The sequence below is a fragment of the Nannobrachium achirus genome, assembly GCF_963921795.1.
Source record: "Nannobrachium achirus genome assembly, chromosome: 9".
NCBI lineage: Eukaryota > Metazoa > Chordata > Actinopteri > Myctophiformes > Myctophidae > Nannobrachium > Nannobrachium achirus.
The window spans coordinates 42,569,930-42,642,018 of NC_137818.1; positions in this window are offsets into that span (position 1 = coordinate 42,569,930).

Consider the following 72,089-nt stretch of genomic DNA (forward strand, 5'->3'; position numbering starts at 1 on the left):
TTTGAATCCATTTGCTAGTGCCAGCTGCACTTCACTTTTATTTTTTTATGACTTGGCAGCAGTGAGGTAGCTTAGTGAGAACACAAGGAAAGGCTCACACTCCCCACAGTACGCTGAAAAAGGTGAGGTGTCACTGTCATTCAACTGCAGTTGTTTTGACCCAAATTGTGTCACTTTAAGGAGGTTTTATACCTATAGTTGCACACATGGTGTCGTACACCGACAATAGTCTATCTACAAGCTCACACAGCAGTGCAGCATGACACGTTGTGAGCTTGTAGATCTGCTATTTTGCGTGCGCGGTGACCAAGTACTGTATATCAAGCCGACAAGCCCTTTACTTTGAGTCATTCTGACTTCTGACGTCTGACTTGTGTGCCCTGCACGCGTCAAACCTGGATTCAGTGAGCGCGGGGAAGCTTCAATAAGACATTAACCAAACCAAAATACCAAAACATGATTTTGTTTCCTTTATCAATGTCGTGGTCTTCCCAGATATGTGGCTGCAAAGCTTGCATTGCATATCTTTACAATGAGAGGGGGTGTGGAAGGCATGTCCTTTTAGTCCTTCTTATCCACAGTGACTGAGTGAGCGCCTGCAGGCCCGTGAGCACAAGGTTGATTAGGGGACGCTACGCCTCTCCCTGTCTCTCTTTCCTTCTCAATTTAAAAGAAAAAAGCGGTAGCATTGTTGACAAAAAAAAATACATTAAAAAAATCATGTTGCGATGCAGGCACGTGCACACATAGACATCAAAGGGGGCTTGAGCCCCTGCTCTTTTATCCGTCTGTAAAAAGTGCCCTCTCCAGACCATGAATGCAGTTTTTACTATGGTGAAGGAAATGCAAATGCCCTCTTTCCATGCCATACCCGAAGGCAGCATTCTAGTGAGGCAGTGAATCACCTTGTCCAAACTCTGCTGAACTTGAACGCAGCATCTTATGTTGAAAGAACTACCCTCTCTGTGTAGAAATCAAGCATCGAAAAAAGACGACCTCCAAGCTCACAACAACGCCTTGCATTGCGACGCGTTGTGCATGGAGATCTGCTATTTTCGATATTTTCACCAAAAGGCCCTTTTAGAAATGTCAGCCCCTGCCCCTCTAACATTCTCTGCACGTCCCTGTTGCGATGCCAAACGGGATTACACATTTCATTATAATACACAGGGATCATATCTAACCTATAGGAACCATACATTATGTATTAAGGAGAATTCTTCCCTGTCACTGTCCATCCCTCAGGCTGACATGAGAATGTATTTATTTATTTATCTTGTCGATGTTCACAATGCATTGTGTAGTCTTTCACAATTTAATAGAAGGCATCTTGCTCTCCGTCTCAGCTGTCATTCAGTGTCCATATGTCATCTCATTTCTTGGCAAACATAGTTTTTCTGTTTGCATTCTCATTCCAGTGGCGTCAGTTCAGAAAAAGCTAAGGTACTGTATGGCAACATGACTGGTGTGAAGGCGCGCGTGCAAGACACCAGTCATGTTGCCATACCTTAGCGACAGGCACGATACATTTATTTTAAGAAGTACATTTAATTTTTTCCTCCGTTTCTACGGTTTCTTGGGCAGCCTGGAACAGTTGTTCAAGTGCAGCTAAACATGGCATGTTTGTAAACGTGCCACAATTAGCAATAATGCATTGCACCTGTGCAGCTGACCTGCGGAACTTGGGAATATACCATTGTGTCAAGATGGGGAGAAGAAGTGTGGAGAATACAATTATAATACCTTGTTAAAGTGACCATTTTGTTAAATTTTGCATTTGTAGTTATTTTACTGTAATTTAACAACATAATAACCAGCACAGATAGACAAAGACTCTTTGTCTAAAATAAAAGTTACTTTTAAATATAAATCCATGAATGTCTCTTTGTCAAAGAGACATTCATGGGTTTATATTTAAAAGTAACTTTTATTTTCCCCCTGGACCCAGGGTATGGCAGCTGCATACCCCTGCCATACCCAATTGACGCCCCTGTCTCATTCCCTCTCTTTCTCCCTTCCTCTCTCCCTCTCTCTCTCTCTCTCTCTCTCTCTCTCTCTCTGTGCTCTTTCGCACACTGTAAAATCTGCGGTGTCAAACAGGTCCAGTTTTACACTCCCAGAATTAAATTGACGCTAAGGATTTTCCGCCGTGCAGGCTGTGGTTTGAACCCAAGTAGTGCTGCGCCCAGAGGGTTAAGCCCAAATGTCAAGAGAGGGGAACAATTTAATGCTAAAGTACACATGAACGCGCCCCTGAAGAAGTAATTGATTTTTATTTGGTGACTCGCGGGGTGCTATGCACAGTGCATATTTCATGCATGAGTAATGATTGAACTTGGTACAGCTTGTCACTGTGTTTCTAGCATCACTTAGGGCCAGAGGCTCAGGGCATGGAGGGTGGAGTCTGGAAGAAAATGTTCTGAATTCCACATGTTACTGTAAAAACATAAATCACAAGCGCCAAGGAGCAGTGGTGGAAAAAGTACTCTCTTGTTTTACTTAAGTAAAAGTATCAATACTGCACTGTAGATGTACTCCATACAAGTAAAAGTCCAGAATTCAAAATGTACTTGAGTAAAAGTATGAAAGTATTGGCATCAAAATGTACTTGAAGTACCAAAAGTAAAAGTACAAAATGTTTCAAAATAGCTGATCTACAAGCTCACTATTTTCAAACAGCCTAGGTATGAAATAGGGCTTAAGTGGTTTATGTACTGTATGTTTTATAATATTATAATTTTTGTCTGCAAAGTAACAAGTAACTTAAAGTGTTCAAATAATTGTAGTGGAGTAAAAGTACGATATTTTGATCTGAGACATGGTGGAGTATAAGTAAAAGTATTGGATATTGGAAATACTCAAGTTAAGTAGAAATACTTCAAATGTCTACTTAAGTACATGTACCTAGTTACTTTACACCATTGCCAATAAGGAGCTATTTATTCTATGCCTACAATGTGTGGAGGAAATGCATCAGTTTTAAAAGTCTGTTAAGTGGGATTATTAGAATTGTAAATGTTTAAATTTGTTATAATTAGCCTAAAATGAAGACATTAAACTGTAACTGTAACTGTAACCTGTTGCAAATCGGATAGAACCATTAAGACTCCCTAATCGGGAGATTAGCGACCGTCAGGTCGCAGCGTGATTTTTGGCCAAAATGTGTAGGAGCAGTGTCCAAAAATGTGTTTGAAAAAAACCGGCCTGAGGGTGGGGCTATATGGGACAGATCCATGTTGATGAGATGAGTGTAGACATACTGTGTACAGATTTGCGTGATTTTAGGTCAAAATCTGTAGGAGCAGTGTCCAAAAATGTGTTTGAGAAAAATCGGCCTAACGGTGGCGCTATATGGGACAGATCCATGTTGATGAGATGAGTGTAGACATACTGTGTACAGATTTGCGTGCTTTTAGGTCAAAATCTGTAGGAGCAGTGTCCAAAAATGTGTTTGAGAAAAATCGGCCTAACGGTGGCGCTATATGGGACAGATCCATGTTGATGAGATGAGTGTAGACATACTGTGTACTGTTTTGCGTGATTTTAGGGCAAAAATTGTAGGAGCAGTGTCCACAAATGTGTTTTGCAAGAATCGGCCTCATGGTGGCGCTAGAAGAGGGCCATGTGAGAATTGATGGGTGGTTTGGCAGGCAAGGAGTATGTGTGCAAAATTTGGCATGGATCGGGGCAACTTTTGCAGAGATATGAGCAGGGCAAAAGTGTGACTGATGGACGGACAGCCGGTTGAGGTTTTGATAGTAAATGCATGACGGTCGCAATAAACCAATACATTGAAGTATTGTGCTTTTTTCTGGCATCTGGATTTATTTATCCACTTTCAACCTGGCATCCCTATTTCGGGCATGTCATAAGATGAAAAAGAATTCTCTGCTATTTTCGCTATTCTTCACATGACAAGATGCATTGGGTTTATGTGGTTAAATGTGTATATATATTTGTTGACATATATCTGACATTCTTATCGAGAGTAGGGATGGGACGATACGTGATATCATCTTAAATCGTGATAAAAACACTCACGATAATTGTATCGTGGAGATTTGATTTATCGTGATATTGTCCTCCGTCATGCACTGGGATCAATTCACCTTTTATTTGCCGAGCTTCATATCCGGTACCACTTAAACCCTCTAAAATTGTTAAAAGGTACGTACGGAGGGGCACGGTGGTGCAGTGGTGGTTAGCACTTCGCCTCACAGTTAGAAGGTCCTGGGTTCGATTCCTGCCGGGGGAAGCTGTGGGCGCTGGGGGCGTGTTCCTCCACCCGCGTCATCAGCGCCCACACCCTTGGTGGGGTTGGCGATAGGGCCTCTCTGTGGTGAGTTTGCATGTTCTCCCCGTGTCTCCTTGGGCATAGGCCCTCACACAAAAACATGCAGTAGTCCTGGTTTCTATACTATCTCCCCCTAGCCAGCCGGGTGCTCCCCAATGTCCCCTGGCGCGGCAGGGGGAGAGCGGAAACCAGGACTACAGGTTAGGTAGTCACCGGGTGAGAAAAATGGGTTACAAAAAACGTGGGATAAAAAATATATATTAAAAAAAGGTACTTATAATACACATACTTGATACAGTCTTTTTTTCATTCTCTATCAATGTCTTTGCCCAAAAATAGCCGATCTACAAGCTCACAACTAGGGATGGGTATCGTTCACTTTTGAATCGATACAATACTTTTTTCGATACCTGGGAATCGATACAATACCTTTTTCGATACCATTTTCGATACTTTTTATTATTTATTATTATTATAATTATTATTTGCCTTTTTCAATGGGCTATTTTACACACCACAATAGGTTATTAAGCCACTTATGTATTTAACTTCAACACTGAAAGAGTGGGGACTTAATTCACTCTCGCTGCTGCGGGAGAGACGGAGAGCAGAGGTGTTGCTGTATAGACATTGGATAATCATAATAATAATAAACATTATAGGCTATTGTAGGCTATTTTCACAGTAGGCTAACGAGTGTAGCCTACTAAAGCAGTTATTAAACTTTCAGTAGCCCAACTGTTACAGATGCGACCGGCCAGGGGTGTGTTCAAGAGTATCGAAACAAGATATTGTTCGTTTTTACCTGAACCGATACTCGATAGTATCGACGTCATGAATCGATACCATTAAAAGTATCGCTGACGATACCCAACCCTACTCACAACGCGACGTGTTGTGAGCTTGCAGATCTGCTATTTTTTGGCAAATGTTCCACCCCAGGATAATGGATTTTGATTATCGCGATAATATCGTAAATCGCGATTTCTTTTGTCACAATAATCGTGATATGAAAATGTCATATCGTCCCATCCCTAATCGAGAGTGACTTCAAACAAGTGCAGGCCTAAAATAAGTTGCACTTAAAAGATTAGAACAAAAAGCACCAACCAGTAAGGAGCGTCAGCAGCACCAGAGTGCCTCTCTGTGATTGATTGGGATTCTAGAAGATCAAAATGGGAGACGTGTCAGAGCGAGAACAAGGACGGTAGCTCAGAGAACATATAGGAGACAAATCAAGAGTGAGAAGAGGAGGAAAAACAGCAAAACAACCAGCCATCAAACCCTTTACGGTGGAACATCCTTCATCCCTTTCAGAAATTGAGGTCGTTGATGGAAGAGCAGAAGTCCTGAACGCTGAACTCTGGGGAAATTCCAAAGGAAAAACCTATTGAAAATATTGAAGAAAAAAAAAACGCATGCACTTGCATGCTGAAATGTTCTATAGTCGCATACTGTAGCAACAAAGACATTCCAACATGCAGCATGCAGAGAGTGTATAATGTTTTAGTTAAAATGTGTAGTTCACCCAGAAAAAGTGACTTATTTTCTATTTAAAAAAAAGGCGGGACTCCCGAACGGCCGGTCCATTCCAGGCCGGTCCAGGCCGGCCAAGATGGCCGGCCCACAAAGTAAATATAACTCATGTAATTGGCCCATTGGCTTGTCTCTCATGATCTGAAATGGTCAATCTTTGATTAGCAGCAGCCCACAGAGCCATCATATTGGCTCCACTGGCTTGTCTATCATCTGAATACTGGCCCACTACTCCCTGGCTTCCTTGACTACTCCTATGGTCTATATACAACATCATTAGACTCTCTTTAAATCAGAAAAAAACAGATGAGACCTAAAATCACAGTAACCGTTCATCGGTTAGTATTTGGGGCCTTGCGGCATGTCCGGAAGGCGAAGAAATCTGGCGGGCGGCCAATGGCCACACGCAATGAGGGCCTCTCCAACTCCATTTCCCGGGCTGAATCAGGAGCCCAGCACGTCCCTTATTTTATGCTTTAACTATTGAAAAATAGCACATACAGTATACTGTACAACTACAAGCTCACAGTGCGGCATCGAGTGCCGCGCTGTGAGCTTGTAGATCTGCTATTTTTGAAAATCTTTGAAAATTTGTGACCTATATAAATATCTTCTAAATGTCTTCCAAATCCTTCTTCTACAAATCAGTGGTTCTCAAACCTTTTCATGTCAAGGACCCCCAAAATTACCTGTATTTGGCTATGGACCCCCACCTCAAAATACATTGTTACAGAGACACCCAGAAGCAAAGATTTACAGTTACAGAAGTTTGCTTTGAAAAATATATATTCAAAGATTTGCAAACATTTTCAAGATTTTTTCAAAAATAGCAAATCTACACGCTAGCAGCGTGTCACTCGGTGCACTCAGTGTTAAAATTAAAATGATGATTTTCCTCTGTATAAAATGGAATGAATATGTTCAAAAGAACTGTTCTGTAACCAGAAGGTCACAGATTTGTCCCCTGCAGCAGCCCTACTGTCGAAGTGTCCTTCAGCAAAAATATTAAACTCCTACCTCCTCTGAGTCACATGGATAAAAGTGGTTCAAGGTGTATGTATTGTCATTGTGCACATATGATACAGCTGCTAGCAACGTTGCAGGCAATGACATTCTTGTATTCCAAGCTTTCCTTTGCAGGGTGCAAAAGAAAGAGCTAAAGAAGGCTAAAGATTGTTAGTAGTAGCTGTTAGCTGTAAGGCTTAAGTACTTTTCGGCTTAAATACCCTATAGGTAGACCAGTCAATTCTGGTAATAGGTGATAGATCTCACCGCTCGACTTCACAGTGACAAATCTCAAATGACTAGACGGTAGACTTCGATATCCGAAGCGGGACAATAAATCACAGAACTGAACTTATTCAGCATTAAGTGTTTTTATTTATTTCTTATTTTTAATAGATTATTCTGAGGTTGTGACACTGGTTGCATTTTAACATCTCTCCTCCACTCCCTGCTTGCATGCGCGCGCACGCGCGCACGCACGCACGCACGCACACACGCACGCACACACACACACACACACACACACACACACACACACACACACACACACACACACACACAGTGGACCGTATAGGTTTGTGCGGGGACAGTGCCTCAACTCCCTGTCACATCCTGATCCCTAAGAATCAATGCCTCAAGCCCAGAGCCAAGGAAAAGAGGCCACCTTCACTAGAGTCAGCATTCTCTCTCTCTCTCTCTCTCTCTCTCTCTCTCTCTCTCTCTCTCTCTCTCTCTCTCTCTCTCTCTCCCACACACATATACACATACACAGCCACACATCCATGCACGCTCACAATATATCACAGCCAATTGATCATAAAAGAAGTCCCTCTTTTCAACATGCCTTAGCTAACAGTCAGAGGACAAACTGGTCGGATGCTCTATGTTCCCATTCAACTGTAGGTGATGTACTGCATAGTGATACCTTCCCTCTAGTGGCTGTGTCACAGCACTACAGGCTATACTGAGGAGTTGTACCCAAGTTATTAGATGCAGTGCAATGGAGGGGAATGGCTTTTCTTATTATTATTTCCCTTTTTTTTCATACCTGCGCACTTTAGCGATGTTGTTCAAGTGACAAATTCAATTCATTCGTATAGAATTGAAGTGAGAGAGCGTGACCAAGAGAGGTGATATTTAAATGAACAGCAGTCAAATGAGCTAAACTGCACCGAGGGTTGTGTCTAAATCTAGTGAAATGAAGCGAATTGATAAATAAATAGAATAGAATAGGAAGCGCATCACGGGATGTTCTGAATGTAATTTGCCTGAAGAAAACCAGCAATGCATAATGCCCACCATTGCCATCCTGCAGCTCAGGGGCGTCACAAGGGGGAGGGGGGGGGGGAGTGGGACTGAGTTACTAGGGCCCAAGGTGGAGGGGCCCTAGTAACTTTAGCTATTGAAAAATAGCAATATCTACAAGCTCACAGCGCGGCACCGAGTGCCGCGCTGCGAGCTTGTAGATCTGCTATTTTTGAAAAGTCGTGAAAATGTGTGCAAATCTTTGAGTATATGTATTTTTTAAGCGAACATTTGTAACTCAAATTTTGCTTCTGGGGGGTCCCTGGAACGAAATATACTGCTCAAAGAAATGAAGGGAACAAAATGTTCCCTTAATTTATTTGAATTTATTTGAGTATAGTATATACTGTAGTACTGCTCAAAGAAAGCTCAAAGAATTAAGGGAACATTTTGTTCCCTTCATTTCTTTGAGCAGTTATTTTGAGATTGGGGTCCATGGCCAAATACACATCATCTTGGGGGTCTTTGACATGAAAAAGTTTGTGCACCACTGACATGGAAACATAGTTTTTTTGCACATATTTTCACACATTTTTCAAAAATAGCAGATCTACAAGCTTGCAGCGCGGCACCGAGTGCCAGCTTCTATATCTGCTATTTTTCAATAGCTAACATTCATGGGGGGCCCGCAGTGAATCCTTGTACCCAGGGCCCAGAATTTGGGTGTGACGCCCCTGCCTCCTGCAGCTCAGGGACCCGGGGAACCCCCCCAAAGTATTTGTACAGTATTTTTCACCCGTTCCAAACATAGCTCGCCGAGTGGTATCATGTCACGTTTTCACATTTTATGACGGATTGGCTGGGTTCTCCCTGAGGCTCCATGTGTGTCACTGGGACTCGGTGGATTTGCGCCGTCCGCAGAGCAGAATGTCTTTTTTTGTCTACAGATCCATTTTTCCCAACTGTCCGATCCATCCATCCCTGCCCCTGGAATACTCACCACTGGAATCCTCCATCCATCCACATTACCTGCTTTGCAGTGTGCAGCGCATATAGTATACACGCAGGGGTGTCGCAACAGATTCTGGGCCCTGGGTACAAGGAATCGCTCACATTTTGTGTTTTAACTATTGAAAAATAGCAGATATACAAGCTCACAGCGCGGCACCGAGTGCCGCGCTGCGAGCTTGTAGATCTGCTATTTTTGAAAAATCTTGAAACTTTGTGCGAGTCTTTGAATATTGAGTATTTCAAATCCTTCTGAGGTTTTTTGAAAAACCTACGTTTCTATGTCAGTGGTCCTCAAACCTTTTCATGTGAAAATGATATGTATTTGACCATGGACCCCCATCTCAAAATATTTAGTTCCAGGGACCCCCCCCCCCCAGAAGCAAAATTTTAGTTACAAATGTTCGCTTAGAAAGTACATATATTCAAAGATTTCCACACATTTTCACGACTTTTCAAAAATAGCAGATCTACAAGCTCGCAGCTGTAGCTGTGAGCTTGTATATCTGCTATTTTTCAATAGCTAAAGTATAAAATAATTAAGGCCCCTCCACCTTCCTTGGGCCCTAGTAACCCAGTCCCACTCCGTCCCCCCCCCCCCCCCTTGTGACGCCCCTGTATATACACGCTACAGCACCTGCCCACTGCTGTCCTTGGAGACAGGAGGAATGAAAACAGAATGGGAAAGACAGTACGCGAGCCACGCAGCACTGCACGAGGCCAGAGGTGGAACGCTGATTGTTGTGCGTTCCGGTGACATTTGGGAAGGTGTGTCTGTGAATTGCGGTCTCACAAAAGAAGGTCAAAGTAAACCAATGTCATTTTGGAGAAATGCAAAAATAGAACATCTACAATACAGGCTTTTCGAGTGTCGAGGCGCGACACATTGTGAGCTTGTAGATCGTCTGTTTTTGAGCGGTGCTCCTGGAAGGAGCTAAGCTCAAACATCTGGCTTTGTGGTGTGGCCTACATCTGGCCTACATCTTGGCACAAAGAGCTCAAAGTTTGTTGTACGCCCAGAGTCACATTGGCCAAGCTTCGCAACAGTGTGGGCTCGCTCGTAAAGAAATAATAAAAATAAAAAACTAAAATAAAAACTCTTAATCAAAAAACAGTACTCAGGAGGTAGGAAATGTTAAATAAATAAATAATATTTAACACCATGTATAGGCACAAAGATCTACCCTTTGGCTCATTGGCACCTCAATTGCAAGTGTGGTTGCCAACATGACTATATTCTGCAGCGTGCTAACTGTCATGTGAAGCTCAACCAATACTCCAGCTAACACCACTCCCAGATGTTTCCAATTGCACCTCATTGGCTAAGGGCCCTGCCTTTGTACTGTCGGGCGGAACTTGATAGATAAATTTAAATATAATGAAGATAACATAGTGTTCTCGCCTTTCAGGCGAGCCCACAAGTATCTCATAAATAGCACTGCTCACTTTGATTGTGTATAGGGCTTAAGTTAAGTTCAATTCTATTGTATTATTATGTGTGGCTTTCTTAAATTAGCATAATGAAAAAAAGAACGTGCCTGTGACACAGTTATGACAATTAGGATTATGTATCTGCGTTAACTAGCTTTATTAGTCTATTCTACACAGTGCATTGTAATCGGTCCTGTCTGTTTCTGTTAGCATGATAACTTAAGAATGAATGGGCAGATTTTCAGGGAACTTGGAGGGCATGATCAGTAGGCAGCCATGAGGAGATGAGTAGCCTACGTTTTGTGCTGAAAAGGTCAATGTCACCATCAAAGTCAAGAATAGATCGGTTGATTTTCATTAAACTTGGCAGGAATGATCAGTGGCCTTCCCCAAACAGATGATTACGTTTTTGCTTGAAAAAGTCAAGGTCACAATCGAGGTGTGGAGCAAGAAATGTTGGTGCATTTGTTTCATTTAACAAACCTTTAAATTCTCTTGTGCCCAGCACTCGCCATGTAGCTGACATTTAAATCTCTAATCTCTAATCTCTAAGCGTAAGCCTTTCCCTGTTTCAAAACTTCTGAATGATCATATCTGCTGAACTCTTAACTCTTTTGATGCCTTTCCCGGACAACTTTGGGAATGGCCTCCGCAATCCGATGTGCCTTTCCTGGACTAGTCCAGGACCGGCACTGTTTTTACATTAACATTGTTAGGCCTTAACGTAACGTCGGGGCCTTCCATTCATGCCGTCAGTTGACCGCGGTTTGTTTATATTAGACGCTGAGAGCATCGCGCCGCAGATTTTATTCATTTAATCCAATGCATCCAGCTGACTTTCAACCTCCTTTTCTCTGATCTATGTTTTTATGGAAGAGAAAAAGCATTTTTCGCTCACTTCATCACTGGATTTGATTTAAGCTGAGGCCTCGCCACTCCTACAATTACGGTATATCAAACTCTGCCTTCATTAGAGCAATGGTTCTCAAAGTGGATTTCAGGGACTCTTTAGGTTCCTTTACGAAGGTCTAAATTGACCCTTACAAGTCTGTAACTCTGACAGTGTACAAATGGAACCATTCCATTTGTACACTGTCAGAGTTCAGGGCAGACCTTCAAATGTCAAAGTTTGACAACCACAGCTTTTTGCTCACCTCCCCTCCATATTCAAAGCCCAGCCATCAGAATGTGGTAGGCTAGTGAGAGAGAGGCAGGTCTGTGAGCTGGGAGGAGAGAGGAGTGACATGTGAGTGGCAGCGTCCAGAGAGGAGGAAAACGCTAGTAGAAGGAGGGCGGGGTGTGAAAACACTTAGATAGATTAAATATGGAGAGATGAGCGTGGACTGAGTGTGTGTGCGTGCATGTATGTGCACGTGCCTGCCTGCATACAGTATGTATGCCCATGTATTAATAGGTGTGTGTATTTGACTGTGTGACACGGGTCAGTGTATAATATTATCGTCACTGTCGTCGGGCAGAGACCTCGTATCTCCAAGTTTCAAATGTGTAAAAATATGTTTTGTAAAGTAAAGCCCTGCTTCATCATACAAGACTGTCACAAGAAAACCAGTGAAAATAGCAGATCTACAAGCACACAACGCCTCTGCTATTTTCACTATTTTAAATCATTTTTTAAATCACAAAATGAACGGTTTTGGACATACAAGGTTTACACTCGACAACAACGACGTGGACAAAAGTGTGCACATCTGTGCAATATGTGCATGTACTGTAGAGAGTGTTGTGAGTGTGTGAGTGTATGGTGTGTCTGTGCTGTAATGTTAAAGAGGCAGGGTCTGAAATTTCGAAAAGGGCCTGAAAATACTGTATCAAAAATAGCCGACCTCCAAACTCACAACGTGTCGCAACACGACGCGTTGTGAGCTTGGAGGTTGGCTATTTTCGGTGCGTGATACCACACTGAACTAAACATAATCAAATTCTTTCACCATAGTAAAAACTGAATTCATGGTCTGGAGAGAGCACTTTTTACAGACGGATAAAAGGGCAGGGGCTCAAGCACCCTTTGATGTCTATGTGTGCACGTGCCTGCACGGACGGTTTTACAACGCGCAGAAGCAGTCAGGGTTTTGGATCAGTTTCAGGCCGTGTTTCATGGAACCCCGGCCAGGTGTTTTTTTTTTTCTTTCCTCCCTTTTTTTATTACGTATGGAATCTATCATTAATGGACATCTAGAGGACTTCATAGGTATTCAATGAGAAAGACATCACTCCGCTGTCAGCGCTAAACACCGCTCGCCTGGGTGGCGCTCAGTGTTGTGGAACCAGGAAATGGTGTTAGGCTGCTATTATTGGGACAAAGAGTGATACTGTATGCAGCACATTCCATTCATCACGCCGTGACACCGCACACTCCTGCTGGAGCGGCTGGAAATTAACAGATGTACGTGCAGACACGCGTGCGATTGGGCCAATTTGAGCCCCATTAGAGATGGATACGGAACGGTCCAATGAGAGGACGGCAGAGGGATGGCGAAAGAGAGGAAGTACTTTTATGGCCAAATAAAAAGAGGCTAGTAATGTCGTCAATCTCCCCGTAATTAGTAACGTGCACCTCTGCCAACATGTACTATAATAATCACATGCATGCTTGTATGCTTTTTCACATTGCACATACTGTAGTCAGGTTCACAATGTAAAAAAAAGAAAAAAAAATAGCTTCCTTCAAGGTTTTTGGAGATTTGCAAAACTATACATATTTGGACTCTTCAGAGCATGGGGAATCCAAAAAACAATGTTTGCCACTGGCTGAAAATGGTTTGCAAAATCGTGGGATAAAAAAAAAAAAAAAAAACAATGTTGCCATTTGCACAGACACCTGCTTGTCCACCATTTTGGACATTCTGATCTTGGCTTCTAGAGAACTGCGAGCTTGTAGATCTGCTATTTTTTTTTAAGTTGTGAAAATGTGTGCAAATCTTTGAATATAGGCCTATGTATTTTTTAAGCGAACATTTGTAACTGAAATTTTGCTTCTGGGGGTCCCTGGAACTAAATATTTTGAGTCGAGATGGAGGTCCGTGGCCAAATACATATCATTTTGGGGGTCCTTCACATGAAAAGGTTTGAGCACCACTAAGGGGCGCGACGTTGGTGTAGTGGTTAGTGCATATGCCCTTTCATGAGGAAGGTGAGTGTTTCAAATCCTGCCTAAGCCAACGTCAGCAAGGAGGAAAAGACATGGCCACCCTAACAAGAAATCTTGTGAAATAAAATGTCGTCAACCAATCATCAAGGACGAAAGAAGAAGCACCACTGACATAGAGGACGAAGGTTTTTCAAAAAACCTTCAAAGACTTGCACACATTTTAACAATTTTTCAAAAAATAGCTGATCTACAAGCTCGCAGCGTTAAAGCACAAAATAACACAGTGAATCCTTGTACCCAGGCACCCCTGGCAACCCATGGCTCTGTACTGTTTCCAGGTGCTAACATGGTCATTCTCACAGTTCCACAAAGCTTGCCATTGGCGGGACTTCTAATGAAATGAACTCATAAAAAGCACTGCTCACTTCAGGCAGCACTGGTTGCACAAAACAGGCGGCCGTGCACAATCTGCTTTTATAAGCCTACAGCCATAGTTTGGTGTGACCACATTGTTCACGTTTTATTATTCTATCATTTTTATCCCTCGATTTTGTAACCCATTTTTTCACCCAGTACCAATTGCCTAAACTGTAATCCTGGTTTATGCTCTCCCTCTGCCACGCCTGGGGAGCCCCGGCTGGCCAGGGGGAGGCAGTATAGAAACCAGGATTACTGCATGTTTTTGTGAGGGTATCTACCCTAGGAGACACAGGGAGAACATGCAGGGAGCATGTCGACATTGCGACATAACATCTGTTCGACGGTTCATTGGTGAGATGCTAACCTGCCGACGCGGGTGAGTAGCTAACCTGCTGACATGGGTGAATGATGCCTAAACCTAACCCAAACCCTGACCCTAACCTCAGTAACCTTGACGCGGGTAGCTAACCTGCAGACGCTCATATTTGAAAGAATGCCTTGTCGAGAGAGCTAGATTTCCCCGAACATGCAAACTCCACACAGAAAGGCCCTTTCGCCAACCCCACCAAGGGTGTGGGCGCTGATGACGCACATTGTTTACGGTTAAAGTTTTTTTTCCTCCATTGTGCAGATGGTGGTTTTCACTGTTTACAGTGTAAAGGTTTTTCTGCAGTGTGTATAGGTACTCTGGTGAGTCTTCAGGTTACCTAACCGACTGAAACTCTTGTCACACTGTTTACAATAGAAAGGTTTTTCTCCAGTGAGGATACGCTGGTGACTCTTCAGGTGACCTAAATGACTGAAACTCTTGTCACACTGTTTACAATAGAAAGGTTTTTCTCCTGTGTGGATACGCTGGTGTATCTTCAGGTGACTACACTGACTGAAACTCTTGCCACATTCTTTACAGACAAAAGGTTTTTCTCCAGTGTGGATACGCTGGTGTATCTTCAGGTGAATAAACTGACTGAAACTCTTGTCACACTGTTTACAATAGAAAGGTTTTTCTCCAGTGTGGATACGCTGGTGTAAGTTCAGGGCACTTGACTGATTGAAACTCTTGTCACATTCTTTACAGTGAAAAGGTTTTTCTCCTGTGTGGATACGCTGGTGTGTCTTCAGGTGACTTAAACCACTGAAACTCTTGTCACACTGTTTACAGATGTGAGTTGTCTTCCCTTTATAAGTTCCCTTGGTAAACTTTTGATGACTGGAGGATTTTGGTTCGTCTGTGTCTCCTTGTTCCTCGCTGGTTACAATTCTGGTGGTTTGCTGGAAGGATTCTGGGGGGATGTATCCATTTATGGGCATTTGGCAGCAGAGGTCGTCATGGCTCGATTGAGGTCTGATACAACCAGAAGAGCAGACCTTAGTCTGGGAAGATAGAGACCACACTCCTTCTTGGAGTGGTGGTTCATCATCACATCTGCATCTATACATGGCCTGTGATAGGGACAGAGATTTAGTTTCTGTGGGGTAATGGACAATTTATCTCTTTCTGACTCTCCTTCTCTCCTATCTCCTTCTCGTACAACAATGAGTAGATAATCCCGTTCTCGCTGAGGAATGAAGTTGAATTCAAAGATATGTTCAGATCTTATATACAATGCTGAGCAGAGCTCTGGTCTGACCTCACTCACAACACAACCGGTTGCCGTGCATGCCTGACAACACCGATGTGCGCAGGCTGCCGCCCCTCCCTATTTGGGCAAGAGTGACATCATCAATATGATGACGTGAGTCACGAGGATTCCACTGGGAAATGAATTCCATCTTACCGTTTATATTAGACTGTATGTTGTGATGTCAAGTGAAGCAAGAGCAAAAGCGCCCAACCTGGATAACATTACTCAGAAAGTGTACAAAAGACAGGTTCACTTTGCTGGGAAAATGTAATTTCGGACCGAATACAATAGTGTGTTGCCTACAGCAACCACACTAAATAATAGCACTGATCACTTCACACATGGGGAATACAAAAAACAATGTTGCCATTTGCACAGACACCTACATGTCCACCATTTTGGACGTTCTGATCTTGGCTTCTAGAGAACTGCGAGCTTGTAGATCTGCTATTTTTGAAAAGTCGTGAAAATGTGTGCAAATCTTTGAATACTAGAACCGAGCGTCTAGTCGGCAACCTGGCCAACTCGGAACGATGTAAATAGGGAGTGAATGCCCCCCCCCCTTAATGCAAACCCCATTATACCTGTTGTCCTAGGACCCATTTTTTAAGCCATTTGTTTGCCTGTGTCCATTTATGCCTATATATGGAGATATCTGTATCTGTCTGTCTGCGTCCATTTTATGTCCATATATGGAGATCTCTGCAGATACAGTTCTGGGTCCATTTTATGCCCATATATGCCCATATATGGAGATATCTGTCTATCTGCGTCCATTTTATGCCCATATGGAGATCTCTGTATCTGCCTGTCTGTGTCCCTTTTATGCCCGTATATGGAGATCTTTGTGATTCTGCATCCATTTTATGCCCATATATGCCCATATATGGAGAATAAGATATCTGTTTATCTGCGTCCATTTTATGCCCATATATGAGATCTCTGTCGCTTTTTGTTTGTTTCTTCTTTAAGCAGAATACGCATCCTGCTTAAATCTGCATCATTCAAGTCATCCTCCCAGTCCCCCGCTTTGTTGCTTGTCTTATGTTTGTCTTTGTCTCTTTTATTAGTGGTTATTGCATATGCCCTTTCATGCGGAAGGTGAGTGGTTTAAATCCTGCCTAAGCCAACGTCAGCGAGGGGGAGAAGACGACAGCCAGCCCCATGGCCTTCCAAGAAATCTTGTGAAATAAAATGTCGTCAACCAATCATCAAGGACGATGATACACAAAAGAAGAAGCACCACTGACATAGAAAACATAGGTTTTTCAAAAAACCTTCAAAGACATTTTCAAAAATGTTCAGAAATAGCAGATCTACAAGCTCGCAGTGTTAAAGCACAAAATAACACAGTGAATCCTTGTATGCAGGCCCACAATTTGGTTCGACACCCCTGGCAACCCATGGCTCTGTACTGTTTCCAGGTGCTAACATCGTCATTCTCACAGTTCCACAAAGCTTGCCATTGGCCAAGCATTGCGGGACGCCTAATGAAATGAACTCATAAAAAGCACTGCTCACTTCAGGAAGCACTGGTTGCACAAAACAGGCGGCCGTGCACAATCTGCATTAATCAGCCTACAGCCATAGTTTGGTGTGACCATATTGTTCACGTTTTATTATTCTATAATTTTTATCCCACGATTTTGTAACCCATTTTTTTCACCCAGTATTGCCTAAACTGTAATCCTGGTTTCTGCTCTCCCTCTGCCATGCCTGGGGGGCCCCGGCTGGCCAGGGGGAGGCAGTATAGAAACCAGGATTAATGCATGTTTTTGTTAGGGTATCTACCCTAGGAGACACGGGGAGAACATGTAGGGAGCATTGAAACTCTTGTCACATTCTTTACAGACAAAAGGTTTTTCTCTGTTCGACGGTTCTTTCGCGACACAGGTGAATGTTAGTTAACCTGGTGAGATGCTAACCTGCCAACGCGGGTTAGTAGCTAACCTGCCGACGCTCATATTCGAAAGAATGACTTGTCGAAAGAGCTAGATTTCCCCGAACATGCAAACTCCACACAGAAAGCCCCTTTCGCCAACCCCACCAAGGGTGTGGGCGCTGATGACGCACATTGTTTACGGTTAAAGTTTTTTTTCCTCCATTGTGCAGATGGTGGTTTTCACTGTTTACAGTGAAAAGGTTTTTCTCCAGTGCATATACGCTGGTGTGTCTTCAGGTTACCTAACCGACTGAAACTCTTGTCACACTGTTTACAATGGAAAGGTTTTTCTCCTGTGTGGATACGCTGGTGTGACTTCAGGGCACCTGACTGATTGAACCTCTTGTCACATTCTTTACAGACAAAAGGTTTTTCTCTTGTGTGGATACGCTGGTGTGTCTTCAGGTGAATAGACTGACTGAAACTCTTGTCACACTCTTTGCAGATGAAAGGTTTTTCTCCTGTGTGGATATGCTGGTGTATCTTCAGAGCACTTGACTGATTGAAACTCTTGTCACATTCTTTACAGACAAAAGGTTTTTCTCCTGTGTGGATATGCTGGTGTATCTTCAGAGCACTTGACTGATTGAAACTCTTGTCACATTCTTTACAGACAAAAGGTTTTTCTCCTGTGTGGATACGCTGGTGTTTCGTCAGGTGACTCAAACCACTGAAACTCTTGTCACACTGTTTACAGATGTGAGTTTTCTTAGGAGTCAGCTGATGTGTCTTCACTTCTCCTGGTTGAGTTAATGTCTTGGTAAACCTTTGATGACTGGAGGATTTTGGTTCGTCTGTGTCTCCTTGTTCCTCGCTGGTTACAATTCTGGTGGTTTGCTGGAAGGATTCTGGGGGGATGTATCCATTTATGGGCATTTGGCAGCAGAGGTCGTCATGGCTCGATTGAGGTCTGATACAACCAGAACAGCAGACCTTAGTCTGGGAAGATAGAGACCACACTCCTTCTTGGAGTGGTGGTTCATCATCACATCTGCATCTATACATGGCCTGTGATAGGGACAGAGATTTAGTTTCTGTGGGGTAATGGACAATTTATCTCTTTCTGACTCTCCTTCTCTCCTATCTCCTTCTCGTACAACTATGAGTAGATAATCCCGTTCTCCCTGAGGAATGAAGTTGAATTCAAAGATATGTTCAGATCTTATATACAATGCTGAGCAGAGCTCTGGTCTGACCTCACTCACAACACAACCGGTTGCCGTGCGTGCCTGACAACACCGATGTGCGCAGGCTGCCGCCCCTCCCTATTTGGGCAAGAGTGACGTCATCAATATGATGACGTGAGTCACGAGGATTCCACTGGGAAATGAACTCCATCTTACCGTTTATATTAGACTATATGTTGTGATGTCAAGTGAAGCAAGAGCAAAAGCGCCCAACCTGGATAACATTACTCAGAAAGTGTACAAAACACAGGTTCACTTTGCTGGGAAAATTACATCTCGGACCGAATACAATAGTGTGTTGCCTACAGCAACCACACTAAATAACAGCACTGATCACTTCACACTGGGTGTGATTTTGTCTAGTTCAATGTGAAAGAAACTAAATGCATTCTTCCCCCACCTGCTGCACACAGACTACCGTGGCATCAGCATGAGCTCACAAGTCACCAAGACAGCTAACAGGGTGATCCTCAACCGTCTTAGACCTATCTTAGACCCTCTACTGAGAAACTCCCAGAATGGCTTCCGCCCGGAACAAGCAACAGGCGAGCAGATACTGGCGCTGAGGAGAATATTGGAAGGGGTAAGGGAGCGGAACCAGTCAGCGATGATCACCGGTCCTGAAAAATTGGTTCAGATGATAGAGGCAAGCTACAGCCAGACTCGAGCCAAGGTCCGAATCTGTGACACCAAAGAATTTGATATCCTAGCGGGCGTCCCACAGGGTGACTCTCTGGCCCCCTTCCTGTTCATTGTAGAGATAGACCATGCATTGAGACTTGCAATCAATGGCAGAGAGGTCCCGAGGATGACATCACCTTAATCTCGGATACAGCAATGAAAGGAAGGGAACTACTGTATACTGGCAGTAGAAATGGTGTGCAGTAAGATCAGCCTCAAGCTCGATTCCAAGCACTGGTACTGACAGAGGACAGAAGACAAAAAAATGCATTCACATTGAACTATTAAGAAAAATATATGCATCATTGATGTAAATGTACTACCTAATGTAATGTAATAGCCTATATAAGAACTATATTAGTATGATTATTTCCCTGGACACCCCTTGGTCACGCCAGTGCAAGATGCTGAGCTTCCTTGACCCAGAAAACATAGGATTAGCATATTTATTAGTTATTATTGCGACCGAAGGTCGCATTATACCCTGAAAAACCTCCTAGCTTGTCTGTCTGTCTGTCTGACTGTCTGTCTGTCTTCTGTACAGGAAGTGATGTCAGTGTGATGTCAGTGAGTCATACAGAATGACTCATATATGGGCATAAAAAGGATGTCACGTGACATCACTTCCTATACTGACAGTCAGACAAGCTACGAGATTTCTCAGGGTATAAAAGTCCATATATGGTCATTCCCAGACAAAGAAAAAAAACTTTTATGTCCATACATGGAGATTTCTGATGTCATAAATTCCAGGCCTTATGCCCATATATGGAGATCCACAGGCACCAAACCAAGGCCCTGCTTGGCATTACTTATGTACGTTTTATGCCCATATATGGAGATTCCTATATTGTCAATATTAAGGACATTATTAAGGATATTATGTTATCAATATTAAGGACATATATGGGCGGTGTGTTCCTCCCTCTGCATCATCAGCGCCCACACCCTAGGTGGGGTTGGCGATAGAGCCTTTCTGTGTGGAGTTTGCATGTTCTCCCCGTGTCTCCTAGGGTTGATACCCTCACAAAAACATGAACAAACTTCCCCCAGAATGACAACAACTAGAATCGTCAGAGAAACGCTGTGGTTGGCCAGATGGCCAAGAATTGGCGCGACCTTGCGAGGTCGCATGTCACCCTGAGGTCGCAAGTCACCCTGAGGTGTCTTACTAGTTGTTTATAGGTTATCTAGAAGCCAAGATAACACAAATTTTGTATTTTATGGTGGCCATTTTGAATTTCCAAAATGGCCTCCATGCAGGTGTCTGTGCAAATGGCAACATTTATTTTTGAATTCTTCACGGTCTGAAGATTCCAAAAATGTATTATTTTGCAAATCTCCAAAAACTTTGAACAAAACAACATAGTGAACCTGACTAATACAAAGATGAAGAGAAAGGACATGGATGTGAGCATGAACACCAAAGCACACAGAAACATATATAGACATATCATGTATACATTTTCATAAAAACACACTAGCACCTTACTCAAATACATGCACATGCACACACATGTGCTGCACAGGTGTTCACATTTGCAGTCAAACACACTGGCATATACGGTAGTATGTACCCGCACATGCACAAAGCAGACACAAACACACAGGTGTGCCCATTCGGATTCCAAACACACAAACACACATAAGCAAGCAAACACAACAGCAGTGTAGTGTCTCCCAGCCCTGGAGTTTAGAGTATGAATATTTCAGCAGGGATACAGGAAGAGAGAGAGAGACAGAGAGACAGAGAGAGAGAGAGAGAGAGAGAGAGAGAGAGAGATACTAATACCTTTTCATCACCTTCCCCCGAGGAGGGCAGGGAACACAAAACAGTGACAATTCCATGAGTGGACTGGGACCAGAGAATATGTGTGAGAAATGTGGAGTGGAGGTCCAACTCTCTCCCACTGCCCATATATGGACGAGCATGGGTCCAAATGGACCCTTACACGTCCGTCTGGGGCGATTTGTAGCCCTGCTAGCGGCATGCGTCTAAAGGCCTTGATCGGGCAATTGGACCATCATGGAACATCTGTGACTGTTAATCGGTCGTATTTTATGTGGTGTGTCCCACGGCATCGATGCTGGTAGTCGGAGAGAGAAATCACTCATTGAACCAAAACACTGACATTTCATGAGCATGACGATTGATAGACATCCTTTTATTTGTAATCGTTGGATGTACTGTAAGTATCTGCGAGTTTTGTGTTCATATATGACCCGGGTTGAAACAAAACAGAAAGGTATACTCGTCTACTAGCCGTGGGAAATGGAGTCCGTTGTGGACACAGTGGACCACCATCTTAACTAATTGCATTTGCAGTTTAACGTCAAAATGTATGTTACTTGTTTTAAGCGACAGTAAAACTCTGCCCACTGCAGGGGTGTGTGAGAGCTACATTCACATCAAATAAGGGGTATAACATATAACGTAATGTGGGGGTATAGGCAACCTTAGGCACGGGTGCCAACATTGGCACAGGGGAGGGTGATCACTGGCACACTGAAGAGAGTATTTTTATTTTAAAATCAAGTATATTTTTAACATAACATGGCCATCATTAAAATTCTGAACTCTGACTGGGGAGGGAGTTGGGGAGATAGGTGGATTATGATCTAATGATCGTCATAACAATGTCCTGCCGATCAAGATATGTCAGAATGTTTGATAGCATGTCATTATCATGTTGACATGGCGCACTGACTATGTAGAAAATAAAAAACATGACACTTCATTTCAAAAAGGTTGCTGACCCCTGATGTAATGCATTCATGTATTTGCCCATAAGGAGATGTAATTCCTCTCACGCAGTGCCGAACAGAGCCAACAGCTGATTGTCAGCTCTAGTCTTTGCAGTGTGTTTGGAGACACTTTTAAACATGAAACATCAATTTAGTCGATTTAGACAATTTCCACAGTATAATGGAAGGAAGGCCTTGGATAACGTAATTTCTCTCACAACGTCGTGCTGAGTCTGCAGCTCCTAAAACTGACTGCCAAGAGTAGAAGATGTAAATTTAACAATAACAACAGATAACAAATATGGTTAATATGCTGACACTGATCCTATAAAATGTGTTTCTCAGTTAAACCCAGTTCATAAGACCAGTTTGTGATTGCCAAATAAACTATGCTAGGTGGACTGTATGGACACACACAGTAGGTGGAAGTCTGCACAGCGTCCACTTTGCCCATGCTGTCCAAGAGAAATGCAGTCTATAAAATGGGGCTGGTACTCCCAGTGTATATAGCTTCAAGTGCACTGGACTATGAAAGGAAAGATTCAGTGAACAAGTCTGCTTTACTCTCCATCCGTGGCGTGTACGTGTCTGCTCCCTGAAGCATCTTAAAAAAACAGGTCAATGATGTCCAGCGATGAGCCAAACAGAACATGTACAATCGGTACAATTTTTATGAAGGTGAAATAAGGAGTCACTGTCGGGCAGAAACCTTGTATCTCCAAGTTTCAAATTTGTAATTTTTTTTTCGCAAAGTAAAGCCCTGCTTCATCATACAAGGCCGTCGCACAAAAGTAGTGAAAACAGCAGATCTACAAGCACACAACGCCTCGCGGTGCGAGGCGTTGTGTGCTTGTAGATCGGCTGTTTTCACTAGTTTAAATCATTTTTAAAATGATAAATACAAATCAAACGGTTTTGGACATACAAGGTTTCCACTCGACAACAACGATATACAGTATTATGCCTTCAATATTCTCCTTGCAACATGATGCACAACAGCGTTGTTGGATACAAGCATTTAACCGTTGTTTAGAATGCATAAAAACATGCAAAAAGATAAGTTGTCCATCTTGAGGGATTCATGCTTAAGTAAAACATACATAGTTTTAAATAGCGGAAAGAGCAGATCTAGAAGCTCACAACGATCTGCAAGCTCATTTCCGGAAAACATAAAAAATTCAAATGGGTATATTATGAGTAGTGTTGCCCGATCCCGATCACGTGATCGGATCGGCCGCCGATATGGCCGTTTTTATAAGATCGGAGATCGGGGAAAAAAAAATCGAAAAAAAAAAAAAAGTTTTTTTTTCATTTTTTTTTTTCAAAAAAAAATTTTCTGGGAGTACTGAAAGTTACAGGTAAGGTGAATGCGATATGAAATGTAAGCTTACCATAATCACAGTAATCCTTAATCATTTTCAATCATATTCAAGGGCTTTTGGAGAAATGAGACAGACAGAGCACTGCAGAGGGAAGGTGATTGTGTCAGACTCTGTGTACAGCTGGCAGCTGATGCCAATAAGTAGTAATTGGCCCCTTGCTAATGGATCAAAGGAAGGCAATTATGTCTCTCTGCACTGTCAACTAGCTCAGTGGTTCTCAACCTGTGGGTCGGGACCCCCAGGGGGGTCCTCAAATTATTTTGGGGGGGTCCCCAGATGATTAACTTAATGTGCAACATTGTTTTCTCTCTCAACAGTAAACAAATCAACATAAAGTTTAAGTGTATAGAGGGTATCTGCACATTTCGAAAGTGAAAAATTAAGGACTTTTTAATACCTCTAAAATGACAAATTAAACATTGGCCAAATTGTCAAATATTAAAGCCAGAAATTGTGAAAATAGCCGATCTACATGCTCACAACTCCTCGCGTTGCGAGGCGTTGTGAGCATGTAGATCTGCTATTTTCACAATAGAACCGTGTTATACAAAATATACTTCCTCAACTCTTCAGGGTCGGGGTCCCCAGTTAAAATATGATTATTTTGGGGGTCACGGCCTGAAAAGGTTGAGAACCAAGTGATAGAATGAATAGAATTTTTTTTTCTTCTTAATGCCTTGCCAAAAGATCGGATCGGGAAAGATCGGGATCGAATCGGAAGCAATAATATTTGATCAGTATCGGATCGGGAGCAAAAAAACCCTGATCGGGGCATCCCTAATTATGAGCTTTCTGCCCGACAGCGATGATAACATATTGCAGTCCTCGTTGACTCCAAAATTGCAGTGCACTGCTGATCTGCAAAGGACACACCCCCTACTTCACCTTTCCTCCCACCGCGAGGCCTTATACAATACGTCATTGTCACGTGGAAACCTTGTAAGTCCAAAACCGTTCCATTATTATTTTATAACCTGACTTTCGCCAGATGGTGACAGCATTGCGTTGCATTGCTTACCATCTGGGCTCGCTCCGGCAGAACCGATGTAAGGGGCGGGCCATTTTTTCAAATTCTATAGCAGGTGATTGGATATGGCCGTCTCTCTGTCACAGTCTGGGAGTGCCAACTCCAACCACTCATATTGGCCTGTCTGCATGACGTTGCACCCAGAATCTGCCTCCTGGGTTTCCACGTGGTCTGCAATCAGACTCTATTGGCTCAGAGCTGCTCAGAGCCCGCCCATAGCTGCCGCTGATTGGTCCGGCCCGGGACTTTACGAGTGTTATCAACTCTGCCGGACCGAGCCCAGATGGTAAAGCAATGCAACGCAATGCTGCCACCATCTGGCGAAAGTCAGGTTAATTATTTTATGTTAAAGTAGTGAGACACTGAGACAGTGAGACACTAGTTTTGTGAGACAGATTTGTATGATGAAGCAGGGCCTTACTTTATGAAAAAACATACAAATTCGAAACTTGGAGATACAAGGTTTCTGCCCGACAGTGACGAATATCTAAAACATGCCACTTCTTCTGGCACACCTCATGCCACTCCTGACCCAAAATAGGGCCCTTGATTTGTATTTTGCTGCACACTGAAAATAACAATGGACCTTTACTAGTCTTTCTACACTGCAGCATTGATACCTTTTCTGCTTTTTTTCATACTGCTAAAAATTTGAGTAGTCTACTTTGGGGAAACCTCGCTCTTTCGACGATGCAAATCTACAAGCTATTTTTGATGCGCAGCTGCAATGCTCAACCAAGAATAACCATATAGGGCTTTAGAGAGAATTGAATTAACGGTGAGGATTTTATGGTGCAGAGATGATGAGAGACAAAAGAAGATAGTTAGACTGGAGTGTGCAAAACCGGGAATTCCATCAAGAAATACCATCAAACTATTTAAGAAAAAGCATGCAGATCTGCATCCTTAGAGCCTTTTTTTTTTCTTCTTTCAATTACTTCAACCTATTTAGACGAGAGTGTAGTGCAACAGTGACCTGAAGCAGTTTACAATGATGCCGTTATTACAGGAGAAAGCCTAGTCTTGAGTGCAGACGGAGGCAAAATGCAGAGTAGGGTGTTTTTTTTTTACCCTTGGATTGCCCTAATTATACAGAGCATTGATTTTACAATGCATCCATGGATTGATTAGAGGAGTCCTGCTGCCTCCCTGAAGGAAGGAGGGCTTCTGCTCCCTGCTCCTCTCCGCTTCCCCGCTCCGCTCTCCTTTCCTCTCGTCGCACTTGTTTCCTTCCTGTTTCCTTTGCCAACCCAACTCCCTCCTCCTCCAGTGGTGTAAAGTAACTTAAGTGCATTCACTTAAGTACTGTACTTAAGTACAGGTTTGAGGTATTTGTACTTTACTTGAGTATTTCCATACTTTTACTTCTCCTCCACTACAAATATTGTACTTTTACTCCACTACAATTACTTGAAAACTTTAGTTACCAGTTACTTCGCAGGTATAAATGATAATATACATAAACCAGTAAGACTCCCTAAATCGGGAGATAAGCGACCGTCAGGTCGCATACACAAACTTTAGAAGGCAATGGTAGCCAGGAGGGAATCAGGAGGGAATATGGAAATGGGACAGATCCATGTTAATGGCATGACTTGTGTACCACTTAGCATGATTTTAGGGCAAAATCTGTAGTGCAGTGGTGCAGTGTCCAAAAATGTGTTTTTAAAATATCGTCCAGATGGTGGTGCTAGATGGGACATATATATATTTGATGACATGACTGTAGAGATACTGTGAACCGCTTTGCTACAAGCTCACAACGGGTCGCGATGCGACGCGTTGTGAGCTTGTAGATCTGCACAATTTGTACCTTTACTTTTGATACTTGAAGTATATTTTGATGCCAATACTTTCATACTTTTTCTCAAGTAAATTTTGAATTATGGACCTTTACTTATAACATAGTGTTTCTACATTGAAAAATGTGTTCATACTTTTGAAAAATGTGTTCATACTTTTGAAAAATGTGAGTACTTTTTCCACCACTGCCTCCTCCGTTCGTTTCCTCTCTTCGCCACTGCTCCGCTCGCCTCATCTTTGTCCGGCTCCACACTCTGATACTTCCTGAAATGCTCAGTTACTCCCAAAGTTAAACCCCCGGAAATATGGACCTCCCACTTGACTTATGGCTCTTTTACTGCCACCCCTCCCAGCCGATCCCCGTGTTATCCTCCCTTGGGATGGGTCTGTTATCACCCCTGTCATGCCTTGGCCAAGGCTCAGTAGTCAGACTACCAACTACCAGGAGCTGGTAGTTCCGATATCACCCATAGACTTGTCATTGCAATGCGCATGCGCCAACGCACGTTCTCTGGAATAACGTACTGGTGGCTCCCTGTGAGAATCGAACCCGGGTCTGAGTTTTACTAGTCCCATGCTCTACCAACTGAGCTAACGAGACGGTTGGAAATCGCTTGTTCTTTTGTCTGCTCTTATTTTTGACAACGTGGATACTCCTTTATTTGAGCACTGAGCAGTCCCCTGGTCAAAATTTACTATTCTGTCCATAACGGCACATAATTCGGTAACGCCGCTGAGTCGGCTCAGGCGCCGTTCGCACCGCTCGTCGCGGCGACTCGGCTTCGCTATCGCTCGCCTCGGCGGCTCCTCACGGGGCTCATCGGCGCCTGAGACGGCGCGGCTCCGTCGTCTATAGTGGCGTGAACGGTAGCGTCGGGTGGCTGATGTCACTGGGCGCGGTATCGAATCTCGCTTCGGGAGCAACTTTTTTTTTCTTTCTTCTCGGCTGATATTAAGGTTGATATTGGGACTACCCAGCTACTGGTAGCTGGTAGTCTGACTACTGAGCCTTCTCTAAGGTATGACAATTTTGATAACAGTCCCATAGCAAGGATATGATAACACGTGTATCAGGTGCCCCTCCTCTCTCTCTGTCTCCCTGTGTCTCTCTCCCTGTGTCTCTCTCCCTGTCTGCCTCTCCCTCTGTTCTCTCTCCTCCCTCTGTCCCTGTCTCTCTCCCCCCGTCTCTCTCTCTTGCTGTGTCTGTCTGTCTGTCTGTCTGTCTGTCTGTCTGTCTGTCTGTCTGTCTGTCTGTCTGTCTGTCTCTCTCTCTTACTCTCTTACTCTCTCTCTCTATGCTCCCTCTATTTTTCTCCTTCACCCTTCATGGTGTGTCTTCGTCCCTCCCTCTCGGTGAACCCCAGACTCCCCAGCTGTCTCTTTCCTTCACTCCATCTCTCCATCTTCTCTCCTTGTCCCAACCCCCCCCCCCCCCCCCCACCCCCCCCCCCCCCCCCCCCCCCCCACCCCACACACACACACACACACACACACCCCACCCCACCCCACCCCTCCACTCTCTCTCCCTTTATGTGCAATAAGGTGAGGACAGGCGATGGGGAGGCATAGGGGGTTGTGTTGGGTTGGGTTCTCCTGGGCATGGGAGGCAAAGAGATCAAATATATAAACGGAGAAACGCTGAGATGATGCCATTTGACTCATAATGAAGAGATGAATGTGGAGGGTATATAGTCGGAATGGAGGGATCAATGTGTCTGGAGGGAGGGGGGTGGATAGAGAGAGAGAGAGAGAGAGAGAGAGAGAGAGAGAGAGAGAGAGAGAGAGAGAGAGAGAGAGAGAGAGAGAGAGAGAGAGAGAGAGAGAGAGAGAGAGAGAGAGAGAGAGAGAGAGAGAGAGAGAGAGAGAGAGAGTGTGTGTTTAAAAATCAATTACACAGTAAATATGACACGAGTCAGCAATGATGCCCCCAGGGGAACCTGAGGAAATATGTTCCAGCCTGCACCTCCGTAAATCTGCCCCCCACCCCCCCACCCCCCCTCCCCCGGCGACAAATGAATTACTAATTTTATGTACGTAGAGCGCCGTATATAGGTAAGGGAAAAAAAAGAACAGCAATATGCTGTGCACAACGCGCGCACGTGCGTCTATACTGCTTATGTACACACAAGCTATAACTCCCACGGGAGCGTGTTATTAATTGATGGAGTTTGCGCTTATTTATTTCGTATTTCTTTTTTCCTGAGGCGTCGGTGATGGGTGTGTGTGTGTGTGTGTGTGTGTGTGTGTGTGTGTGTGTGTGTGTGTGTGTGTGTGTGTGTGTGTGTGTGTGTGTGTGTGTGTGTGTGTGTGTGTGTGTGTGTGTGTGTGTGTGTGTGTGTGTGTGAAGATCACTCGCCCACGGGGTGTGTTATAGCAGTGATCTTGGCCAGAGTCAGCAGGTCAGGGAGCCAGAGGAGATCTGGGCCGGCAGCAGCTGGACCTTTGATGCCGCCTCAAAGACTGACCCGTGGGGACGGCCCAGAGGATGGACAGGCAGACTGACGGGGGAGAGAGGCCTATACCTCCAGAGGATAGCGTCGTTGTCGGGTGGAAACCTTGTATGTCCAAAACCGTTTATTTTGTATTTATCATTTTTTAAAATGATTTAAACTAGTGAAAACAGCCGATCTACAAGCACACAACTCCTCGCACCGCGAGAGAGAGACATTGGAGGAGAGCTGGAGGTGATAGCGGCTATAGAGGAAGAGGGAGAGAGACATGGGGGGCAGGGGTCAGACGGAGAATATGAGGAAGGGGTGATGAGAGGAGAGAGGGAGGTTCACAGATGGGAAGGGACCATGCATGGCAGTGAATGAGAATCAGCCTGGAGGAAAATTACCCAAACATGTGTGGGTCGCAGGCACATTTTTATGGGTCCTGTTTTTCTTTTTCTGTTTTTTCTTGAATTAAAAACTAAATCCTATAATTTTTTTCTGTAATTTCGTCAAGAAATCAAGGAAAAATCAAATAAATTCCATAAATTAGAAAACAAAACGTTTTAGTATACGGTAGTGAAAATAGTCGATCTACAAGTAGATCTACTTGTAGATCATACAAAGCCGATCTACAAGCTTGTAGATCGGCTGTTTTCACCAGTTTGGTTCTCGAGCCAAAAAGGTTTGTGAACCACTGTTCTAATGAATTGAGCGTTGCGAGGCGTTGTGAGCATGTAGATCTGCTATTTAGGGGTGAGGGGTGGTGCAAATAAATAGATCTATAGGGGCTCCAGTACCGTGAGGCAATTTAAGCGTTGTTATATACAGTAGCGTGGGACGACACTACTTGAAAGGGCAAGAGGGGAGGTGAAACCATAATGTATGGTCAGGGGGGGACCCGTTATGAGCTAGATCGGCAATTTTAATTAATTAATTAATTAAATTAAATTGATTAATTTACTAAAGAAAAGTCTAAATATGGAGATATGAGGTTTCTGACAACAGTGATTATGAATAATGTAAACACCCCCCCACCACCACAAAAACTAAAGGAACCCACTGCCCCCCCCCCCCCCCCCCCCCCCGCTCTTAATTTGGGGTGTGTGTGTGTGTGTGGGGGGGGGGGGGGGGTGTTGAGGGCAGTCCCTAATGAAGAGCATTGATCCTGGGTGGGCTGGGAGCAGGCTTTAGTGGCCGTGCTGAGACGTTAATAAGCCTCGCCTTATTCCAGAGCAGCTTTAATTAGCCTGTTGGAAATGTGCTTACGGAGCGCTCTGTCACTCTGTCGCCCCACACACACGCACGCACGCACGCACGCACGCACGCGCACACACACACGCACGCACGCACGCACGCACGCACGCACGCACGCACACACACACACACACACACACACACACACACACACACACTCACACACACACACACTCACACACTCACACACGCACGCACACACACACACACACACACACACACACACACACACACACACACACGCACACACACGCACAAATACACACACACACACACACACGCACACACACGCACACACCCACACACAGACACACACACGCGCGCGCACGCACATTCACACGCGCACACACACACTCACAGATACAGTACATCCACAAAATCGTGCACAAACACATACAGGCACACAAGGTCTTGCACTCATGCAAACATTCACAGGAGTGTGAGCGCACATGCACAGAGCCGTACAAGGGCATGCACTATGTTCATATTCACGTTACACACGTACAAGTACACACACGCACGCACACACACGCACGCACGCACACACACGCACGCACGCACGCACGCACGCGCGCACACACACACACACACACACACACACACACACACACACACACACACACACACACACACACGCACACAGACACACTCAGCCACTCATTTCACGGGCTGCTGAGATGCGGATCAAGACAACATTCTCTGTTCATTCAATTAATAGTTTCATTAGAGAGTCAGCCAGTGTGAACTTATTTACTCCTGCCATCCTCTGCACGTACTGTACATGCACACGCACACTCACACAAACATGCACGCACGCACGCACGCACACACACACACACACACACACACACACACGCACATATATACGTAAACACATATCGTCACTGTCAGACAGAAACCTCGTATCTCCAAGTTTCAAAATTGTACGTTCTTTCAAAAAGTAATTAAGCCCTGCTTCATCATACAAGGCCGTCGCACAAAAGTAGTGAAAACAGCCGATCTACAAGCACACAACGCCTCGCGGTGCGAGGCGTTGTGTGCTTGTAGATCGGCTGTTTTCACTAGTTTAAATAATTTTTAAAATGATAAATGCAAAGCAAACGGTTTTGGACATACAAGGTTTTCACCCGACAACGACGATATTCATCAGTGGCTGCAGACCAGTGTGTCATTCTCCTGTCCATGTATCTTCATCAGAAGGCTGGCTCACATTTTCTTCATCCTGAAGGCATTCTTTTTTTTTAAAGAATATCTTTATTCATGTCAAAGTCAAACAATGGATTCATATCATTACAGTATAATCAATACATTTCTTTTTTCCTTTTTTTTCCTCCCCCCCATTGTCGTCATTGTCTTATCAGTCCACAGAATAGTTAAGGTGAATAGAAAAGAAAAAGAAAAAAAAAACATAAAAAGAAACATTCACATGCAGTAAAGTCATCAGTGGGTTGAACTATTCGATACACACATATCCTCATCATCAAGTTTTAGACAGGTACTGCATTGGCGGATCGTTTACAGATCCTGTCCCTACAAAATATATTCCTTATCCTGAAGGCATTCCGTCCGCCATCCTGTCCGTGTCCAGCATCCTGAGCATTCACACTTTCATGTTAACCATTTTAAACTTATTATCTCACCTTTATTTAACAGGGATATTCACATTGAGTTTCACATGTTCGCATTGAGAAAGAGTTTCGCAATAAGAGAAACAATCAGCAAAATGACAGATCACCTAAAAGTGATTTAACAGAGTTCAGTAACGTGAGCATCCATCCAGAAATGAGCCTTCAATGGTCAAGTGCTCCTTCATCTTTAGCCCTTAAATCAGTGGTTCTCAACCTTTTCAGGCTGCGACCCACAAAATAATTATATATTATATATATTTTAACTGGGGATCCCTCACCCTGACGAGCACTAAGAGTTGAGGCATTAGGCTACATTATGTATACACGGTTATATTGTGAAAATAGCAGATCTACATGCTCACAACGCCTCGCAATGCGAACCAAAACAACATCCTCAGTGTTATTTTTCACTCTGGGGTTGAACCAAATGTAACCATTTACTCTCAATGTTACCAATTGATAAATTACAGTTAACACTGAGGATTTTACTGTGTAAAATCAAATCAAACTCTGATCAATCAGTTTGGGGTCAATCTCTTTGTTTAGCTCTTCATCGACGGAGGGGTGTTTATGGAACTCACAAGCTGTGATGTCTCAGTTTGATGACTGTGCATCCATTTTCAAAGCAAATGTGAATCAAAGTGTTTGGCAAGCAAAATGTCTCATTCCCTTTTGTGGTGATGAGTGTAATAATATGTACATTAGTCTGGCTCTCTGGATCAGTTCCTGCACATTGGCTGAATGAATAAGTCTATAGATAAATTAAATAGGACAAATGTGTTCCATGTGATGTGCAAATCATATTTTACTCATTATGACATAATTCTATCACTTTTACACAAAAACCCTGAATGACTAAAAGATGGCTCGCTATCCTTTATTAGCATCATCCTCTTTAACTGCTGAGCTCCACACTCTACAGCAAGTTTCATAACACAAGATGAAACCAAAAAACAGGATTTATTCAGAGTGGGTGTCCATCTGTGGCTTATTCTCTCTGTTGTTGTTCGTTACAAAAGAGGTTTTTTATCCATCAGCAGCGGTGCACCGCAGCAGAGCAGCCGTCGTCTAGCCAGATAAAAGGCTGGCTGTGTTTAGCTCCCAACAGAGATCAATGAACCCAGAGCCTTTTACCGGAAATCACACAGGATCGCTCACCGCTTCCTCAGCAGACCCACTGACTGACTGACTGTCAAAGTAATAAAGTAAATGTACTCAAGCACTGTCTGTACTTCAGAGTATCTGTACTTTACTTGAGTATTAGTATTTTTTTGAGGCGGTGAAAGCCGCTTCCAAGGTGTGGCTTTGTCTGTCCCGTACATGTCTGTCCCATCTGGTTGGTCAGTTTTGTCTGTCCCGTACATGTCCCGTGCATGCTTGACCAATTGAGGATTGGTCAAGCTTCACATGACAATTTGGCCCTCCAGACAAAATCATTCATTCATTCAGAATTCATAAAAATATAGAACTAAAGCACATAGAAAGTATAGATCTAGAACACAGAATATATAGATCTAGAACACAGATTTCATAGCTCTAGAACACATAGAATACTACTAATTCACCGCTTCACTTCGAACCGAGGTTTGATTTTTGTATACTTGTATACTTTCACTCCCCCACAAGTAATTTTAAAAGCAATTATTTCAGTTATTCAACTCAAGTACTAAATGTGACAGAGCACATTTGTACCGCCTGCCTCTGTGCTGATTCCTTCCCCGTTTGGGGGGCCCGGGGGTCCCCGCCTGATTCGAAAAGAAGGAAAAACATCTGGATGCCGTGAGTCATTCTACACTACAGCAGTGGGCTGTGCGTGTGCGTGTGCGTGCTTGACCATATACTGTATATATATCGTCACTGTCGGGCAGAAACCTCGTATCTCCAAGTTTCAAATTTGTACGTTTTTTCGCGAAGTAAAGCCCTGCTTCATCAGACAAGGCTGTCGCACAAGAGTAGTGAAAACAGCAGATCTACAAGCACACAACGCCTCGCGGTGCGAGGCGTTGTGTGCTTGTAGATCGGCTGTTTTCACTAGTTTAGTACTTTTTCTTAAATGATAAAAACGAACGGTTTTGGACATACAAGGTTTCCACCGGACAACGACAACATGTCTGTTGGTACCGGTATGTGTTCATCTGTTCACAGCTTCTCCCCTGCATGAGTACTCTTATCTTCAGATTTGAAACTGCAACTAAAGGGTTTCCCCACTGTATGAGTCCTCATGTGTGTGTTTAGATAACTCTTTTGACAATAGAATTTTGCCCCAAACTGTACAAGTAACAGCCTTTTTACGTGAAGGAGTCCCCCAGCTGAACCATTTTGACTACATTCTTTGCCACAAACTGCACAGCCATACCAAGCATGATAACCATAACTATAATGCTCACACAATAATTATATGAACGGCCACACTGATGTTGTCGATAGTTGTGGTGTGTGCACCATCCACCCAAAACAAAATGTAAAACAATATATATTTATAGTTGTACTTATTGTACTTGCTGTAAATGACTATGCCCATTACACTGTACTGCCATATTGTAGGCTACTGCATGTTTCTCACAGTGGTGTCTGGGGATAAGTCATTCGCGGGCAGCAAAAATGAGGGACAGTTTAAGCCCTTTGCACACAGGACCGTTGCGTTTTTTCCGTTTGCTGTGTGAGTAAAACGCATTGGATTCGGTGTGCAAGGCTGTGCGGAATCCACACTGCGGATCCGAAAAGGAGTCATAAAATGAGTCAATGAGTTTTTACCGCATGTGACAAGACGCACTAATCGGACTGGTTTAGATCGAGAAAAGAACGCACGGCCGCAGCCACTTGTCGCACGGCAAATTCGGAGCCGGTGTGCATGAGGTCATAGAGAATCATTGTTTTCTTTAAAAATAAATGCAATAGTCCGTTTTGTCTGTGCGAAAGAACACGTCTGTGTGCAAAGCCCTTTAAACACAGGCCCTATTTTATTTTCCGGCTATGTACAGTATAATATATAATCCTACGGGTGTCTCAGGCACAACATCTTTTCAATTCAGCCAAATACATATCAAGGTTTGAGAACCAATGTTTGGGAACCAATGCCTGTATTGTACCGGTATGTGCTGAGTGTGCGTGTGCGCATGTGCGTGCGTGCGTGTGTGTGTGTGTGTGTGTGTTTGGGCTGGAGGAGGGTTGCTCTTCCCGCTGCCCTCTGCTCACAGCGGACGCTTTGTAAAGACACAGCAGTGTGTTCATCACTGTCATGGACTACACAGGCTACTGGAGCCCAGCTCTGCTTGAACCCTGCACTCCAGCGGCCGTGGCCTGCTGGCCTACCAACTGCCGCAGGACTGGAATAGGTTAGACCGGCACACACGCACGCACGCACGCACGCACGCACGCACGCACGCAGGCACGCACGCACACACACACACACACACACACACACACACAGAGGGTGGAGGCCGTGGAACGGGTGGAGAGTGGGAAAGATGAGAGAGAGAGTGAGAGGGCGATTTTTATGCGTGTGTGCGTGGGTACAGGCCTGGGCTGACACTGCCACGTCATATCAAAGTTAATTAAAGTACAGCTGATCCCAGAGTCATAACGGCGTTGTCGAGTGGAAACCTTGTATGTCCAAGACTGTTCGTTTTGTATTTATCATTTAAAAAATCACACCCGTGTGAACTGAGCGGTGGTTTACCCCCCCCCCCCCCTTCCCCCCTGTGTGTGTGTGCGTGCGTGTGTGTGTGTGTGTGTGTGCATGGTCTGGCCTGGCCTGAACAACAGCGCCCCTCCCTTAACATGTGTGGTCATAAAAGGTACTGCAGGCCTGCAGGCTACATACAGACACACACGCACACACACACACACACACACGCACGCATACACACATGGCCACGTATAGGAGACGGTGTAACCACCGCTCAAAAATGAACTAAACTCATGTACGCCTTGCGGTGCGAGGCGTTGTGTGCTTGTAGATCTGCTGTTTTCACTACTTTTGTGCGACAGCCTTGTATGATGAAGCAGGGCTTTATTTGGTGGAAAAAAGTAAAAATGTGAAACTTGGAGATACAAGGTTTCTGCCCGAAAATGACGATAAGCTACTGTGTGTGCTATACTGCATATTTGTATGTTGCAGAGTAGCACTGCCTGAAGAGCATGAAACATATTATAACCTTCCTTTATAAGGGTATATCTGGCGGTGGACAGAGTGCTCAACGTCAGTGCTCGTATCCTGGTCAAATATTGCTTTTTTTAATAAACTTTGCTCTGTCAGATTTGTACATGAGTTAAAGGGATAGTTCACCCCTAAAATATATATTTTTCTATTGATTACTGACCCCGTGGAGATATTGTCATAGATAAAGTTTAGTTTTTGTCGCATTCCTAAGCCAATGATATGGAGACACAAAGGAGGCTTAGGAATGAAAAAAATATGGAATTCAAGTCTCCATGGTGTGAGTAATCCATAGAAAAAAGGCATTTTGCGGTTGAACTATCCCTTTAAAGTACTGGAGTTCTTGGTTTAAATAAATGCTTAAAGTATTCAATAGTACATGCTTTAAAACATACTTATTCAAAAGTACAAATTACCTCCAAGCTCACAACGCATCGCGCTGCTTGGAGGTCTGCTATTTTCGATAGGCCCTTTATAAGGCCCTTTTAGAAATGTCAGCCCCGCCCTCTCAAACATTCTCTGCACGTCCCTGGCATTGAGAGCATGTAGATCAGCTATTCTCACAATAGAACCGTATCATACAAAATGTAATTCCTCAAATGTTAGTGCTCGCCAGTTAAAATATCAACATTTTGGGGGTCGCGGCCTGAAAAGCTTGAGTACCACTGCATTAATCTACTGAGAGTTATTCCTCAACTTCCTGTCCCGTTGTCCCTCAACGATCTCTTCTTCTTCTTTGCGTAGGTGTGGATCTGCTGACCGCACTGCTGTCTCCAGAATAGACTTGCAACCCTACAAAGCATGGAGATCTCTGGGACAGCATACCTGTCTGTCTGTGCTTATTACTCTCTCTCTCTCTCTCTCTCTCTCTCTCTCTCTCTCTCTCTCTCTCTCCCTCCCTCCCGTCCTCCCCCCCTCTCTGTCCATCTCCAGCTCTCTCTATAACAAGCTCAGATTTCCCCCATGCAGAGCCCCGTGGTTGAAAACAGCTTTGAGCAGCAGACCTGAGCGGCCGGGGAGCTGCAAGGACACCGGCGGTGAGAATTGGATGAAGCACTTATTAATAGACAGCCAGTTTGTCTATGCATGCACTATATGGCGCACACACACACACATGCACGCACGCACACACACACACACACACACACACACACACACACACACACACACGCACGCACGCATGCACACACACGCACACGCACACACTGTTCTCTGGGAATTGTAGGTATAAGATGTGATGACGCCTAGCAGATCACGTCTCTCTGCGTCCGGTAAATCACCTCCGACTTTTCAGTAAAAACGATGTTTCCGTGTTTCTCCTTCTCTCTCTCTCTCTCTCTCTCTCTCTCTCTCTCCCTCTCTCTCTCTCTCTCTCATACACACACACACACACACACACACACACACACCCACATCTACACACACACACACACACACATATGCACACACGCACACACACACACACAACATACACACAGCTGAATGGGGTGCCATAGTGCCTCCGAGGCCCACTTAGCGGTTGTGTGTAGCTGATGAGAAGGGCCGTTTGGTTTATTTAGTGAAGTGCTGCCTAATATGATTATGGTCAGCGTGTGTCCTGCACCCTGCCTCTCTCACACACACACACACACACACACACACACACACACACACACACACACACACGTGCGCGCGCGCAGAGGAGAATATACTGGGAGCTATTACTGAAGTCTCAAGTGACCGACCTTTTACTGAGGAGAGGGGGGGGGGGGGGGGGGAGTGGGCGGGGTGGGGTCAGAGAGAAAGAGTGCATGTGAGCCGAGGTAGACCTAAAGTGAGGGAAAAGTGCATATGACACAAAAAGTGTTTGCTTGTGAAAGAAAAACTGATAACCAAGAAAGAGAGACAGCGAGGGGGGAGAGATGCGAAGGAGGGAGAGAGAGAGACTTCTTCCCCCAAAGCCGGGGAGTTAGACAGGGATGCAGCCTGAGTCCAACTCTCTTTAATATATATATAAATGAATTGGCAAAAACTTTAGAACAGTCTGCAGCACCAGGCATCACCCTAGGCAAAACAGAAGTCAAATGCTTACTCTTTGCAGATGACCTGCTGCTACTGTCTCCAACCAAAGAAGGACTGCAGCAGCAACTCGATCTCCTACACAAATTCTCCCAGACGTGGGCCCTTACAGTAAACTTAACCAAAACTAAAATCATGATATTTCAAAAGAGATCCAGCCGCCAAAACCAGCAATTCTTTCTAAATACAATCCCATTAGAACAAACAAAAAACTACACCTACCTTGGCCTAAACATCAGCAGCACAGGAAACTTCAACCAAGCTGTAAAAGACCTGAGAGACAAGGCAAGAAGGGCTTTCTATGCCATCAAAAGGAACATCAAAATAGACATCCCAATAAAAACCTGGCTAAAAATACTGGACTCTGTGATAGAACCAATTTCCCTCTATGGTTGCGAGATCTGGGGACCAGCCGCAAACCAAGACCTTGAAAAATGGGACAAACATCAAATAGAGACCCTGCACACAGAATTCTGCAAATCAATTCTCAGAATTCAGCGGAAAACACCAAATAATGCATGCAGGGCAGAATTAGGACGATACCCTCTCATAATCAAAATAAAAAAGAGAGCATTCAAATTTTATAACCACTTAAAAGAAAGTGACCCAGATGCACTTCATAACAAGGCTCTCACACACAGAGAAACCCTAGAGAGATGCCCCCTCAGCCAACTGGTCCGGGAACTCTGTACACAAACACAAGCAGAGCCACCAGACAGACAATTCACTGGACTAAACCAAATTATAAAACAGCAGAAAGAAAGCTACCTGACACATTGGAGAGAAGCAACCCAAAAGCAGAGCAAACTAGAATGCTATTTGGCCCTAAACAGAGAATACACCATGGCAGAATACCTGAGCAAGGTGGCCGACCCAAAACAAAGAAAAATCTTGACTAGGTACAGACTCAGTGAGCACAGTCTTGCAATCGAGAAAGGACGTCACAGGCATACCTGGCTCCCTAGAGAAAACAGACTTTGCACCCACTGCACACAAAATGAAGTGGAAACTGAGCTACATTTTCTAACCACCTGTCCGCTGTACCAAGACATCAGAGACACATACTTCCCACAGATCATAACCACCCAAGGAGAGTTTCAAAATATGACCAATGATGAAAAACTCCCATACCTGCTGGGGGAAGTAAAACAATGTGCAAACACAGCAGCAAGATTCGTGAGCTGCTGTGATAAGAGAAGGATATCAAATGGAACCCAACCACCTTAAAAACCATTGTATATATCACTGCTCTGCCTGCACGTTACCGTGATGCATGAAAACTGTTTTCACCTGTATATATTTTGTTCTGATTGTATTGTATTGTATTGTGTACATTTCTGCTTTGGCAATGTAAACGTATGTTTTCTCATGCCAATAAAGCCCTTTGAATTGAATTGAATTGAATTGAGAGAGAGAGAGAGAGAGAGAGTGAGAGAGAGAGAGAGAGAGAGAGAGAGAGAGAGAGAGAGAGAGAGAGAGAGGAGAAAGTAGTTGAGAAAATGACACAGTCACACAATACTCTCGGAGTTAAGAAGAAACCAAAGCGTATAGAGTGGATCATTCGATATGAGCAGCCATTTGCATGCAGCCATAACCACATACACCCTGGCGTCACTACAAATTTAAAAGCGTAAACAATTTTTGTTTCATTTAGAAAATAATACAAATAGCAGATATGTACACTCACAGCGCGTCACATCCCGGCAGGTGTGTGAGCCTATATAGATTGTCTATTTCTGCTATATGTTTACGACGCAATGCGTTGGGCTTAAGTGGTTTTAAAGGCCTCCTTGAGACCCCACAGACACACCTGAGCTGTTTAAAGGAATAACAAGCAGGCAGGGTCCACACGCGTGCATAACTGATCACCTGTCATTGTCCCACGGAGGTCACATTTAATAGGATATTGGCAGTCAGCAGCCTTGATATCCATGACCAATAGGGCGGCGGCGTGACACATAAAAGACGGCTACAAGGCAGAATCGTACAGTATATCATCGGACACAGTTGTTCCCACTCCATAGTGACAAACAATCTGCCCCGGGTGTTCTTATTTAAAACCCATTTAGAACGGGTACACATTGTCATGTATCATTATTTTATGCTTTAACTATTGAAAAATAGCAGATATACAAGCTCACAGCGCGGCACCGAGTGCCGCGCTGCGAGCTTGTAGATCTGCTATTTTTGAAAAATCGTGAAAATTTGAATTTTGACCCGATTCTATAAGTGTCTTTTGAATCCTCCTAAGGTTTTTTGGAAAAACCTATGTTTCTATGTCAGCAATCTGGCTCGCCATCGTCAAAGAAAAGGTCCTTTTCACTTAACTGGAGCTCAGTTAGTCTGTTCCTGAGAGACTACTATGTCAGTGGTTCTCAAACCTTTTCATGTGAAGGACCCCCAAACTGAAATGTATTTGGCCACAGACCCGCATCTCAAAATATCTAGTTCCAGGGACCACCCAGAAGCAAAATTTGAGTTACAAACGTTTGCTTCAAAAATACATATATTCAAAGATTTGCACACATTTTCACGACTTTTTCAAAAATAGCAGATCTACAAGCTCGCAGCGCGGCACTCGGTGCCGCGCTGTGAGCTTGTAGATCTGCTATTTTTCACTGGTTAAAGCATTCAATAATTCTAGGCCTAAATGGGTTAATTTCTTTTTTTTTTCTTTACAAGTGAAAGGCTTATCGAAGCACTCTCAGGGCTCGTTTAATGTGGATTACAGCTGTCACATCCGCCTGGAAATTGAATGGTCATAATTTACAGAGTCATGTTCTGTATGTTGCCATGTGTAAATAGCTGATTCATTCGCAATGATGTTGGCCAGCTATAGTATTCAATCAATGACGGAAAAAAAAACCTTTCTGAATTGATGTGAATTATTCGCAGCAATTGCTTTTAATCAAGGCTACGTTGTTATATTAGAAAATGAATCTGTCCAGACGCAGAGAGAAAGTCAATAACTGCAGTACTTGATGCAGAAATGTTGATCGTATAAAATACTTGCCATATGATACATGAAGTTATTGAGTGAAAACTCTTGTTTGTATTCTCCCTTAAAACCTGGTTAAATAACTTGTCTGGCTATTGGTCTTGATAATGCAAAAACACCAGAAAGAGGTGTTTCCGAAATTCTATAGCCTATTTTTGCCAGGGCCTCGTTCATGCAGATAACAGTCAAATGTGTTAGATTTAAAAACCGGTTCATATCTAAACAACAAGTTTCTTTTTTTCATATAATTATTATAAAAAAATCTTTAAAATGTGACCCTACATTTGGCAGAATGGCAGAATGGAACTAGTCTATATCAAAACCAAATATTAGCAATGCTCTGGAAGCCTTGTACTGCATCTACAGTAAAAGGTTAAATGATATGTACACTGATGATATAAATATCCTTATATTTGTTTATAGGGAGTTTAGGGGAGTTCACCAGGGTGGATGTCCCCCACTCCATATGAAAACTGAATATTGGGGATGGGGCAGATTTAGCTGTTCAAACACTTTCTCCAACGTTTATAAAACATATTTACTGTTTATGGGGATGCCAAATTATAACATAAGTACAGTTATACCCCCACATTAGTAGAATATCCAGCATTTTAAATGCTCTGTTGCACTGGCTTTAAGCCTAAAGCCTGATGTGTATCCTTCTTCGTTGGTGTCACGCATCAGAAATAGCAGATCTACAATCTCACTACACGTCACTTCACGACACATTGAGTGCTTGTAGATCTGAAATTCTTGGCGCACGACATCGTCATATAAATTATGTACAGAGCCCCTGAAGGGACATTAGTCGGTACTTTTTTTCCTCCGCTTTCCAAATAGCCAAAATGTATACACTATTAATGATCCATGATCATGTCTTAATGCCTGCTCTAATTTTGTACAACCATGATGTTTGTTTTTTTCTCTCAATTTTTTCTCAGATTATATTGAATTTTTGATTGAAACTTGGTATGTCTCCAACTTGACTACTCTATACGTAGAATGGAATCATAAAGGCATTTTCCATTGTCAGTCGTTAGTTAAAATGTGAACACATCTCTGCCCTGGCACCGTAACTATCATACAGCAGTGCTTAGGGGGGACACTGAGTCCGTTGAAGCTGCTCTGACTTGACTGCAGTCCAGACGCACTGCAGGGAGCACGCTCTCCTTGTCACTGTTAAGAATGTCTATACTGCCCCCGTCTGGTGACTTTCAGTGCTGCACCACAAAATCTTAGCTGTTAACAAAAATGAACTGTAGTTTATTACAAGAAAGGATGAGGGTAAAGGGTAAAGGAAACAAACAAGAATACAATTAATACAATTAGGTCTGTGTGTGTGTGTGTGTGTGTGTGTGTGTGTGTGTGTGTGTGTGTGTGTGTGTGTGTGTGTGTGTGTGTGTGTGTGTGTATATATATATATATATATATATATATATATATATATATATATATATATATATATATATATATGAATTGCACAGTCAGTAGGTTTTGATCATAATATTTTAATTGTAAACATTTTAATCCTAAAATGTTCGTATGCATTGCACTGTATGTTTTGCCCACAGAGAGAAGCCTAAATGCAACTTCAAATCTGAGATTTTGCTATTCATTATTGCAATGTAATGGACCATATCTTTGCCTGCAGAGATATGCATAGATGATGCTTCGGCACAGAAAACAGCAGACCTACAAGCTCTCACGGCGCGTCGCATTGTAGGTCAGCTATTTACGGCGAGCGAGCGACACCACGGTGCGAGGAAGTATGACTGTGGCTATGATGCATGTGCAGGTGTGTGCGCGTGTCTCTGGTGCATGCCTGTGTGTGCTAGTGATAAGAGGAGGCCTGGGTCAGCATATTTATCCAGGTAAGGCTGATGCAGGTGAAGGCTCTTGCATAACTCTCAGCTAATGATTAGAGGGCTGGCTATACAAACAGGACACATTCCCCACACTTACCACCAGTGTTGTTTTTGACGGCAAAATTTGATTCGGTTTTAGTCATAGTCTTTTGAATAAAATGTAATTTAGTTTTAGTCATAATTTAGTCACCTGAAAGGTTTTAGTTTTAGTCGAATTTTAGTCGACTAAATATCATAAGATTTTAGGCGATTTAGTCAACTGAAATGTATTTTGGCAGGCCTTGATGGCATCGTAATGACTGATTTTACAATTGTTGTGTGCTGAAAATGCGCAACGCGTTTTGAGCTTGTAGATTGGCTATTTTCAGCACGCAACACCTGAGAGCAACCAAACATAAAATGACTCTTCTCCACTAGTCCCTCCCTAATGTTTTAGTCTAGTTTTTATTTTGTTGACGAAATTGTCAATATATTTAGTCTTAGTTTTAGTCATCACAGCTTAGTTTGTATTATGTTTTTATTTAGTTTTCGTCAGTGAAGAAAACACTGTCGACAAACATTTTTCGGCATAGTTTTAGTCGACAAAATCAACACTGCTTACCACTCAACCATTTCCACACGTTTTATGCATGTGTAGTTTATTGTTGCGTTAATTCTTGCATGTTTGGTGAATTCCGTTAACTGTGTTCTTAGCATTCATTTCCAGTGCTTTGTACGGCATCTAAACAAAATGTGTGGATGAGGTGAGCTGCAAATGACACACCCTCCTCAGTGTTACTGTTAATGTATCCATTTGTAACTCAGAGTGTGTGAATATGTAACCAAATGGACCTATAGTTTGTCCACTCAGAAGTAAATGAACACAGATGCTTACAGGGTAGAGATCTATACAATGAAATAAAGTATTTCGCCATCTCTAGCTGTAACTGTAAACATCTACGGCTGGATAGTGGATACTAGATTTCCTGGTGGTGAGAATGAGCAACATCACATCTGACCATATAACCTTCAGCACTGAAGCACCCCAGGGATGCGTGCTGAGCCCTCTCCTCTACTCCCTGTACACGTATGACTATACAGCCACGCGCAGATCAAACTACATCATCAGGTATGCTGATGATGCCATGACGGGATAGGCCGGGCATATATAGTCTAATAAAAATGCATAAAGGGTGGAAATCAAACCTCTTGATCTATTAACATCACAGATAAGCTCATGTAAAGGGTGCATTGTAAGGGGAGTTTGCCATGGGACCCCATAGGTCCTCATGGAAGTTCTCGAAGTAGAGAAAAAGGAGCTACCTGGCAGATTAAAGACAGTATCACACAAATTCTGAAAAGATCGTGAACCAATTTCATCAAATAAGTCCCCCAATGTATGAACCTACTTCACCTCGGAAAGCGAATGGTACGGCCGTCCAACAAAAGTCTTTGATTTTTGATTATTGAACATACTGAACAAGAGATTCCATTGGAAATCAATCTTGCAATCTTTTCAGCTGCTCGCCATACTGAGAAATGATTGGTCTAATGCGAACTTTGCATTGACTAGTAGTTATGTTTGAATAGATAAGATATCTCAATTCAATAATGCAATGCACTAAACTCTCCTCAAGCTCTCTCCAAGAAACCTTATTTGTTGAGCCAAACCATTTCAAAAGTGGGCGAAGCGTGAAGACCCAATAATAGCACGCTTTAATAAAGAAAGTTTAAAGGACCACTTCACCTCTGGGACAACCAGATCTTATTTTATTGTTGTTTGGGACACGATCAACACAATCCAAGTTATTTTTTGTGTTCAATCTGTTTCAGCATGCAACAACTGGTCATATGATGCAAAATGCATCATATGACCAGTTGTTGCATACTGAAATACTAAAATATCTAAAAACACAGATTGAACACAAAAAATAACTCAGGATTGTGGTTGATCATGTCTCAAACAACAATAAAATAAGATTTGGTTGTCCCAGAGGTGAAGTGCTCCTTTAAGACGTGGACGTTTCCAATTCCACAAAACTTGGATATGGAGGAGTGAAGCTTAGACCAGTGGTGTGGTGGCGGTAGCAGAGAGAGCATAGAGCTTACAAAACTGACCCTAGGGAGGACATTCATCTTTATGATTGAAACTCGAGCCTGGAGAGATTTGGGCAAAGATGACCACAGGAACTGCAGGTTTTTATAGTAAATGTGACCTACGGTCGCAATAAAAAAGTAACTAGTAACTACGTTTTCAAATAAATGTAGTGGAGTAAAGGTACAATATTTGGATCCGAGATGTAGTGGAGTAGAAGTAAAAGAACTGAAAATTGGAAATACTCAAATAATACCTCAAAATTGTACTTAAGTACAGTACTTAAGTAAATATACCTGGTTACTTTACACCGCTGCTGCCTATCATAGATGAGCTCAGTTCACAAGGCACACTGGCCTGGTGCCATGCAGGAGAACAGCCTCCACCTCAGCGTGAAGGAGACCAAGGAGTTGATGGTGGACTTCAGGAGGCCGAGGAGGAGAGAGCTTAGTTTGCGGCCAGAGGCGTAATTTCAGAAAGAAAAAGGTGGTGGCAAGAAATAAGTTACCATAGCCCTTTTTCTAAAATAGAGAAAACAGTGGATCTACAAGCTCTCAACGTGTTGCTTGGCGACGAGTTGAGAGCTCGTAGATCAACTATTTTCACTATTTGTCTGGGGGGCGAAAAGAGAAGATGTTTAAAATGTTCGCCCCAAAGCAGGGATGAATGTGGTTAATAAATAAATGGTTGCAAACACTTAAGTTATCTAAATTGTAACACGTAGATGTCACATGTAGATGGACGGCCATCGATTGCAATGAAATCAGATGAAACGGCCAAAACAATTCAGAGTTGGGTTGAGGACAATATGCATAAAATAACTGAATTTAAAGAGGTTTTGTCTATGGAGTTGACATTACTCTAATAGACCCCTAGGTGTGGTTATTATAATGTGAAGATTTGTCTTCCCTGTGTATTTTTGGTTACTTCCTGAAAGCTGAAAGACAGATTAAATGACATCATAAACTCATCCCCTCCCCTTTCACCATTCACCCAACACTGTGGGTGTGGCTAACCTCAGCTGGGCCACCACCAGCCACCAGACAACCAGGAATACCTAATGAACTGGTGGGTGTGGCCACATACAAACCCAATTATAACACTTTCTGTACACTATTTTCGAAAAGAAATCTTCCTACTAGTAATCATAATACCTGATCATCATGTTTTAAGGGGGAGCGAAATCATGGCACTGCATCTTTAAGGTAAACTAGGGCGTGGCATTTGCCATCCCGTTGCCCCACATCTTCATGGATGGAACTGCAGTGGGAAGGTTCACAGAGTTCAGGTTCCTCTGAGTAGGCTGCACATCCAGGAGGAGCTCAGGAGGGACACACATGCATGTGAGGAAAAAGGCTCAGCAGTGAATAGTCACTAGTACTACTGTTAATTTAACTGTACTCTCAGCATTAAATGAAGACAGGATTTCCCTGCGTTCCCTGCGTGGGATGTGGGGTGTTGTGTGGTGCAGCATATCGTCACTGTCGGGCAGAAACCTCGTATCTCCAAGTTTCAGATTTGTACATTTTTTCGCAAAGCAAAGCCCCGCTTCATCATACAAGGCCGTCGCACAAAACAAGTGAAAACAGCAGATCTACAAGCAAAAATCATTTTTAAAATGATAAATACAAAACAAACGGTTTTGGACATACAAGGTTTACACGCGACAACGACGATATTGTACAATATTATGGAGATGGGTTTACAGAGTGGAGTGTTGCTGCTGTCAAACCTCTTGTCCTTCAGGGGACTTCTTTTGTAAGAGGATGTGAGTTTCATCTGCAGGCTTGTTCATTGTACAGCTCCAATTCAAACACTGAGTCAGGGAGGGAGTGAATGAGTGTGCTCGCACACGCGTGCATGTGTGCGTGCTTATATGCATGTGTTTGCAGTGCATGAGGTTCTCAAGGTCAGTCAGGCTGTGCTACTGGGAGCTATTGCATATATTTTCCAGTCTGCTATCAGCTTGTGTGTGTATGCATGTGAGTGTACTCACAAAAACATGATTGTGTGTGTGTGTGTGTGTGTGTGTGTGTGTGTGTGTGTGTGTGTGTGTGTGTGTGTGTGTGTGTGTGTGTGTGTGTGTGTGTGTGTGTGTGTGTGTGTGTGTGTGTGTGTGTGTGTGTGTGTGTGTGTGTGTGCGTGCGTGCGTGCGTGCGTGCGTGCGTGCGTGCGTGCGTGCTCATTTGTGTATCCGTGTGAGCGTGTGTGTGTGTAATTGCATGTCATTGCAAACATGCATGTCTTTGTATTATGTGCATGCATATGGTATACTAATTGTAGCAGTGTATTTCAGCGTATGTATTTGAGTTTGATCCAAAAGCAAAGAGGAGGTGGTAACACAGGGCACAAGTCAAAGCAGCGGTCCTGGTATTTGGGTAAACCACTTTCACCCCGGTGTCCCTATTTTGGGCACGTTATTACAGGCATTTATTTTCATTACTGTATGTCGTTAGCCCAAATACAAGCCTCTGAGCTTTTATATCAGCTAGTTTTAGGTATTTTTGGACATATAAATGAGGACACTGTTGTGCAGTGTATTAGTCCCTGCTTGAAGCTACATGTGCAGACTGAGCATCATGTTTCTGTGTGCGTCCAGTTACAGTTACAACATGCCTCTTGAGTGCCACTTTACAGCAGGAGAATAAATTGAAATACGCCTCAGCGGTCATGAATAGCTTTAACACCAATGAGATGCAGAAAGAAAGCAACATTTACAGTGGCTGCCTGCGACGTAGCCGGGAATGGAAAATGGACTGAAGGAAACAGAGAAAGGTGCAGAGAGGAGAGGGAGTGTAATATAGGAGAAAGGTTTGTAGAATGTATGGAAGAAGAGATGAGCGAGGTTAAGAATTACTCACCTGGGGATTCCAGCAGCTCTCAGGCGGCCAGGCGGGCCAGGCAGGGAGACGGACAAACGTGTCGAGTGAAATTTATTCAAGATAAAGAACAGATATTACACGACGGCGAGGAGCCTCTGTGTTCGTCTGCAAGGTATACTTCCCGGTTGTGTTGTTTGTCATTCTACTGAAAATGTTTCAAGTGTTCCTGGAAAATGTATTAACGTTTAATGCTGAGAGAGTAAATAAAACATATTTTCTCTGTTCCCTCGGCTTTACAGGGACTCATGTTGTGTTATTGATGCATGTATTGATGTTTTATTTTAACCATGCAGCAGAGACGGGCAGGAGAAAGAGGCCTACACAGGCCAGCCATTTTTAAACCCATTATCTAATTTCTGACTTCCTGGTATGCAGACTAACTATGCAAACTTTTCACATGAGATTTATGTATTCATGTAATTATTCCTCAGTTGATTAGTAAGTAGGTCAATGGGATTGTAAGAGTTTATTGAAACTATATCAGTGTGAATTATTACATAACCTTTTTTTCTATAAGCAAATATTTAATGTATTTTATTTTCTGTTTTTAACTACCTATGCCCATATAGGCCTACATAGTCAAGTTCGGGCGTCTTCCGAGCGCTCCGCCGGGGCCGTGACCGACTCCGGCGCGGCCCGTCCGAGGACCTCACTAAGCCATCCGATCGGTAGTAGCGGCGGGCGGTGTGTACAAAGGGCAGGGACTTAATCAACGCAAGCTGGTGACTCGCGCCTTCTTCATACAAATAACAGTGAATGTAGATGATCTACAAGCTCACAATATGTCATAATGTGATGCGTTGTGAGCCTGTAGATCTGCAATTTTCTTTGTATTTGGAAACTGTTGAAAAACCTTCATCTATAACGACATGCACAGGGAGTTTTGCGTCGGCTCTTCAGAAATAACAGATCTATAAACTCACAGTGCGTCACATCGCAGTGCTGCGAGCTTGTATATCTGCCAGAACAACTGATTTAGAAGACATTTTGTAGAATGGGCTTCAGGTCTTAATTGAAACTGTCACATTGTGACATCAGTACATGTTGTGTTTGGTTGATGACTCAGGTGTTTTCCTGATGCAGTGGCTTTGTAAACATGACGTCAGGTGGACTTGTGGACTGCGGACACAAAGTCCATCCAACGCATCTACCACTGTTGCCAGATTTTGCGAGAGAAATAAGCAACCTGGTCTATGAAAACAAGACCAAAAGAAGCGACTTTAGGCCACATGAGCACTTTAAACCTATACACTAGCTATTTGGAAGGGAAAAAACAAGCTCACAACGCACCGCAAAGCATTGTGAGCTTGTAGGTCCAATATTTTGAAAAGGAAATCTTGAAAAAAAGTTAAAGATTCGTTATATTTTCTGAAACATTTTAACAACAAAATCTGGTATGGGGGTCCCTGGATCAAGCCCAAATAAACTTTAGGAACAAGCCCAAAAAAACATAACCCGCAAATACCAAACAAGCTCAGAGTCGCTTATAATGAGCAGACATGGCAACGCTGACATCTTATGCCTGACTCTTCCATTACTCAGCACACCTAATGATGTCTCCACACCTAGGGCCCTATGTTTGCCAGTGCCTTACCCCTTATCCCTATTTTTTAAATTTTACTAATTGAACAATTTAAAAATGTTTAGAAAAATTGTTCAGACAAATGCAAAGAAGTTTAGGCCTGCTATTCTAAAAGGCACAGTGACATATTTAGTAATAATTACATGTACACTTCTCTACAGTATGTTTACATAATATAAATATAGGCTATTGCTGTAATATTATTTGTTATTTTTACTGATTCCTTGTATGTGTGTATGCGTGTGTGTGCACTATTTCCATATCCAATTCCAAAATAATACATATAATGCTCTCTGGTTAAATACAACTGGTCTCCTCTGAAGCAATTTCCATCCATACATTATTAAAGCACTATATACAGTATGCTCCAATGATTATGTGATTTATGTATTCTCTTTCTGCCTTGACAGATTCTACCTTTTTGCCTTTCAAAAGAAGATTAATTTCAACATAATCTTAAAGAACAATCAAGCTTTGAGGTCTAACCTTCGCATGATTTAAGTTGTAATATTGGCAAGATATCTTGGTCCCATCCTCTTTTACAGTACACTTTAAGACATAATAAGACATAATAAGACAGAATAAAGCCATAATAAGAAATAATTAAGGCTGGGACTTTAACTGATTAATTTGCGATTAATTAATTACAGAAAATTAACGCGATTAAAAAAATTAACACATTTTAATCGCACTTAGTATTTGCACCACAGAACCTTCAGTTTCGGGCATACTGATCATAGCGATGCACCAACCAAGAAGAGACCACAAGCGCAAAGGGAGAAGTAGCCGATCAGAATGCTTTGCTTGGCTCAGTGGATGGGAAATTTTGATTTAAAAACCTCACTTGTTGATTCTCTCATACAACAAAATGTGTTTTACTTGAAAAAAAATACTTCTCAGGTCAAATATCAATTTGCGATTAATTAATCACAGAGCCTGTAATTAATTAGATTAAAATTTTTAATCGCATCCCAGCCCTAGAAATAATGTGTTGGTAATTAGAGCCAATATATTTTATTAGACAGAAACAAAGACAGAATAGTAGAAAGAGCGAATACATTCTCTGGCACCGTCACCTGCCGCGGAACTGCAGCGGCAGACACTGCCGCACGACCGCTAGTTCGACCAGCAGTCGCACTGCATCGCCGGCGATAGGACCAGCAGTCCCGCCAGTAGGACCGGCGGCCGCCGCACGGACCGGCAGGTCCCGTAGCGGTAAACTGCCCGTCCGTGCGGTGGTGGCTGCCGCGGCAGTTACCAGCGATGCCGGTGCCAGATAATGTATTCGCTTTCTGCTATTCTGTCTCAGCCACCAGCGCACGGACGGGCAGTTTACCGCTACGGGACCTGCCGGTCCGTGCGGCGGCCGCCGGTCCTACTGGCTGGACTGCTGGTCCTATCGCCGGCGATGCAGTGCGACTGCTGGTCGAACTAGCGGTCGTGCGGCAGTGTCTGCCGCTGCAGTTCCGCGGCAGGTGACGGTGCCAGAGAATGTATTCGCTCTTTCTACTATTCTGTCTTTGTTTCTGTCTAATAAAATATATTAGCTCTAATTACCAACACATTATTTCTTATTATGGCTTTATTTTGTCTTATTATGTCTCATTATGTCTTAAAGTGTACTGTAAAAGAGGATGGGACCGATATCTTCAATAGTTGTCCACTTATTAAAAATGTACTAGAAGCGTCTAGTCGGCGACCTGGCCAACTCGGGAACAATGTAAATAGGGAATGAATGCCCCGCCCTTTAATGCAAACACCATTATACATGTTGTCATAGGATCTGTTTTTGACCATCTGTTTGCGTGTGTCCATTTATGCCCATATATGGAGATATCTGTCTGCCTACGTCCATTTTATGCCCATATATGGAGATCTCTGTAGGAACTGTTTTGACCATCTGTTTGCCTGTGTCCATGTATGCCCATATATGGAGTTATCTGTCTGTCTGTGTCCATTTTATGCCCATATATGGAGATCTCTGTAGGACCCGTATTGACCATCTGTTTGCCGGGGTCCATTTATGCTCATATATGGAGATATCTGTATCTGTCTGTCTGCATCCATTTTATGCCCATTATGGAAATTTCTGTATCTGTCTGTGCCTCCGACTGTGTTGCAGACACAGTGCCGGTTCCCCCTTTAACTTTTTCGCCGCCGTTGACAGTCCTCACCGTCATTGAAAGGGTTAATACCATGGCGCCGTTGACGGTGAGGACTGTGAATCTTACTGTATATACAGTAAAGATATTATTACTTACTTAATGTCGCTCCGGTCCCGCTCGCATCGGTAATGTCGGCGATTTGTTTACAACGCACGTTGGGCGTGCACGCGAAGTGAAGCTCCTCAATGTTAAGTCAATGGAGAGGCCCATAAAGAAACTTCATTTAAACAAAATAGCCATTTTGAGACATTTTGCAGCAGATCTAAATGTAAACAAGGCACAAGGCAGGGCGCAGCCATCTTGCCTCTTCTTGTCCCACACTGTCATGTGACTAGATGACGTAATCGTTGCCGTCAAGTGATAATCCAAAAAAACAAAAACAACCCCCTTCCAGCCCTTCAAAATAATAGCGGCGGCCTATGGAGGAAACCGCGTGGCACCGAGGCACCAAGCAACCTTCAGATTAAGAGGCACTAATTGTGTTAATGCAAACCCCATTATACCTGTTGTCATAGGACCCGTTTTGACCATCTGTTTGCCTGTGTCCATTTATGCCCATATATGGAGATATCTGTATCTGTCTGTCTGCGTCCATTTTATGCCCATATATGGAGATCTTTGACCATCTGTTTGCCTATGTCCATTTATGCCCATATATGGAGATATCTGTATCTGTCTGTCTGCATCCATTTTATGCCCATATATGCAGACACAGTGCCGGTTCGGGAAAACCCTGATGTCAGACATCAGAATCCAAACCTTTGGTGCTGGTTCCAGAAAATCACGTATCGGGTCGGGTCGAGGCCGGGCACTACACTACCTGCTGCGGCGGGGAACGCGTGTGCCGAATTTTAAATAGGGAATGAATGCCCCACCCTTTATAGTGGGGGGAAATAAGGGCAAAAAATGGCCAAACCGTTACGCGTTGGATAGAAGCACCACATTTGGTACAAATGTCCCTTGGGTCATCCTAAAACATCCTAGAAGGGGTGCCCAAAAAAATCTTAAACAGGAAGTGAGTTATGGACACAATTCAAAATGGCCGCCTAAACTGTTGAACGTTGACTCAAAAGACACCAAAAGAATCTCCAAAAAGCATGAAATTTGGCACACATGTCCCTTGGGTCATCCTAAGACATCCTAGAAGGGGTGTCTCATAGAGGCATTCACTTTGGCATATGTGTCCCTTGGGTTATCCTAAGACATCCTAGAAGGGGTGCCCAAAGAAATTTGAAACAGGAAGTGAGTTACTGACACAATTGAAAATGGCCGCCTACAGTATTGGCGATTTACTCAAAAGACAACAAAATAATCTCATAAAAAGCATACAATTTGGTATACATGTCCCTTGGGTTATCCTAAGACATCCTAGAAGGGGTGCCCAAAATAATCTGAAACAGGAAGTGAGTTATTGACTAAATAAATAAATGGCTGCATACAATGTTGACAGATGAAGCAAAGACACCTAAATAATCTCATAAAAGCATGCAGTGTGGTACAAATGTCCCTTCATATAAGCCTATATAAGTTGGTACATAATTGCTTATTATCCTAGAAGGGGTTATTTATTTGTATGGTTAATCCTTTTGAAGTGTTCAGCCAGAGATCAAACCGTTTTACAGTGCTTGAAATATACACCTGGGATCGGTATGACAAGACAACTGACTTTGAAAATGTCAATGATAAGGAAGGACCTGTTTGCTCAAAATTGTCTCTCTATGGAAAGCATTCCTCCCAAACAGGCTGCTGCATTGCTACAACATTCAAATCGAGCAGTTTACCAATCTGGCATTTGGTCCAGAAAACTGCAATCTCTACCATCTCCTGAAAAATTTGGATGAGTTGCTGATGGACAATAAGCAAGATAATATATCAATACATCAAATGCATAAATGGTAATCTAAGAAAAAGTTTCAGTAATAAATATAAAAATCAAAACATAAAAATGATATCTACAATATGGTCATTGAGGATAGGCAACTGCTACGGTAAGTGCTATAGGCTAAGGTGGAGTCTGAAGAGGTGAGTCTTCAGACCACGGCGGAAGCTAGGGAGTGAGTCTACAGTTCTAATTGCAATGGGGAGTTTATGGGCCAGGAGGGGGAAGAGTCTAGGACGAGTGGATTGTTGTCCTGGGTTTTTTAGCGAGGTTTCTGTCAGCATCCCTGTGTTAGCTGATCTGAGTGAGAGGGGTAGGGTTCGATCATCGTTTTGAAGGCATGGAGGATTGGAGGTGCCATACTTTTGGTTGCTTTGAAGGACAGCAAGCATCAGCGCACTCTGTGCGGGCAGCAACATGGAGTCAAACAGCCAAATTACTTCAATATGGTCCATTCTCAAACAAATACATAACCCCTTCTGGGATGTAGGCCTACTGTAATAAGGAACACTGTACAGTACATGACAAATAATTTACCTTTATGTTTTCTTTTGTGTCAACTGCTTTAGGTGCATGGTCATGGTCAGACAAAAACTCACTTGTAGGATGCGTTAAGATCACCCAAGGGACATTTGTACCACATTTCATTTTAAGGTGTCTTTGCATCATCTGTCAACACTGTAGGTGGCCATTTTAAATTAGTCAACTCACTTCCTGTTTCTGATTATTTTGGAAAACCCTACTAGTATGTGTTAGGATGACACAAGGGAGTGTGTGCCCAGTTTTATCCTTTTATGAGATTCTTTAGTTGTCTTTTGAGTAAATTGCCAATACTGTAGGCGGCCATTTTCAATTTTGTCAGTAACTCACTTCCTGTTTCAGATTTCTTTGGGCACCCCTTCTAGGATGTCTTAGGATGACCCAAGGGACACATATGCCAAAGTGTATGCCTCTATGAGATTCTATAGGTTTTTGAGGCAATAGCCAACACTGTAGGAGGCCATTTTCAATATTGTCATTAATTCACTTCCTGGTTAAGATTTATTTGGGCACCCCTTCTAGGATGTCTTAGGATGACCCAAGGGACATGTGTGCCAAATTTCATGCTTTTTGGAGATTCTTTTGGTGTCTTTTGAGTCAACGGTCAACAGTTTAGACGGCCATTTTGAATTTTGTCCATAACTCACTTCCTGTTTAAGATTTTTTGGGCACCCCTTCTAGGATGTTTTAGGATGACCCAAGGGACATCTGTACCAAATTTGGTGCTTCTATCCAACGCGTAACGGTTCAACCCTTATTTCCCCCTACTATTAATGCAAACCCCATTATACCTGTTGTCATAGGACCCGTTTTGACCATCTGTTTGCCTGTGTCCACTTATGCCCATATATGGAGATCTCTGCAGACACAGTGCCGGTTCCGGAAAACTCTGATGTCAGACATCAGCTCTGCATACGGGCGTCCATTTTATGCCATACAGTATATGAAGATCTCTGTGAATGCCCTACCCTTTAATGCAAACCTCATTATACCTGTTGTCATAAGACCCGTTTTGACCATTATGTTTGCCTGTGTCCATTTATGCCCATATAGGAACATCAAAACACGTCATACTGATGACATTCAATACATAACCATGGCATTTTTTGTTGACTTGTGTGGCATACGTGATGTCAGAGCCTTTTATGAAGTGATGTCACAATGAGTCAGCGCTTGCGTCGATTTCCTCCGGAACAGCCTGATGTCAACAATCAGCTCCGCATAAGGAGATTCCGAACGTTTTGCGCCGGTTTCGGAAAAAACGCGCGTCGGGTCGAGGCCCGGCATTGCACTCCGCGCTGCGGCGGGGAACGCGCGTGCCGAATCTGAAGCCGGTGGGACGAACGTTTCTCTAGATACACGGATTACATACACACACACACACACACACACACACACACAGACATGCATGCAGAGACTTCTCGCATTTATTGTAAGATAATCCAAAATAGCCTCTCCATTGATTTACACTGCATGGTGAAACAGGTCTCAAAGTCATACTTGTACCATACAAACAAACTTTGTACATAATTACAAAAGTCAAGTCAACATTTGTTTGTTTTTCTCTTTGGAATAATTGGTAAAGGTAACATCAGTGTTTCTTGAAGCTTGCTATGTATTTGTGGATGCCTCTTGTTCTTTAGCTTTTCATGTTTTTATGGGTCCCTCTTGAAAATTAGCTGCTGGATCTCAAGGGGCTATCCCCTTCAATACAATCTGAATCTGAATATCTATTCAAGATATCTTGCCAATATTTATAACCCAAGTCTGTTTTGACAGAACAATCACAAGCTGGTACTTTTAACAGATTAAGATTCATACTATTTGTCACATACATTGCTCTATGCAAGATTTGTTCTCCGCATTTGCCCCACCTCTTGGAGCAGTGAGCCGCAGCTGTGCCGCGCTCGGGAAATCAGTAGTGGTCTAACCCCCCAATCCAACCCTTGATGCTGAGTGTCAAGCAGGGAGGCATTAGGTCCCGTCTTTACTTGGCATGACCCGACCGGACCGGGAATCGAACCGTGACCTCCCAGTCCCAGGGCAGACACCCTAACCACAAGGCCACTGAGCTGGCAGACTTCTACATTGTGGTTTTGTTACTATAAGTAAAACATGAGTACTTCAATTCTTTCCATTGTTTTGTGCACTACTGGCTGTTGCACTGTGGTCTCTCTCAGAAAGACACAGTTGCTCTGCAGGATCACCATGCAGTCACCCAGCAGTTTATTATCAATTGTGCCAACAGCTGCAATTCTACTAATCACCCCATATGAGAACTATTAACATACTCTCAATCTGTAACGTTACAGCACTAAAACACACAAAAACAAGGATGCACACAGTGTGTGCGCGCGCACACAACACACACACACACACACACACACACACACACACACACACACACACACACACACACACACACACACACACACTTCTCAACCGCACCATTACTCCTTGCTGATACACAAACCAGAGAGAGATAGAGAGTAGGGATGGGACGATAAGCGATATTATCGTTTATCGTGATAAAAAACACTCACGATAATCGTATTGTGGAAATGTAATTTATCGTGATATCGTCCTCCATCATGCTGCACTGAGATCAATTCACCTTTTATTTGCCGAGCTGCATATCCGGTACCACTTAAACCCTCTATACTAGTATAATTGGTAAAAGGTACTTATAATATACATACTTGATACAGTCTTTTTCACTCTCTATCAAATGTCTTAGCCCAAAAAATAGCTGATCTACAAGCTCACAACGCGTCGCGTTGCGACGCTTCGTGAGCTTGTAGATCGGCTATTTTTTGGCGAATGTTCCGCCCCAGGATAATGGATTTTGATTATTGCGATAATATCGTAAATTGAGATTTATTTTGTCACAATTATCGTGATATGAAAATGTCATATCGTCCCATCCCTAAGTGAGAGAGAGAGAAACTCAGAACTCCTCCCATCGTCCATGTTGTTTGTTTGCGGCCGGTGAGTGTGACAGCTGGTTGAGAGCGCGTGTGTTGTGCGGTGGAGCTGTGGGTAAATGATCTGTGTAAATTGGCCTTTTATGGGACTGTGGGGGAAGATGTTTCACACCCTATTTAACTCTGCATCGTTGTTTGGACAAAAAAGGGCTCAATCTGCAGGAGATTAAGTGGGGAAACGATAAGGAACAGTGATTCAATATTACAAGGTAGTAGTACTCACACACGGCACCAAGAGACAGCTATAGTGAAGGGCCAGTGTAGAGCAAGCAGTTGTGGAATTAAGCTTAGATTTATACTTAGTCGTATGACGGTGTCCCAAAAACGCCAGATCTACATCTCGTCACTGTCGGGCAGAAAAATCGCCAAGTTTCAAATTTGTAAATTTTTTCACAAGGTAAAGCCCTGCTTCATCATACAAGGCCGTCGCACAAAGGTAGTGAAAACAGCAGATCGGCTGTTTTCACTAGTTTAAATCATTTTTAAAATGATAAATGCAAAACGAAGAGTTTCGGACAACGACAATCTACTTAGATCGGCAATCGGCATCATTGAAGGACGATGGAATTATACAGCATAATTCACCGTTTGTCAGCCTTCTGATTGGTCCCTGAGACTCCCTGACTGGCCAACCAGAAAAATACATTCACTTTTTGCAAGCGGGGGTGGAGTTCTGCAGTCGGAGAAAGTGGCAGCCGTCTTTCACCGGCTGTCCGCACTGTGGAGCACGGCCAGGCCTCTCGCGACCATAGCGTTTGCGATCATTGTAATGAATAAGCTTCAACAGACTAGTTCATGGACCTCATCAATGGTCTAACTTGTTACGATTGGGTACATATCTATCTATAAATGCGACAAATCTCTGTCTGTCTGTCTGTTTGTTTGTTTGTAATCCACGTATCTCGAGAACCGTTCATCCCACCGGCTTCAGATTCGGCACGCGCGTTCCCCGCCGCCGCGCGGAGTGCAGTGCAGGGCCTCGACCCGACCCGACTCGCGGTTTTCCGAAACCGGCGCAAAACGTTCGGAATCTCCTTATGCGGAGCTGATTGTTGACATCAGGCTGTTCCGGAGGAAATCGGCGCAAGCGCTGACTCATTGTGACATCACTTCATAAAAGGCTGTGACATCACGTACGCCACATGAGTCAACAAAAAATCTCTGTGAATGTGTATGTATGTATGTGAATCTTGAGAACCGTTCTTCCCACAGGCACACGCTTTCTCCAGATATAGGCATAAAATGAATCCCCGAATGCGGAGCTGATGTCTGAAAAGGCTGTGACATCACGTACGCCACATGAGTCAACAAAAAATCTCTGTGAATGTGTATGTATGTATGTGAATCTTGAGAACCGTTCTTCCCACCGGCACACGCTTTCTCCAGATATAGGCATAAAATGAATCCCCGAATGCGGAGCTGATGTCTGACATCAGAGTTTTCCGCAACCGGTACTGTGTGTGCAGAGATCTCCATATATGGGCATAAGGGGACAAAGGCAAACAGATGGTCAAAACGGGTCCTATGACAACAGGTATATTGGGGTTTGCATTAAAGGGTGGGGACAAAGGCTAACAGATGGTCAAAACGGGTCCTATGACAACAGGTATATTGGGGTTTGCATTAAAGGGTGGGGACAAAGGCTAACAGATGGTCAAAACGGGTCCTATGACAACAGGTATATTGGGGTTTGCATTAAAGGATGGGGCATTCATGGGGTCCGCTCCAAAAAAGAAAATAAAAGAGACAAAAACAAACATAAGACAAGCGACAAAGCGTGGGACTGGGAGGATGACTTGAATGATGCAGATTTAAGCAGGCTGTGTATTCTGCTTAAAGAAGAAACAAACAAAAAGCGACAGAGATCTCATATATGGGCATAAAATGGACGCAGATAAACAGATATCTCCATATACGGGCATAAAGGGACACAGACGGACAGATACAGAGATCTCCATATATGGGCATAAAATGGACACAAATAGACAGATATCTCCATATATGGGCATATGGGCATAAAATGGACCCAGAACTATATCTGCAGTGATCTCCATATATGGACATAAAATGGACGCCGACAGACAGACAGATACAGATATCTCCATATATGGGCATAAATGGACACAGGCAAACAGATGGTCAAAACGGGTTCTATGACAACAGGTATAATGGGGTTTGCATTAAAGGGCGGGGGATTAATTCCCTATTTACATCGTTCTCGAGTTGGCCAGGTCGCCGACTAGACGCTGGGCCGCCCAAAGGGCGGCCCAGCTTCTAGTATTTTAAATGGGCAGAATTACGAAAAGCCAGCCTATTATGTGAGGAGAACAGATTATAGTTCTCCTCTTCCTACCCAAGATGCAATGCGCTTTCTCCTTCTATTTCTATTCTCTCTCTGATCCAGAGGATTAAACTAATTAAAACATATATTTTCGGGGGGAAATTACTGTTTTGCTATGTAATTACTGTACCTTTTTCTTCCCTTTTTATTAATATCACGTAGATGTGTTTTTTTGGTACTTTATATAGCTGTAATGAGGCTATGAAGGAAAAAAAATCCCATCCACTTCCACTATAAAAGAATCTGCAATAGTGATTCTGTCCCACTGGGATTAAACAAATTAAAACATATATTTTCGGGGAAACCCCCTGTTTTGCAATGTAACTACTGTACCTTTGTCTTCCCTTTTTATTAATATCACCTAGATGTTTTTCCTTTGGTACTTTAAATTGCAATAATGAGGCTATGAAAAAAAAAAAAATCCCATTCACTGCCACTATAAAAACAATCTGCCCAGGGTTAATGTCCCACCATAGTAACAGGGCAGAATGGGGCGGGATTTGCAAAAGCCTGAATTGGCATTAAGGAACATCAGTCGAATGAAATGTTTTTCACAAAGCAGCAGTTATGGCTGTGTACATCAAGTAAATGTTTTATTCATATTGATTGTATTTATGTTGATTTATGTACATTTTGTTCACTCGTTTTGTTCATTCTTTCCTTCAGCTTTTAGTTTGTGTGCACAACATGCATGCACCCTCCCCTGGCTGTCTGCCCACCACTCCTGTCCCCGCCTCTTGCCCAGAGTTCTTAGAAAGCAGGGTTTGGTCAATGATGCACAACATACAGCATAACAACCACTGATGACTGGGTGGGACCAGTGTTGTCACTCAGTCTCGCCTCTCTGGCCTGCATGTCCAGTTGGTCCACATGGTCCAATCAGAATCTCTGGTCCCAGTACCTGTGGCCTGCGGTCATCGCACTTCTGCGAAGAAACATCGCGATTGTCTTTTTTTTACTTGGAATACTCCACATAAGAATCATACCCCCTCTGCTAACCTCCAGACACACACCCATACCCTCCACAGAGCTCGCAATGCTCCATCCCTCAGACAGTCACTGGATCACCAGGACCTCCCCCAGTGGTGTCAGTTCAGAAAAAGCTAAGGTATGGCAACATGTCTTGCACGTGTGCCATCGCTTGTGCAAGACACCAGTCATGTTACCATACCTTAGCAACAGGCATGATACATTTATTTTAAGAAGTACATTTTATTTTTTCCTCCGTTTCTACGGTTTCTTGGGAGGTATATGGCAGCCTGGAACAGTTAAGTGCAGCTAAACTTGGCATGTTAGTAAACGTGCCACAATTAATAATAATGCATTGCACCTGTGCAGCTGACCTGCGGAACCTGGGAATATCCCAGCTAACAAGGCTCCGCCGCTGATGACGTGACGCTGGTATTTTAAGAGCGGGTCCACGCCGTGCGGGAAACGCCGACGCTCAGCTCTCCTCACGCCGATCAATCCCGCTATCTAGAATTCCTTAGCGTGACGATTTTGAGTGGCGTATAGCAATAGTGTAACGACGACCTCACGTCCTCACGCAACGCCACCCTTAAAGCCATAGGATATTCTCTCTCTCTATCTCTCTCATTGTACAGCACTTTTGTAATTTCTTAATTTTTTGCCATTATTATGCCAATATTATTATATTGGTGTTATTTACTGTTTCAAACAAAACAAGATGACTTCGGTAATAATACTGATTCAATTCCAATGAAAACTGTCTTCTAAATAAAGTTATTTTATTTTTATTTATTTATGTTTTTCCTTATTTATTTATTTTTTCATTATTGTGCTGTTGCTATTTTATTTATTCATTAGGCTTGCATTGTCAAATTGTATTTTGTAGGGTTTTAATGTTTACAACTTTTTTATTCATCACGGAATCCACAGACCGGAAGTGGTCACCGTGCTATCGGTGCCTTTCCGTGTCGTATCTTTTCTTCTCGGTCAAAGAGAAAACGCGAGTATGGGACCACAGGACCATGCATTGGAGAGATACATGTTGAATTTTATACTTAATTCTTCTACTCCTGGAAATGTAATTCATTTGAAACGGTGAGTGTATATGTGGGGAAGTGTGGTCTGTGTAGTAAAGTCTAAATGTCCGTGTGTGAGACCTTCCTTTGTTTGCCTATTTGTAGCTTGTTAGCTACATAGCATAACGGCCTCGTCGTAAACATTCTCTTATTTTCATTTGCGGTATTATTGCGTTGTGTGTGTGTGTGTGTGGGTGGCTAATGGGCTAATGTTAGCAATGTTTGCGTCAAGCACTAGGAGCCATCCCTTTGTTGTTGTTTTGTTTTTGTTTTTTTGTCAGCAGACAAAAAGGCTGCTTATTTTATTAATGATTCCCTATTTATGTGTGTATTCATATCTGACCTGCACATGTAAAGATAGCCAGTGGTTCTCAAAGCAGATTACAGGGACCCTTAGGGTTCATTTGGTTCCATTTACACTGGCAGACCACAAATCATCTCTGTGTGTAGGTAAACCTCTATCTGTAGCCTTAAAATGTCTTGTCTAATGTTCCCCATCTGGCTATTTTTGCTTTTCAATTTATTTTTTAAATGTGTTGAGTATGAGAGTGTAAAATTCCACCACCAAGCCCAAATACTCTATTTTTATTAAATCATTTACCCAAACAGAAGACCTACAAGCTCTGCAGATGGGCTATTTTCACTACTTATGGATGGACCCTAACATGTCTGTAACTCTGAGAGTGTACAAATGGAACCAAATTGACCCTTACAAGTCTGTAACTCAGAGTGTACTTATGAAACCAAATGTACCTTTACAGGTCTGTAACTCTCTGAGTGTAAAATGGACCCTGCTTTGAGATTGTAGATCAGCTTTTTTTGGCTTGGAGATTACTGTAATTTGGGAAAAGAAATGTATTGAAATGCATTTATTCAATTATTGACACTCTCTCTCTGTTCATCATCCTCCTGCAGGAAGATCCGGTCCCCACACCAAGCTGAAAACCTTCCTGCATAAAGTCCTGCATCCATCTCCCTGGCCAGCAATGGACCACACCGAACCACATGCCCCCTATTCAGACCACCCTCATCCCGAGACACGGCCACGCGACATAGTTGGACCTCCGACGCCATACGAAAGAAGCACAGCACAGCCCAGGATACCACAGTCGCTCAGTCCCCATGCCCACCTACTTCATCCATTTGGTTCCATGTGTACACTCTCAGAGTTACAGACCTGTTAGGGTCCATTTGATTCCATTTGCACACTGTCAGAGTTAGGAAGAGTGTTTTCTGCTGGTGTTTCAGTCCGAGTGTATCAAAGGGTGCGTTCGGAAATGCGCACCGGGTGTGTGCTCAGTGTAGTGGATGCCTAAACCTAACCCTAACCCTAACCTCAGTAAAACTATGCCTAACCCTAACCCTAACCTCAGTAAATCTATGCCTAAACCTAACCCTAACCAGAACCGGTGCGCATTTCCGAACGCACCCTTTGATACACTGACTGAAACACCAGAAGAAAACACTCTTCCTAACTCTGACAGTGTGCAAATGGAATCAAATGGACCCTAACAGGTCTGTAACTCTGAGAGTGTACACATGAAACCAAATGGACACTGACAGACAGTGTGCACTGTCAGTTTTCCCTTGTGGGATAAGCTATCTATCTATCTAAGGTCTCCATGCCTTCACCTCCTGGCCCCAAGTCTAAACGCTCACCACCCGTACACAAAGTTCATTGACCTTCCCACTGTTCTCTACCTAAAGGATGTTTTGTGTTTAAACCTTTTGAATATTGTTTCTAGAGTTCAAAATATTGTTCATCCCCACCATTACCCTACCATCTGGTGTCTTTTGACTTGGGTCTTTTGACTTCATGTTAAGTGGATCAGTTTAACTTTTCTATTTGAATTAATTTTACATACCCTTCATGAAACAAACTGATGATGGGAATGTGGTTCCAATTCTGTCCAATGCCAGCTCTGATGGTACTGTAATTCATTTTTAGGGTTGACAGCATGCACACAATCTGTCTATAGAAAGACTAAATACTTTTAATGTTTACAATGTCCTCCGATATACATGTGGTAATGTTATTATATGTTGTACCTCTTCAGTGCCACAGTACAGTTTAAACTATTATAGAAAAGTTACATGTGTATTGAGCTTGGATATTGGCTATGTTTACACCTTTCTGTTTTTAGCATACAGGATAAATGATTAACCTTTCCCAAAATAATATATAGCAGAGCCTTTAGGATATCAAAATGTACTGTTAACCCACCCATACTTTGTTTAAATTCTTTTCAGGCAGGTTTACCAGTTGTCAATGATATAAAGATGGCAACCTTTGTGTAATGTGATTGCTTGAAGTTTTTATTGGAGGTTTTGCAAGGGCTTATTTTCATTGATATCATTCTCTAACTCAGTGGTTCTCTCTGGTTCCCTTAATGTGCAACATTGTTTTCTCACTCAACACTGCAGAGGGTATCTGCACATTTCTAAAGTGACAATTGAAGGACTTTTTAATTTAAAATGACAAATTAAACATGGGCCAAATTGTCAAAATTAGAGGCAGAAATTGTGAAAATAGCCGATCTACATGCTTGTGAGCATGCAGATTGTGAGCATGTAGATCTGCTATTTTCACAATAGAACTATGTTCTACAAAATGTAATGTCTCAACTCTTAGTGCTCGTCAGGGTAGGGGGTCCCCAGTTAAAATATGATTATTTTGGGGGTCATGGCCAGAAAAGGTTGAGGACCACTGCTCTAACTCATTAAATTGAATGACAGACAGTACACAGTACTATGCAGTAAAGCACTTGTAAACAAAAGAACAAAAGAGATTTACATCAGTACAACTGATATCATCCTGCCTTGTACATAATTGTGATTGCTTGTTGCTTGTGTACATTTAAATAAAAAAGAAGAAAACGAAGTTAATGTCTGTGCCTCAACTGATTGTATAAATACTGTATGGGTGAAGGGAGGGGAGGAGGGTACATAATATGGGGGGGGGGGGGGGGCATAATGATGTTGCTATACGACGGTGTCACGCTATTCGCTCGCTATCGCCGCACGCCGGGCTCCGCCAGAGTGACGTCGTTTGGAGGCTTGGCGTAAGGCTTGGCGTGCGCTGATCAAGGACGTGACGTCAGCGCAGCGTAACACGCCTGGCGAACGACACGCTAATGGCGATCGCGAGGCGGCGTGACGCCGTTCTCACGTCAGAAATATCGGGAAAATTGTTAGCTGGGATACCATTCTGTCAAGATGGGGAGAAGACAAGTGTGGAGAATACAATTACCTTGTTAAACCATTTTGTTAAAGCTATACTGTGTAAGATGCCCAACTAGTGGTCATTAGCCCTATAGCAAACCGCGGTCGCGTCCGCGTCTTTCGGCCGTTTTTCGTACCTTCAGACCCCCGCGTTTGCCTCCACCTCGCTGAGATCTATCTTTTGAGGGGTCCCTTGTTCCTGTGCGTTCAGTAATTCCAGAGATACGGACTCCTTCACCCTGCCTGGTAGGCGAAATTACCTAGAGAAGGGATGGTACAAACGGGCGACAACAAATATGGCTGCCATAGCGACCCCACTTCAAGATGCGCTGTGATTGGCCGGCAGTTGTATAACCCTCGCTGTGATTGGCCGGTAGTGTGATGACGCAATTTTGGCGCGAGATCCGGTCCACGGCAAGGATCGCAGTTTACATATATAGAGAAGGCTTTACAGGCTGAAATTCACAGAGTGGGTGTTCTAAAACTTTAGCGATTTAACAGTTAGGACAATTTTAAGATTTGTTTTATAAAAAAAGTTACATGGTACAACTTTAAATTTTGCATTTGTAGTTATTTTACTGTAATTTAACAACATAATAACCAGCAGAGATAGACAAAGAGAAATTCATGCATTTATATTTAAAAGTAACTTTTATTTTCCCCCTGGACCCAGGGTGTGGCAGCTGCATACCCCTGCCATACCCAATTGACGCCTCTGGTGAGCACACAGCATGCATGTATACAGGTATAGAGTTTGTGGTCCCTCCCTAAACCAGGGCATCCCCCAGGGAGCGCACAGCAAAACCTGACGGATCTACACGGTGGTTCTATCTACAAGCTAACATTGGGACGTGATGCGTATAGATTGGCTATTTGAATGTTTTGAAACCGTTTTGGTTTACTGTAAGTGGTTATCAATGATCTCTCAGGTTTACTTAATCAATACAACTAGCCCTTACCCGTTCAAAGATATGAGCTCCGAAATGATGTGCAGTGTGTGGGTTATGGGATGTGCACTGTGCACACAGTATATGAGGGATGGAAAGTAACTTTAACTGGTGCTTGCATGCTAATATGTAGGAGCATCAATGTAAGAAATACCCGTTCCATTTAACGGCTACAGAGATACTGTGTACCGATCTGCATGATTTTTGGACAACATCTGTAACAGAGCCAGAACCCCCCCCCCCGCCCGCCCGCCCGCCTGCCCGCCTGCACACACACACACACACTCCCCCCCCCCCCCCCCCCCCCCCGTGTGTGTGTGTGTGTGTGTGTGTGTGTGTGTGTGTGGGTTTGTGTGTGATTGTGCATGGCCTGAACAACAGCGCCCCTCCCTTAACATGTGTGGTCACAAAAGGTACTGTAGGCTAAATAGATATAGATACACCATAAAAATGCTATTATACAGCATACGATTTGTGAAAGTGACAAACGGGCTTCACAGTTATGTCAGGTGTGTTCATATGCTGATGGTGATGCGATTTCAGATCAATTGCTCCAGCCACCGAGGAGAAACGCTGTTTCATACAGACAGACAGACACTCACTCACTCACTCACTCACTCAGACAGACATTCGCAAAATTATAGTATAGATGTCTACCTTTGCCGCTGCAGTACTGGCCATAAAAAGATTTATCTGCGGCTGTTTTCCAGTTGTCCAGCTATCTATATCCAGTATCCACTATGTCAAAGATTGTAGATTCAGACAAGATGTATTGTAGGCCTACAACATTTCAAACGATGTTGTCAGGATTTGTATTTCTGTACTTGAAGTGTTTCTTGTACAGTACTTTATTTTGATATAACAGCCTTGTTGTCTAGCTTTTATTATTATACATCTGTGTCCCGTTTGCAGCCAATCCCTGTGTTGATTGTCCTTGGGTTCATTGTTAGTTCCCAGTGTATTTATACCTAATACCTGTTTCCATATATTTAGCTTGAAGGATTGTTTGTCTTTGTAACCTGTCAGTTCTTGTTGCTGGTTTTGCTCACCTGCAAGTTCTGGTTTAATAAACTCTGTCTACCACATCAAGATTTTGTCTTCCTTGCGTTTGGGTCCAACTAGAAAAAGGCCTTGACGTAATTATGTTTTGCATATTCTGATGACTGAAAAAGACATCATGCACTGCACTATGTACCAACAGTGTCATGACCATTATGCAGTAAACTATGCAACTTTGACATTGGCTACGTTAATACTGAGCATTTTGTTTTCGCCATGAATCTTCTTTCTGCAGAGATATCACATAATCATATTTGTACGATTTTGACCATGGTTTTGCATAGATTAAAAGAGTTCTTATTTTCTTACAGACTTTGGGAAAGCTGAAAGCAATTATGTACAGGAAGCACAAAGGAAGGTCTATAGCTGGCACATCAGCTGGGTTACATAGGGTTCTTGCAAGTGCGTCTACTACTATTGATGACCAGGGGACAGTTTTATACTGTTCTCACAGCTTTATAGAGTCATTCCTAATTAAGTCTAGCTCTGGAATGCCTAAAAAAAAAGTAAACGTGCACTTTGAGGGGAATCAATATATTGTATTTGCCAGTACTACAAAATGAAAAGGCACTTTACATGTAACTATTCCTGAGTGACCCCAGCACCACCACTATAAATACACAAATGCAAACCAATTGAATTGAATTAAATTGAATACTTTTTTAAGTACAACAGTACAACACATTAAACAAACCTCAACATGGATAAAAAAAACACACAAAAAAACAATAACAAAAACAAGCAAAATGCTTGTTTCCATTGTGGTCCACTCACACTCAATCACTAGACAAATAGCAGTGCAACAAACTACACAAAAATAAATGCCAGAATATACAAACAGTGACATGCCACTGTAAAGAGACACAACGAAACTCAGCGATGGATTGAGCCGTTTGGAATCCTGGGGGCAGCCAGTCAGGGAACACATTTAGCTAAGAATTTAAAGACAGGGTGCCACATAAAAAGTACGGAAACAGTATTAAAATTATGTTTTGATGTGGCCACACCCACTTCATTAAGTATACCTGGTTTTCACCTTAGCACCACCCACCTGAAGTTAGTCACGCCCACAGCTGTTGTATGATAATAAGGGGAGGGGTTGATTTTAGTGTGTCACTAAACGGTGTGTTTCGATTGGGCCTTTTGACTCAAAGGCTTTCAGCTTCAGGAAGAATCCAAACATACACAGGGAAGACATATTTGCATATGTAGACTATATAGCCTATATATTTTAAATATATTGTTTGGGGGCTTTTCTGCCTTTATTCATAGTAACAGGGAGAAAAAGATGAAGAGTGACATGCAGCAAACGTTGTCGGGATTGGATTCAAACCTGCAACACGCTGATAGCCATCAGGGATGTGGTACGGTATGCGCCTGGACCGCTAGGCCAGCAGGCGCCTGACATATTTACTGTTTTACAGTTATCAGTTCTTACTATTTTGTGCATAAAAAACAGTAATAAAAATACAAAATGTCGGGATCTGTATTTCTGTATTATTTTGTAGTGTAAAATGATGAGTTAAATACTTAGAAGAGTAAAAAAGTGCTTTAAATGCTTTCTACTGTATCTGGATCGCTGGTTGGACTACATAGAATATTTTCATCAAACAACACTCTTTTGGGGTTGTCAAAAGGTGAAAGTCCATCATTGATTGGTGACTATGTAAACCGTAAAATGTCATAAAATGGAGAGCAAGTGTCTATTTTATTCTGTGGACTGTATAGTGTAAGATGTGTAAGTCCAGGTGTCCACCACGACACCCAATCATTTACACCACGCACGTACATACCTACATGTGTACACACATGCATGCACACACACACACACACACTAGGGATTGGACGATATGAAAATGTCTTATCACAATGATTGTGACGAAAGAAATCGCGATTTACGATATTACCGCGATAGTCAAAATCCATTATCCTGGGGTGGAACATTTGCCAAAAAATTGCCGATATACAAGCTCACAACGCGTCGCAACGCACCGCATTGTGAGCTTGTAGATCTGCTACACTTGATAAAGAGTGAGAAAAAGACTGTATCAAGTACGTATATTATAAGTACCTTTTACCAATTATAGAGGGTTTAATTGGTACTGGATATGCAGCTCAGCAAATAAAAGGTGAATTGATCCCAGTGCATGACGGAGCACGATATCACGATAAATGAAATCTCCGCGATACGATTATCGTGAGTGTTTTTTATCGCGATAAACGATAATATCACGTATCGTCCCATCCCTAACACACACACATACACACACAGATACAAACACAGATTCAGTGAGCTCACCATCCCCCAAGCCCAAGACGTATAGCATGGATGGCTCGTGGATTATCTTATCCTAACACAGAGCGGAGTGAACTTTAACCCCATGCAGGCCAAGTCCAGATCCCCATGAAGCAGAAAGACAAGGTTGTACAGTCATCATCACCTTCACCACTGGTCACCTTTATGACACCTTACCAGGAATCCATTCACATTGCGTGCGTGCGTGCGTGCGTGCGTGCATGCATGCGCACATAGTGGTGGAAAGTACTGTACTTTTTAGGTACTTTTACTTAATTTGATTATTTATTTCATTGTTCCATTACATCGCAGAGGCAAATATTGTACTTTTTACTCCACTACGATAGAGGGTATGCGCATGCATAAAGTGAATGGCAGATCGAGTGGCAAATTGAGTGGCAAAGTGAGTGGCAAAGTGAGTTTAACGTTGTTTAATGCAATCAGATAGGACTTTTCTGTTTGGGTGTATGGACTATCAAGGCCAGAAAGTCGTTTTTTACCACTCAGTAGGCGTTCCTGCGTAACTTCCGGGTATGATGATGATGTCACACGCATACCCTCTATCAGTTGATATCGTTAGTAACTAACTATGTTATTTTGATTATTATTACAAAACATCTATTAGCCACAAGCTTGCTTGCTTGTAGATTCAAACTGGGAACCCTTCGGGAACCCTTCATGCTCTAATAACGGTTTCTCTACCCCTGAGCTATAGTATAGTATTGCTACTACTTTACTTAAAGTTTGTGCGTGCGTCCGTGCATGGTGCGTGGTGTAGACCCTTCCTGTGCATGCTGGTCCCTGCAGTGCTCCATGGACCCACAGCAGCGGTGCTTCAGCCGCGGCCACGCAGCCAGCCAGCAGCTCCAGGCCCAGGGCAGAGATAGGGCCTGACAGCATGAAATGAAACACACAGATAGGGAAGTGGCGGCCAGGCAGACAGGAGCCAGTCTCTCATGGGCGCTGGAGATTAGGCTGACTCCTACTTCACATTCCCCAGCCAGCAAAGACCAGGGGGTGTGGTGGTGTGCACATTGTCCGAAGCCTTCCTTTTCCCATGCATCTGTTGCTCGAATGTGCTGGCTGGACGAGGTTTATTTAACAACATTTAACCTTTAAGACTGGGGTCTTCAATGTTTTCAGGCCACGGACAACTTAGTTGAGAGAGAGATGAAGCAGGGACCCCCAAAACCTTTTCATAGATTCCATATAGTTTAATCGTTTGACAGCCCAATCATCTATGTATTTTGCATTCATGTGTGTTTTCTGATATTTAACCACTTGAACCGTTAATACTTAAGAAACTTGACTTTTCACTCTGTACTTAATCCGCTCATTTCCCCCCTCTACACCAAAGCTCTTTGCCAAAAATAGCCGATCTGCAAGGCGTTGTGAGCTTGTAGATCTGCTATTGTTGGTTAAAGTTCTCTGAATATGGACGCTAGGGTTCAAGTGGTTAATAAAAAAAAGGAGAAAAATACGTTTCTATCAAACAAAGATTTGGAGAACCCCCTGTAGTAACTCTAAGGACTCCCTAGGGGTCCCGGACCCCCCTGTTGAAGACCCCCTGCTTTAAGAGCTGAGGACGATTCTACAAATGCCAGTGGTTCTCACACTTTCAAGAGTTTTGAGCGGTGCTCCTGGAAGGAGCTATAAGCTTCAACATCTGGCTTTGTCCAGGCTCTGAACCGTGGCCTACATCTGGCCTACATCACATATTGGCACAAAGCGCTCAAAGTTTGTTGGCCGAGCATCGTGTGACACTTAATGAAATTAACTCGCACAGCTCACTTCACACTAGGTGTGATTTTCCCCCCCTAAAATGTTGAAAAAATGTGTGTATTTCGCCGTGCCGTGCTGCAAGCATTGTGCGGCCAAAGCAAAAAATCTGAAATGACACAGATGGCTTTCCCGGTTTTGATGGGTTAACACAGGCGTCCCTATATTCTGTCATAATATGCAAACATTTTCAGATCATTTTAAGCATAAAAGTCTACTGGTAGTGGATTAAATCCTAGAAAGACAACCATTTATATGCAGTGTCATTGCTTTCCCCTTGGAAAGCAAACACAATGCACAACAGATCAAGTCGCACACAGTTGTGGTAATATGTGTGATGTGAAGTGACAGGTGTGTGTGTGGTTTGTAACTATCTATTACGGACCGGCCTAGTGATGATGTCAGATTGGACTTTATTATTTTACAGCACATTTCATCTGGGGCCGCGTCACAAGGGGGGGGAAAGTGGGACTGAGTTAAATAGCAGATCTACAAGCTCACAGCACGGCACTCAGTGCCGCGCTGTGAGTCTGTATATCTACCCAGGGGGAAAACCAGCCTTTTTTTAGGAAACCTGCATTTGCCCCGACATAAAAGGTTGTCCACCAGAAATATTATCTATGACCCAGTAGGATCACAACCTATATGGACAACCCGGTCAATTTGTACGGCAAAGTTCCAATATGGCCGCCTCAATATTAGCCCCTATTAGTTTTAATGGGGGGTGAATAGGGACAAATTTTAAACTGAGGGATATTTCCACGAAACTTCACAGATTGATCAATGGTATACATATGAACATTTTTTGTATTGCAAGTTTCCATGAAATCCAATATGGCCGCCACGATATGGCCGCCATAATGTAAGGACCCAGAAAATAGGTTTTGCCTCTAACTTCTGAACCAGATGAGCTAGAAACGCAAACTTGGTGTCTATTTCATGGTGTCTGACCATGGGAGACTCAATGGAATAGCTAATTTTATTATTGGGTGTGTCTGGACCTTTATTGTGCATATTTGCAAGATGGTGGATTCCCAAAATAGAGCTTTAACATAATTTCTACCATGATTGTTGACTGCTTTTGCAAATACAAGCAATATGAATCCATTTGCTAAGATTTGTGGCACAGAAGGGACTTATACCTGTATTATTCTTGAGTTTGCATGTTGTCAAAATGGCTGAAAACGAGATATTATATTTCCTGTCCGATTCTACTGTATGTAGTTGTAGCAATGACTTCAGATAAAATCAGAGACCAAAACAATGTATCTTAGAAATTATTATTTTTATTTAAAAAATTAATAAAAAAAGAGAGAGATTATCTCAATGAAATGAATGCAACTGCCTTTTTGGGTCTTTCACACATAGACATGCACATGCTTTCCAACAACTTCAGCTTCAGGGAAATTATAATGAACACATGATTAAAACAGGCTGCATTATAATGCAAATAATTG